The sequence below is a fragment of the Saccopteryx bilineata genome, chromosome 2 (assembly GCF_036850765.1).
Source record: "Saccopteryx bilineata isolate mSacBil1 chromosome 2, mSacBil1_pri_phased_curated, whole genome shotgun sequence".
Classification (NCBI taxonomy): Eukaryota; Metazoa; Chordata; class Mammalia; order Chiroptera; family Emballonuridae; genus Saccopteryx; species Saccopteryx bilineata.
In genome coordinates, this window is record NC_089491.1 from 386,552,828 (window position 1) to 386,616,380 (window position 63,553).

At 50.9% G+C, this 63,553-nt stretch overlaps 2 protein-coding genes across 5 annotated transcripts; one reads left to right on the forward strand and one right to left on the reverse strand.

The window, feature by feature from the left end:
- The first annotated feature begins 23,713 nt into the window (after positions 1–23,713).
- GUCY2D (guanylate cyclase 2D, retinal) lies at positions 23,714–41,018 on the forward strand. 4 transcript variants are annotated; one of them, XR_010729580.1, is made up of 20 exons: positions 23,714–24,013; positions 24,185–24,932; positions 25,023–25,327; positions 27,435–27,786; positions 28,147–28,231; positions 28,498–28,600; positions 29,010–29,114; positions 30,835–30,915; positions 32,585–32,791; positions 32,890–33,046; positions 33,569–33,718; positions 34,311–34,459; positions 35,006–35,169; positions 35,265–35,457; positions 35,674–35,848; positions 36,092–36,190; positions 36,298–36,392; positions 36,544–36,629; positions 36,811–38,269; positions 38,464–41,018. XR_010729580.1 is itself a non-coding variant. In XM_066264196.1 (20 exons), the coding sequence occupies exons 2-19, from the start codon at positions 24,194–24,196 to the stop codon at positions 36,902–36,904; spliced, it is 3,339 nt and encodes a 1,112-aa protein (XP_066120293.1). In that variant the 5' UTR covers positions 23,714–24,013; positions 24,185–24,193; the 3' UTR covers positions 36,905–36,949; positions 37,303–41,018. The 4 variants fall into 4 exon arrangements, 3 of the variants coding, with proteins under 3 accessions (XP_066120293.1, XP_066120292.1, XP_066120291.1); XM_066264196.1 differs by having other exon boundaries at positions 36,811–36,949; positions 37,303–41,018; XM_066264195.1 differs by having other exon boundaries at positions 23,714–23,856; positions 23,963–24,013; positions 36,811–41,018.
- A 3,258-nt stretch (positions 41,019–44,276) lies between these two features.
- On the reverse strand, positions 44,277–57,441 carry LOC136327220 (arachidonate 12-lipoxygenase, 12R-type). The gene is made up of 15 exons (XM_066264197.1): positions 56,943–57,441; positions 54,260–54,464; positions 51,563–51,644; positions 51,365–51,451; positions 51,128–51,250; positions 50,686–50,789; positions 50,174–50,346; positions 49,804–49,947; positions 48,566–48,769; positions 47,857–47,943; positions 47,367–47,536; positions 46,995–47,116; positions 45,051–45,151; positions 44,711–44,881; positions 44,277–44,525 (listed from the first exon to the last, which is right to left on the reverse strand). Exons 1-15 carry the CDS (start codon positions 57,087–57,089, stop codon positions 44,346–44,348), a joined length of 2,100 nt encoding a protein of 699 aa, XP_066120294.1. The 5' UTR covers positions 57,090–57,441; the 3' UTR covers positions 44,277–44,345.
- Positions 57,442–63,553: the final 6,112 nt, after the last annotated feature.

Genomic DNA, 63,553 nt, shown 5'->3' on the forward strand with positions numbered 1-63,553 from the left:
TGGTATAGTGGCAGAGTTACTTTCCCTGGGGATGGTCCTGCTGCATGTGGTCACCTAGGATCTCAGGCTCCTTCCGCTTGTTGCTCTGTTGTCCCTTAGAGCAGTGTTGTTGTTTGTGTGGTTGAAGCATCATTGTCACGTAGGACTCTCAGCAGGCAAGAAGAGGAAAGAGCCTTGTCTAATGTCTTAAGACCCATACATGGAAGTGCCACACACCGTCTTTGTTTTTATTTCATTGGTAAGGCCTTTGTCACATGGCCACCTCTGACTGCAGGAGAGACTGGGAAATGCAGCCTACCTGGCTGTCATGTATGCAGCTGTAACTCTGTTATTGTGCAGGGTCTAAGGAAGAAAGAAAGTATTTGCGTGGGCAATTAGCAGTCAGTATTGACTGTGAAGATAATGAAAAAATGCACCAGACCGTGTAAATTAGTCCAACTGTCAGGTGTTGCTGAGGATGTGGAACAATAGAACCTCTAGGTATGCTTCTGGTGAGAGGCCCAGGAGAGCATAAGTAGGTCACTTTGGGAAATATTTTGGCATTATCAGGGAAATGTGATGATGGTCCACACCCTATGGTGCAGTGAATCCAGCCATCCCTACGGAGGTGCCCTAGAAAAACTTGCTTGTGTGTGCACCAGGACATAAGTATACCGCTCACAAAACTTAGGGGATATTTTTTTTTTTTGTATTTTTCTGAAGCTAGAAACGGGGAGAGACAGTCAGACAGACTCCCGCATGCGCCCGACCGGGATCCACCCGGCACGCCCACCAGGGGCGACGCTCTGCCCACCAGGGGGCGATGCTCTGCCCCCCCGGGGCATCGCTCTGCCGCTACCAGAGCCACTCTAGCGCCTGGGGCAGAGGGCAAGGAGCCATCCCCAGCACCCGGGCCATCTTTGCTCCAATGGAGCCTTGGCTACAGGAGGGGAAGAGAGAGACAGAGAGGAAGGAGGGGGTGGGGGTGGAGAAGCAAATGGGCGCTTCTCCTATGTGCCCTGGCCGGGAATCGAACCTGGGTCCCCCGCAGGCCAGGCCAACGCTCTACCGCTGAGCCAACCGGCCAGGGCCAAAACTTAGGGGATATTTCAAAATGAATATGAAGCAGTAAAATATCCCCTAATTCTTGTGGGCAGTACATAAGGATATCATAGTAAAACCTGCAAACAATCGAATGTCCATCAGCAGTGATAGATTCGTAGGATGAAACCACACTGTAGTACAAGTGGGTGAGCTCAAGTTCGTGCGTCGATATGAATGAATTTCAAAAACGGAATGCTGGATGGGAGAAGCACATTGCAGAAGAAGATACCCAGTACACTGTTTATGGAAAGTTTGAAATCAAGCACAGGGAAGTCCTGTCCAGGCTGGGAGGATGGGGCCCCCACTGGGTCAGCCCAACTCAGTGCTGGTAGTGAGAAGTGAGTCCATTTGGCAGGATGGGCTGGCAAGGTGTCAGAGCAGGGGTGAGACAAGAGATGTACTTGTGTGAGGAGCGTGTGGTAGGAGATTGTTACGTATGCGGGGATTGATCAAATACGTAAATAACTTATGAACAATGGGAACTAGGTTTCTCACTATTGAAGAAAGGATTTATAAGATGGAAAGGGAGAAAACCAGAATGAATTCTGTGGTGTTGGATTAGAATTGAGTGCATCAGTGTAGATTTGTGGTCTTCAAAATATAGAGATAGATCTGGAATGACATATAGGGGCAAATTGGTGTATGTATGTGTGTACATTCACATATTCCCAGCAGTACCCCTGCATTTCCTAGGGTTGCACTAACAAATTACCACAGATTGGGTGGTGCTACATAACAGGAATTTATTCTCACAGTACTGGAGGCTAGAAGTCTGAACCCATGGTGTTGGCAGGGCCGTGTTTTCTGAAGGCTCTTGGGGAAGATGCTTCCTTGCCCTCTTCCTAGATTCTGCCAGTGGTTACCAGAGTCTTCATATTCTCTAGCTTGTAGACACAGCAGGCTATTCTCTACCTCTGTTGTTACATGGTGTTTTCTCTGCCTCCTGTGTCTTCACGTGGCCTTTATATAAGGACATTAGTCATTGGATTTAGGCCTCACCCCAATCCAGTATGACCTGGTCTTAACTGATTACATTTGCAAAGACCTTATTTCCAGATAAAGTTGCATTCAGATGTACTGGGAGTAGGACTTCAACATATCTTTTGGGGGGATTTGGGGGAATACAGGTCAATCCATAATAACCCCATTAACAATGAACAAAGGCAAATATCATATAATTTCACTTACATGTAGAGCCTGAAGGACAAAATAAATGAACAAAAAAACAGGAGCAGACTCAGACACAGAGAACAAACTGATGGTTGCCAGATGGGGGGAGGGCTTGGGGGGTTTTGGGGGACTGGGTGAAAATGGTGAAGGGACTAACAAGTACAAATTGGTAAGAATAGTCATGAGGATGTAAAGCAAGGAGATGGTTGCTTCTCACATGTGCCCTGACTGGGTATCGAACCATTTGCACACTGGGCCAACACTCTATCCACTGAGCCAGCTGGCTGGCGAGGGCCTAGATGACCTCTTATGAATTTTTAAACCTTGAATAGCCCACATTAATATGTTTTTTGTTTGTTTGTTTGTTTGTTTTTTACAGAGACAGAGAGTCAGAGAGAGGGATAGTTAGGGACAGACAGACAGGAATGGAGAGAGATGAGAAGCATCAATCATTAGTTTTTCGTTGCGACACCTTAGTTGTTCATCGATTGCCTTCTCATATGTGCCTTGACTGTGGGGCTACAGCAGACTGAGTAACCTCTTGCTTGAGCCAGCGACCTTGGGTCCAAGCTGGTGAGCTTTTGCTCAAACCAGATGAGCCCGCGCTCAAGCTGGCGACCTCGGGGTCTCAAACCTGGGTCCTCTGCATCCCAGTCCAATGCTCTATCCTCTGTGCCACATTAAATGAATGAGAGACAAAGACAGAGAGACAGGGACAGACAGGAAGGGGGAGAGAAACATCAACTCATAGTTGCAACACCTGGTTGTTCATTGATTGCTTTCTCATACATGCTTTTACTGGGGGCTTCAGCTGAACTAGTGACCCTTTGGGCTCCAGCCAACAACCATGGGGTCATGTCTATGATCCCACGCTCAAGCTGGCGACCCTGTACTCAAGCTGGTGAGCCTGCGCTCAAGCCCGTGACCTCGAGGTTTCAAACTTGGGTCCTCAGCATTCCTGGCCTATGCTCTATCCACTACACCTCTGTCTGGTCAGGCATGAGCAAATTTAAAAACAGAAGTTTTCTCTGCTCTCAACTGGCCAAGGCAGGGAAGACAAAGAAAGGCAATGTTCTGTAGGATCATTTGAAACAATGGTACTTAAAAGGTGTCAGTTCATTCTTGACATTTTAAGCAAAACTGTGATGGTCTTATAGCCTCAGTTCCAAGAGCCCCAGGCAGAGACAGGGACCAGATGAATGGCATGGAGAGTTGATCTTTGACTCAATTAGACTGAAATCAATCTTGTCACTGAGTTCCCAGGAAAATTCAATTACAGGTCAAGTGGAGGAAGCCCAGTAATTGTGTTTTAAGCGCCAGAAATGACGGGTGATCAATAGCAGCCCGAGGAATAGTTTACCTTCAAAGCCCCTGAATCTGTCATGGGGAAAAAAGGCAGAAGAGCCACAGAGAGGAAGAGGCTCCCAGAGTTGAAGAACCAGCCACTGAGAGTTTTGCCAAAGCCAAGGGGGCACTGGAAATGGCACTGCCTCTCGGGACTGTGTATCCAGTTACTGACCTGATCATGAAGGTTCGAGGGGCAGAGGGGCTCATGCGTGAGGCCATCAGGCCCGGTTTGGGAGCTGCCAGCAGCAGTGCCTTCAACCGAGTGTAGTAGCATGTGGCCAGGAATGTACCACCCAGGCCAAGGTCTGAGGCTGGGGCTGCAAGCAGTGGGCTCTACATCGGAATGGGATGCGGAGGTCCCAGGTTCGAGACCCCGAGGTCGCCAGCTTGAGCGTGGGCTCATCTGTTTTGAGCAAAGCTCACCAGCTTGGACCCAAGGTCACTGGCTTGAGCAAGGGGTTACTCGGTCGGCTGTAGCCCCACGGTCAAGGCACATATGAGAAAGCAATCAATGAACAACTAAGGTGTCATAACGAAAAACTAATGATTGATGCTTCTCATCTCTCTTTGTTCCTGACTGTCTATCCCTATCTATCCCTCTCTCTGACTCTCTCTCTGTCTCTGTAAAAAAAAAAAAAAATTCTTTTTTATAAATAAAACTGCTATGTCCTTTCAAGTCTTTGTAGGAATTATACTGTCTCCTCTCTTGGGCAAATAGGCAGGGTGAAATGGCTGGACTTGTGGGAGATGTGTGCTTAACTTTTAAAGAAACTGCCAAACTGTTTTCCAAAGTGGAAACCATTTCATTTTCCTGCAAAAAAATTATGGGAGTTCTATTTGCTACACATTCTCTTCAACACTTGGTATTGTCAGACTAAAAAATTTTAGCCATTCTAATAGGTGTAGTGCTACCTTAGGGTGGTTTTAATTTGCATTTCCCTGCGAACTAATGATGTTGGACATTTTTTCCATGTGCTTGTTGGCCATTCATATCTTTGGTGAAAAATCTGTTTCAGATTTTTGCCCATTCTTTATTTAAGTTATCGGTCTCATTTTTGAGTTGTAAGAGTTCTTTAAATATTCTGGATACAAGTCTTTTTTTTTAAATTAATTTTAATGCAGTGACATTGATAAAACAGGGTACATATGTTCAGAGAAAACATCTCCAGATTATTTTGACATTTGATTATGTTGCATACCCCTCACCCAAAGTCAAATTGTCTTCTGTCACCTTCTACCTGGTTTTCTATGTGCCCCTCCCCCCACACCCTCCCCCCCCCCCATTATCATCACGTTCTTTTTTTTTTCTTTTTTTTCTTTCTTTCATTTTTCTGAAGCTGGAAACAGGGAGAGACAGTCAGACAGACTCCCGCATGCGCCCGACCGGGATCCACCCGGCACGCCCACCAGGGGCGACGCTCTGCCCACCAGGGGGCGATGCTCTGCCCATCCTGGGCGTCGCCATGTTGCGACCAGAGCCACTCTAGCGCCTGAGGCAGAGGCCACAGAGCCATCCCCAGCGCCCGGGCCATCTTTGCTCCAATGGAGCCTTGGCTGCGGGAGGGGAAGAGAGAGACAGAGAGGAAAGCGCGGCGGAGGGGTGGAGAAGCCAATGGGCGCTTCTCCTGTGTGCCCTGGCCGGGAATCGAACCCGGGTCCTCCGCACGCTAGGCCGACGCTCTACCGCTGAGCCAACCGGCCAGGGCTATCATCACGTTCTTGTCCATGTCTCTGAGTCTCATTTTTATGTCCCATCTATGTATGGATTCATATAGTTCTTAGTGTTTTCTGATTTACTTATTTCACTTTGTATAATGTTATCAAGGTCCATCCATGTTATTGTAAATGATCTGATGTCATCATTTCTTATGGCTGAGTAGTATTCCATAGGATATATGTACCAAAGCTTTTTTTTTTTTTTTTTTTGTATTTTCTGAAGTTGGAAACAGGGAGGCAGTCAGACAGACTCCCACATGCACCCGACCGGAATCCACCTGGCATGCCCACCAGAGGGCGATGCTCTGCCCATCTGGGGCGTTGCTCTGCTGCAATCAGAGCCATTCTAGCGGCTGAGGCAGAGGCCACAGAGCCATCCTCAGCACCCAGGCCAACTTTGCTCCAATGGAGCCTTGGCTGAGGGAGGGGAAGAGAGAGACAGAGAGAAAGAAGAGGGGGAGGGGTGGAGAAGCAGATGGGCACTTCTCCTGTGTGCCCTGGCTGGGAATCGAACCCGGGACTCCCGCACGCCAGGCCGACGCTCTACCACTGAGCCAACCGGCCAGGGCTGTACCAAAGCTTTTTTTTTTTTTTTAATTTTTTTTATTTATTTATTCATTTTTAGAGAGGAGAGAGACAGAGAGGGAGAGAGAGGAGAGAGAGACAGAGAGAAGGGGGGAGGAGCTGGAAGCATCAACTCCTATATGTGCCTTGACCAGGCAAGCCCAGGGTTTCGAACCGGTGACCTCAGCATTTCCAGGTCGACGCTTTATCCACTGCGCCACCACAGGTCAGGCTGTACCAAAGCTTTTTGATCCACTCGTCCACTGATGGACACTTGGGCTGTTTCCAGATCTTCACTATTACGAACAATGCTGCCATAAATATGGGGGTGCATTTCTCCTTTTGGAACAGTTCTATGGTGTTCTTAGGGTATATTCCTAAAAGTGGGATAGCTGGGTCAAAAGGCAGTTCAATTTTTAATTTTTTTGAGGAATCTCCATACTGTTTTCCACGGTGGCTGCACCAGTCTGCAGAGGGTTCCCTTTTCTCCACATCCTTGCCAGCACTTATTCTGTGTTGTTTTGTTGATGAGCGCCATTCTGACAGATGTGAGGTGATATCTCATTGTGGTTTTAATTTGCATTTCTCTAATGATTAGTGATGTTGAGCATTTTTTCATATGCCTATTGGCCATCTGTATGTCCTCTTTGGAAAAGTATCTATTCGTTTCTTTTGCCCATTTTTTGAGTGGATTGTCTTCCTGGTGTTGAGATTTACAAGTTCTTTATAAATTTTGGTTATTAACCCCTTATCAGATGTATTGTCAAATATGTTCTCCCATTGTGTAGTTTGTCTTTCTATTCTGTTCTTATTGTCTTTAGCTGTGCAAAAGCTTTTTAGTTTGATATAGTCCCATTTGTTTATCCTGTCTTTCATTTCACTTGCCCATGGAGATAAATCAGCAAATATATTGCTGCGAGAGATGTTGAGAGCTTACTGCCTATGTTTTCTTCTAAGATGCTTATGGTTTTACGGCTTACATTTAAGTATTTTATCCATTTTGAGTTTATTTTTGTGAATGGTGTAAGTTGGTGGTCTAGTTTCATTTTTTTGCAGGTAGCTGTCCAATTTTTCCAACACCATTTATTAAAGAGGCTGTCTTTTACTCCATTGTATGCTCTTATCTCTTTTGTCAAATATCAGTTGTCCATATAGCTGTGGGTTTATTTCTGGTTTCTCTGTTCTGTTCCATTGATTTATATGCCTGTTCTTATGCCAGTACCAGGCTGTTTTGAATACAATGGCCCTGCAGTATAACTTGATATCGGGAAGTGTGATACCTCCCACTTTATTTTTCTTTTTTAAGATTGCTGAGGCTATTCATGTTCTTTTTTGGTTCCATATAAATTTTGGGAATATGTGATCTATATCTTTAAAGTATGTCATTGGTATTTTAATTGGTATTGCATTGACTTTATAAATTGCTTTGGGTAATAGACATTTTAATGATGTTTATTCTTCCTAACCATGAGCATGGTATATGCTTCTACTTGTTTGTATCTTCCTTGATTTCTTTTATCAATGTTTTATCATTTTCCGAGTACAAGGCTTTAGTCTCTTTGGTTAAATTTATTCCTAGGTACTTTATTTTTTTGGTTGTAATAGTGAAGGGGATTGTTTCCTTAATTTCTCTTTCTGACTGTTCATTGTTGGTGTATAAAAATGCCTCTGATTCCTAAGTATTAATTTTATATTCTGCCACTTTGTTGAATTCATTTATCAGGTCCAGTAGTTTTTTGACTGAGACTTTAGGGTTTTCTATATACAATATCATATCATCTGCAAATAATGATAGTTTTACTTCTTCTTCTCCAATTTGTATGCCTTTTACTTCTTTTTCTTGTCTGATTGCTGTGGCTAGGACTTCCAGAACTATGTTGGATAAGAGTGGTGAAAGGGGGCACCCCTGCCTTGTTCCTGATCTTAAGGGTATTGCTTTTAATTTTTACCCATTTAGTATGATGTTCGCTGTGGGTTTGTCATAGATGGCCTTTATCATGTTGAGATATATTCCCTGTATTCCCACTTTGCTGAGAGTTTTGATCATGAATGGGTGCTGGATTTTATCAAATGCTTTTTCTGCATCTATTGAAATTATCATGTGGTTTTTCTCCTTCCTTTTGTTTATGTAATGAATCACATTGATTGATTTGCGAATATTGTACCAGCCTTGCCTCCCCAGAATAAATCCCACTTGATCATGGTGTATGATTTTTTCCATATATTATTGGAACTGGTTTGCTAATATTTTGTTGAGGATTTTAGCATCTATATTCATCAGGTATATTGGCCTATAATTTTCTTTCTTTGTGTTGTCTTTGCCTGGTTTTGGAATCAGAATTATGCTCGCCTCATAAAAGGAGCTTGGAAGTCTTCCTTCCTCTTAAATTTTTGAAATAGCTTGAGAAGAATAGGAGTTAGTTCTTCTTTGAATATTTGGTAGAATTCACTTGTGAAGCCATCAGGCCCAGGACTTTTCTTTGTTGGAAGTTTTTTGATAACTGTTTCAATCTCATTTGTTGTAATTGATCTGTTTAGGTTTTCTGATTCTTCCAGATTGATTTTTGGAAGATTGTATGTTTCAAGGAATGTGTTCATTACATCTAGGTTGTCTAATTTTTTGGCATACGTTATTCATAGTATTTTCTTACAATATTTTTTATTTCTGTTGTGTCAGTTGTTATTTCTCCACTTTCATTTCTAATTTTATTTATTTGAGTCCTCTTTCTTTTTTCCTTAGTGAGTCTAGTTAAAGGTTCATCGATTTTGTTTACCTTTTCAAAGAATCAGCTCCTAGTTTCATTGATCCTCTGTATTGTTTCTCTAGCCTCTATGTCATTTATTTCTGGTTCGATCTTTATTATTTCCTTCCTTCTACTACTTTTGGGCTTTACTTGCTGTTCTTCTTCTGGTTCTTTTAGATGCAGGGTTATATTGTTTATTTGAGCTTTTTCTAGCTTCTTAAAGTGTACCTGTAGTGCTATGAACTTCCCTCTCAGTACTACTTTTGCTGTGTCCCATAAATTTTGAGTTGTTGTATGCTCATTATCATTCGTTTCTAGGAATTTTTTTTATTTCTTCTTTGATCTCATTCTTAATCCATTCATTATTTAACAACCTGATATTTAGTTTCCATGTGTTTGAGAATTTTTGAGTTTTTCTGTTGTGGTTGATTTCTAGTTTCATACCATTGTGATCAGAGAAAGTGCTGGATATGATTTCAATCTTCTTAAATTTGTTGAGACCACTTTTGTGCCCTAATATGTGGTCTATCCTAGAGAATGTACCATGAGTACTTGAAAAGAATGTATATTCTGCTGCTTTAGGGTGAAAGGTTCTGAAGATAGCTATTAAATTGAGTTGATCTAGTGTGTCCTTTAAGTCTGCTGTTTCTTTGTTAATTTTCTTTCTTTTTTAAAATTATTTATTTATTTATTCATTTTTAGATAGGAGAGAGAGAGGGAGAGAGAGAAACAGAGAGAGAGAAGGGGGGAGGAGCTGGAAGCACCAATTCCCACATGTGCCTTGACCAGGCAAGCCCAGGGTTTCAAACCGGCGACCTCAGCATTTCCAAGTCGATGCTTTATCCACTGCGCCACCACAGGTCAGGCATTAATTTTCTTTCTTGAGGATCTATCTAGTGATGTTAGTGGGGTATTGAAATTCCCTACTATTATTGAATTGCTGTTGATCTCGCCCTTTATATCCATCAAAGTCTGCTTTATATATTTAGGTGCTTCTATATTAGGTGTGTAGATATTTATAACAGTTATATCTTCCTGTTGGATTGCTCCCTTTATCATTATGTAGTGGCCTTCTTTATCTCTTACTATATCCTTTGTTTTAAAGTCCATTTTGTCTGATATAAGTATTTCTACCCCAGTTTTTTTTCATTTCCATTTGCATGAAATATTTTTTCTATCCTTTTACCTTCAGTCTATGTGCATCTTTTGTTTTAAGGTGTGTCTCTTGTAGACAGCATATGTACGGGTCCTGTTTTCTTATCCATGCAGCTACCCTATGTCTTTTGATTGGATCATTTAATCCATTTATGTTTAAGGTTATTATTATTATTTTTTTTTTTTTGTATTTTTCTGAAGCTGGAAATGGGGAGAGACAGTCAGACAGACTCCCGCATGCGCCCGACCGGGATCCACCCGGCACGCCCACCAGGGGCGACGCTCTGCCCACCAGGGGGCGATGCTCTGCCCCTCCGGGGCATCGCTCTGCTGCGACCAGAGCCACTCTAGCTCCTAGGGCAGAGGCCAAGGAGCCATCCTCAGCGCCTGGGCCATCTTTGCTCCAATGGAGCCTTGACTGCGGGAGGAGAAGAGAGAGACAAAGAGGAAGGAGGGGGGGGGTGGAGAAGCAAATGGGCGCTTCCCCTATGTGCCCTGGCCGGGAATCGAACCCAGGTTCCCCGCACGCCAGGCCGACGCTCTACCGCTGAGCCAACCGGCCAGGGCTAAGGTTATTATTGATATGTAGTTCTTTATTGCCATTTTATTCTTTAAAGCTGTATTCCTTTTTTGCTATATTCTTTTCCCTCTTTGATCTGTTTACAACAGGCCCCTTAACATTTCCTGCAGCATTGGTTTGGTTGTAATGAATTCCTTGAGGGTTTTTTTGTCTGGGAATCTTTTTATTTCTCCTTCAATTTTAAATGATAACCTTGCTGGATAAAGTAGTCTTGGTTGTAGGTTCTTGTTCTACATTACTTTGAATATTTCTTGCCATTCCCTTCTGGCCTCAAGTGTTTCTGTTGAGAAGTCTGATGTCATCATTATGGGGGCTCCTTTGTAGGTGATAGCCTTTTTTTTCCTGGTAGCTTTTAATATTTTCTCTTTATCACTTAGCTTTGGTATTTTAATTATAATGTGTCTTGGTGTAGATTTCTTTGAGTTTCTCTTTAATGGAGTTCTCTGTGCTTCTTGAACTTGTGAGAGTTTCTCCTGCATTAATTTAGGGAAGGTTTTAGCTATGATATGATTGAACAAAGTCTCTATCCCTTGTTCTTTCTCTTCTTCTTCAGGAACCCTATGATGCAGATGTTATTTTTCTTCATGTTGTCACAGAGCTCTCTAAGAGTTTCCTCAGACTTTTTGAGTCTCTTTTTTTCTTCTTCTCTGCTCTCATGCCTTCATTCCACTTGTCCTCTAACTCATTGATTTGATCCTCAGCTCCATCCATCCTGTCTTTAATTCCTTCCATTGTGGTCTTCATTTTTTTTTTATTATTATTATTTTTTTTATTTATTCATTTTAGAGAGGAGAGAAAGAGAGAGAGAGAGAGAGAGGAGAGACAGAAAGAGAGAAGGGAGGAAGGGAGGGAGGAGCTGGAAGCATCAACTCCCATATGTGCCTTGACCAGGCAAGCCCAGGTTTTGAACCGGCAACCTCAGCATTTCCAGGTCGACGCTTTATCCACTGCGCCACCACAGGTCAGGCATGGTCTTCATTTTTGATATTGTATTTACCATCTCCGATTGATTCTTTTTTAATATTTCAATATCCTTTTTTTACTTGCTATTTCTTTATTTAGGTGTTGGTAATGACCATCCATTGTTGTTCTAAGGTCCTTAAGCATCCTTACAATCATTATTTTGAACTCAGCATCCGGAAGTTTGGTTATTTCCATATCACTCAGTTCATTTCCTGGAGGTTTCTCTTGTGGTTTCATTTGGATTGCACTTCTCTGTCTTCTCATTATGTCTGTGTGTTTGGGTGTTTTGTTTGTAGAGCTGGTTGAGTCTAGCCTTGGTGTTGTCTCTGGATACAAGTCTTTTGTCAGATGTATGTATTTAAAATATTTTCTCCCTGTCTTTGGCTTGTCTTCATTTTCTTAAGTCTCTTTCAAAGAGCACAATTTTTTATTTTGATAAAGAACATTTTACCATTGTTTTCTGGGGTTTTTGTTTTTGTTTTTGTATTTTTCTGAAGTTAGAAGTGGGGAGGCAGTCAGACAGATTCCCACATGTGCCCAACCAGGATCCACCCAGCAAGCCCACTAGGGGGAGATGCTCTGCCCATCCAAAGCATTGCTCCCTTGCAATTGGAGGCATTCTAGTGCCTGAGGCAGAGGCCATGGAGCCATCCTCAGTGCCCGGGCCAACTTTGCTCCAATGGAAACTTGGCTGCAGGAGGGGAAGAGAGAGATAGAGAGAAAGGAGAGGGGGAAGGATGGAGAAGTAGATGAGCACTTCTCCTATGTGCCCTGGCCAGGAATCGAATCTGGGACTTCCACACACCAGGCCAACACTTTACCACTGAGCCAACCGGCCAGGCCCATTTTACCATTCTTTTTATTGTTCATGCTTTTTGCTATTCTAGCTGAGAAAATTCTGCTTACCTGTGTAGTGAGGGTACAATCTAGCAATGTGATTCACACTGGGGCCTTTTGGTAGAGGCAGTGGTATCACTTGTGTCTTTGGCGAGACTAGAGACTAAAGGTATCAGACTAATCCCCAGAAGGGCTAAAAATTAGAGGTCAGCTACGTGGGCAATGTGTGACTAAGTACCAATAAAAACACAAAGGCTTGGGTGAGCTTCCCTGGTCGTGTGACTGTTCTCTATGTATATCGTCGTATGTCATAGCTAGAAGCAGCTAACACTGTCCATGACTCTTCAGGGAGAGAACACTGGAAGCTCTGTGGACCTCTCCTGGACTCTGCCCTGTGCATCTCTTCCTTTGGTTGATGTTAATCTATATCCGCTCCCTGTAATAAACTGTAGCTATGAATAGCTTCCTTCTAGTGCAGTGGTCCCCAACCCCCGGGCCATGGACTGGTACCCCTCCGTGGACCATTTGGTACCAGTCTGCAGAGAAAGAATAAATAACTTACATTATTTCCGTTTTATTTATATTTAAGTCTGAACAATGTTTTATTTTTTAAAAATGACCAGATTCCCTCTGTTATATCCATCTAAGACTCACTCTTGATGCTTTTCTCATAAGTTCGACAATTATATTAAAAATACTACAGTTTTTACGCTGGTCGCATAATTTTATTTTGTGCATTTATCCATCCCACCCTAAAGGCTGGTCCATGAAAATATTTTCTGACATTAAACCGGTCCGTGGCCCAAAAAAGGTTGGGGACCACTGTTCTAGTGAATTACTGAAACTTGCAATTAATTTCAGTAGTAAGGGCGGTCTTGTGCATGGACCTTTTTCTCTCCTATATAGTTGTCCTTAACTCTCACAGTTGCTGTCGGAAGGGGTAGTCTTTAGAATGACCCTGACTCACTGAAACATGGGGTTTAGAAAGAGGAAGAATGAAAAGGGGAGAGCTGATGAACTTTTGATTCCTAAATAACTACTGAGTCACCCACGAAATGGCAGCAGCACTGTGATGGATTACTGGAAGTAAAAGTTACCAACAGAATTTAGAAATGATGACTCCAACTTCCTACTAGTTTCCTCACTGGATGCAGAAGGAAATGCAGACTACCAAGGAACAATCTCTTGGTTATTGTTTTCCATAATAGCTAAAATGTAAGTAAGGGAGCATGCTGGGGTGAATCTTACTGAGCTAAGTTAGAATTTCATCCAGTCCAAGCTATAGCAGCTAGTCTCAGGGTCACTACCCATGGTAAAAATTATGCTGAAACATCAGATAAAGAAAGTTAGGCTGATTTGTAAGAGAATAGGGAAAGAGAAAGAAGAGAGTTTAGGGACTCATCCCAGCAAGGTGTAAACCATTACATGGTAATTAAGAAATGGGATGGGGCCTGACCAGGTGGTGGCACAGTGGATAGAGCATCAGACTAGGACACAAGGACTCAGATTCGAGACCCTGAAGTCGCTAGTTTGAGCACAGGTTCATGTGGTTTGAGCAAAACCCACCAGCTTGAGCCCAAAGTCGCTGGTTTGAGCAAGGGATCACTCAGTCTGCTGGAGCCCACTGGCCAAGGCACATATGAGAAAGCAATCAATGAACAACTAAGGTGCCACAACGAAGAACTGATGCTTATCTCTCTCCCTTCCTGTCTGTCTCTATCTATCCCTCTGAGTCTCTGTCAAAAAAAAAAAAAAAAGAAAAAAAGAAAAAAAGAAATGGGATGGGTAAAGCAGACCCTGGTAGGTCAAAGGTCTTAATGCAGCCCTCTTTGAATTTGGGTGGACCAACGGAAGCCTAAGCTTGTCTACCAACATGGAGAGACCCTAAACAGATCCTCTTTGTTCGTAGTAGTTTGGGGGAATTTAAAAACTCAAAAGGCAAAGATGACAATGGGAAACCTTACTTCAAATAGCCTGAGGCCATGCTCTCCAAATCTAGTCAGATAAGAACTTTTGAAAGGGCCTGCGTCCCTTGGCCTCACCCCTGCCTGGGGACTCAAGGCCACACACACATCAGTGGGTAAAAGGGTCAGGCGATAGAGAAGAGACATTTCTGGGACTCCTCAATGTTGAACCTCCAGACACCGCGGTTCCCGGACCTGTTGGTGAGGCCCAGCAGGGACTCCAGCCAGTTACACTGAAAGGGAGTGCGAGTGCAGCAGTGGATGGGATTAAAGGGACAGTTGGAATAAAAATTGTAATGTTTGAACAGACTTTATGTGAAGTGGTCTTGTCTCCTTTATTTGAACATTTTGTGAAGACGGCTAGTGTGACTGTAAAACAGAAGGCATGCAGATTTGCCCTCTGCCAGCATTGATTGGTCTTACAGAACGTGAACCAGTAAAATCGCCTGAGCCTCACAGGTTGTTCATTTGAAATAGCATGAAATGCCTGGTAGACAAAGGGAGATGACCACTTTAAGTAATGCCCCATTCGGAGCTAAAGTGCTGGTGTGGACAGATTATCTGTGTAACAGCCCTGTGTGCAGCACAGACTAAGGCCACATATGGCAAAAGCACCACTCAACAATGACCACTGGGATTATGGACCAAAAAATTTTCCATTTGAGAGATAATTATAATTACTAGCTTGCTGTTGGACATTATTAATTGAAACTGCCCCATGAGTGAAGGATATAAAATTATCTCGAACCTGAAATACCCGGGTCTTGAGCGATGTTGGAGAAATACTCGAACAGGGAGGGCAGTGCCCAGGAAGTGTCCGTAACAAAAATGGAAGTGGTTTATAGAGGAACATGCTACCAGGGGCCTGAAAAGAGGTACTATCTTTTCCCCTAGGGCCAACTTTGGGACCACCTGAAATGCTGCTGAGTCCTATGGCCACCTGGCCACGTGGGCAGTGCCTTATGAACAGCTCTCTGTTTACCAACCAAGAGCTTCTTGCTTTATGGATGACGGTTCCCAGATGAACAGACAGCATTCTGTTGGGAGGACCACTGCTCTAACTGAAAAGGTAAAATCGATTCAGCTCAGTTGGCTGAATTGCATGCTATTTGAGGCTATGTTTAAGTTTTGTACCAACTCACGGACCATGCCTAATTGTTTAGCCATAGGGTTATGCAAAAGGGCATTGGAAAATTGGACTGTTAAAGAGATGACCATATGGAACATTGCTCTATGGCAATCACAAAGAAAATTTAAGGGGGTGCATTAAAGTGGACATGTCAAGGCCCACCAGAAGAACTCCTTTCCAGGACTGGAAGGTGATTGGAATTGGCAAGTGCATATCTTGCTGTGCTTGCTTGAGGTGGCCACCCAGGTCCATAAATTGAGTGGAGAGGGGTGTTCTGCAGCAAAGCAGAGATGGACCGAATCTAGACATATTCCTCTTGCGCCTTCTGAGACACAAAATGCCAAAAAGAACTGTTCTGTCTTCCAATAAGAGAGACAAATACTGTAGATGGCTGCAAATGGGTCCCAAAAGGAATACACTCTTACTCGGACTAGGCTTTCTGTCCTTGGTGGTAATACAGTCTCAAAATACTGTGAAAGATTTCATCAAAAACACTGCACCAATTTGTACTGCTGAGTCACATTTCTTTGCACCAAGGAACCCAATTTTTATCTTCAGAGTAGTGATTTGACAGGAACTGGAACAGACAATGGAAACTTTTGTCATGAAGTGCTGGCTTGCATTTTTTCAGAAATGTGTGCCCACGCTCAATGTTAGGGAGGCCAAGGAAGAGTTGCCACTAGGTAGGTTCTGGGTATCTAGAGAAAAGAGGGAGGAGGAAGATGCTGGCACAATTACACAGTTCTTCCCCATATCATCTTACTTTCTTTTGTTCTACCTGATGCAGTGATCCCAGGACCAGAGCTACAACTGTGGGTCCCAGGGACGAGAATGATTCCAGAACGGGAAATGAAAACGACAACTTTAAACCTTTACATCAGAACCCCCAAGGGTCTGATGGGGTGGATTGTATCTGTACTTCTGACAAAATTGGGATTAACAGTGAATACAGCCCGGGTTGAGACAGCCCACTAGTTCTGTACCTGTGTCATCTTATCCTGTATGATGACTAGGAGTGGGTTGAGGGGGAGCATTTGCTAGAATAGTATTACTGAGGGCATTCTGGACCAGCTCAGTGACCAAAATGAACTTTCTTTTCAAAGGTAGAATAGTTTGGATATAAATGGAGAGGAGAAAAGGTAAGCTGTGTATAAAAGAATAAAAAAAGGCCCTGGCCAGTTGGCTCAGCAGTAGAGTGTCGGCCTGATGTGTGGAAGTCCCAGGTTCAATTCCCAGTCAGGGCACACAGGAGAAGCACCCATCTGCTTCTCCACCCTTCCCCCTCTCCTTTCTCTCTGTCTGTCTCTCTCTTCTCTCCCACAGCCAAGGCTCCATTGGAGCAAAGTTGGCCCGGGCGCTGAGGATGGCTCCATGGCCTCTGCCTCAGGCACTAGAATGGCTCCAGCAGTAATGGAGCAATGCCCCAGATGTGCAGAACATCGCCCCCTGGTGGTCATGCTGGGTGGATCCCAGTCGGGCACATGTGGGAGTCTGTCTGATTGCCTCCCCACTTCTAACTTTGGAAAAACACAAAAAACAAAAGAATGAAAAGGTGAACTATCTAGTGATAGAAGTTCAATATTACATGATGCCTTGAGAGAGGCTCAGAGCAAGAGATGATGTTGTTTCTTAGCTCAATTATATAAAATGCCTGAAGCAGTGAAGCCATGCATGTGTACCAAGACCAATCTTGCTTTTGGAAACTGACAGTCAATTGGAAGCCTGCAAGCCTGAGTGACATCTCTGAGAAACACGTGGTTATACAATGTGATGATGGGCTGGACTAATTGCTAATGTCTGAGTAGGCCAGGGGTAGTCAACCTTTTTATACCTACTGCCCACTTTTGTATCTCTGTTAGTAGTAAAATTTTCTAACTGCCCACCGGTTCCACAATAATCGTGATTTATAAAGTAGGGAAGTAACTTTACTTTATAAAATATATAAAGTAGAGTTACAGCAAATTAAAGCATATAATAATAATTACTTACCAAGTACTTTATGTCAGATTTTCGCTAAGTTTGGCAGAATAAATCTTTATAAAACAACTTACTATAGTTAAATCTATCTTTTTATTTATACTTTGGTTGCTCCACTACCGCCCACCATGAAAGCTGGAACGCCCACTAGAGGGTGGTAGGGACCAGGTAGACTAACACTGGAGTAGGACTTTGGTAATGTGCAAATGTCTTTTCACTCTTTTTCAGGTTCTATCTACTGCCATACCAATATGGTGTAACCATGACCTCGTTTCTAAGATACAATTACTTTATGTAAACAGGTCTGTGAAGATACTGATACCAATACTCAAATGTATTGAGAAAATGACTGGGCTGAAGAAGAAGTGAATCAGCTAACCATCAGCTCATTTCCATGCTAGCATGCGAGGAGAAGCCCAGGCCACATGGAGATACTACATAGAGAAGGACAAAGGTCCCTAACCGACAGCCACGCTGTGACCACACACCAGCAGCACCCTCTGCCAGCTGTGCCTGTGAACCCTCTTGGGTGCCAGCCAGCATCATGTGCAGCAGAACTGCCATGTGACCCCAATCCATCATAAAATTACAAATGGTTGTTGCTTCAAGCCACTAAATATAGGGGTATTTCATTACCTAGCAATCAATAGACAGAACACCTGACATTTCTAGTTACTAAGGCTTCCAGAATTCTTTTTTTTTTTTTTTTTTTTTACAGAGGCAGAGATAGACAGGGACAGACAGACAGGAACAGAGAGAGATGAGAAGCATCAATCATCAGTTTCTCGTTGCGCGTTGCGACTTCTTAGTTGTTCATTGATTGCTTTCTCACACATGCCTTGACCGCGGGCCTTCCGCAGACCGAGTAACCCCCTGCTGGAGCCAGCGACCTTGGGTCCAAGCTGGCGAGCTCTTTGCTCAAGCCAGATGAGCCCGCGCGCGACCTCTGGGGTCTCGAACCTGGGTCCTTCCGCATCCCAGTCCGACGCTCTATCCACTGCGCCACCGCCTGGTCAGACCAGAATTCTTTTTTGATGTCTGTCTCCACCAGCTCTGTGGTTTCAGCTTTCTCTTCTCTACTAAGTCAGTTAGAGATGATCTATCCCCAGGTTCCAGAATACTGACTTCCCTGGTCTGCTCTCATTTCTTCCCCCGTTCTTCTCATCCTTGGATTCACGTACTTTTTATTACTTTATAGTAATTCTAGTGGGGTCTTAGGAAGAAGGAGATATAAACAGTTCTGTTTAATCCTGTTTAATTCAAAGTTTCTCCTGTATTCTTAACATAGTCACAGAATTTTCCCTCCACTTCCTTTTTACTCAAGAGCGCCTCAGCTCAGAGGCTCCTCCTGGACTCCACGTGCCCTAGAGCTGGGAGGTTTGGGGTTACTGTCCTCCTCACTGCCCAATGCATCTTTAAGGAACACACCATCCATTCAGTGATGAACGCCACCACCTACTGACCAGTGAGCACAGGCTCTTCTTCATCAGCATTCCATCTTCTCATTCTAGTGACTTCTACATCCCTATGATCAATTCATCACCGCTCTTCCCCTTAGTTCACGGCCCTCCTTGCGCCACATGGAAGATACTTCCTTTAGCCACCCCCTCACAGGACCACATGCCAACTGTGTCATTCCCCTGGACGCCCCCATGCCTGGTGTCACCAGTTTGGCAGAGTCGACTCATCACAGGGCTGGCCAAGGAGTCTCTCTTCCTGTCTGAAGCTGCTCCTGCAAGCTGTACTCTGTATCCTTTGTCTCCCAGCTCTGCATGATCGCACTCCATCTCCCTTGTGTCTCCACCGTGTTTTCTGAGGACTGCCCAGCCCCCACACACCCAGCTTCCAGTAGCAGAGCCTGATTCTGTCTGCAAACCTCTCCTCCCTAACCCTCTGTTTCTGTCATCCAGGGTAGGTTGGCTCCCCCCTTCGCCCATGTGACCTCGGCCTTGCCAATCGATTATGTTGTCAAGTGACTGAGATGGGCTGGGGGGGGGGGGGGTAGACAGTCAGAATAAAAAACTCAACTCTCAGACTTTCATGGTGTTACTGGACTGAAGAGATCTATTATCCTGTGCACCTCAAAGCCCAGTAAGACACAAATAGGAGTTTGCAGCCAAGAAAGTAAGGATTTAATAAGGAGCTGGCACCATGATCACAGCTAGCTCATGCTCAAAGCCCTGACTCCCCATGGCTTCTAGGGAATGGGTTATACAGAGGAAAGATTATTGATCATGATTACTAAGGGAGTTAGGGTCACAGTCAGGGTCATGGCGTCTACTGATTGGTCAGTGCTAGGGTAGGAGGTACATCTGGTCCTGACATCAGCCATGCTGTTGCTTCATCTGGTCTCTCAAGGATTCGGTTGGCAGGGTTTTTCTGGAGCTGAAACACAGCTGAAACCTAGATGCTATCTCTAGTTTTTCCGAAACTCTCTCTGTGGTCAACAGATCCAAAGCTTTGTTTCAAAAACTACTGGATGCTGACCAGAACCTCATAGTCCTGAGGGCTTAATAATTAAACATAGGAGAGGGAAGTGGTTGAGTCCAGGTGCTAGGTGAGGCCAGTTCGAGTCAACAGGAAAAAAATAAAAATAAAAGAGCAAATTAAAGAAAATAAGGTTTATGTGTGGTTACAATGGAAGCCATTAGTAAGTGGGGTCTTTATGAAATTTAAGTCTGGAAGGATGGGAGGCCAGAAAGTGTTGCGGTTGCTTAACCACTATGAAAGGAGGGCCTTATGGCCAATAAAGCCAATCCCAGAGGAGAGCAAAGCCTAACTGAAGCCGAGGGGGTTGTTTATGCCTGGATCCAGCTGTGCCTGAAGCCAGCCCTATCCCACAAATGTTCAGTTACAACAGCTAAAGCTTTCTTCTGTAGCCTGTTTGGTCTTGTGGCCTCACTGAATCTATCAGGAGAGTCATGTATAAAAGTGGCACAGAAGCCCTGGCCAGGTAGCTCAGTTGGTTAGAGTATCCTCCCAACATGCCAAGGTTGGGGGTTCCATCCCCTGTCAGGGCACATACAAGGAGTGACCAGTGTGCATGGATGGGTGGCTTCTCTCTCTCCCTCTCTCTCTAAAATCAATCAATAAAATATTTTTAAAAGATAAAAAAGGTGGCATAGAAATATATAAACATTTCTCTCTTAAACCAAAAAAGCAACTTCAGCCATAGCCTACAGCTCCCCCTGGTGGAAAACATTGTTTCTGAGTTTGGATAATAACTGCTTTTATTCCAATCTACTACATGTCCCAATAGTCTGTACATATCTAGGTTAATTTAGAACATCTCTCCAGTTTGAAAAATATCTAACTTTTGCTATTGATAATTCTGATCACAGCCCTTTCCCATAATACTTTGTAGTTCAGGACTATGACCCTGAACAAAACATGTCACAAAAGCATGCAGTGAATTTAAAACGTGCTTGACCATTAGGAATTAATTTTGATAATTATCTAAAAAGGGAAAAGTAAAAAAGACAGGAGAAGAGAAACAAAAAACTGTAATATTTCAGAATTTTAAAATCCAGTTAAGTATAACTTCACTGGCTTCTAGTTTTAAGGGCTGTCCCACACAACGATTTGTCTTTTCTCTCCATGTCCCATGGAAATGATCAAAGAGAGAAATAAACAAGAATATATATATATATATATATATATATATATATATATATATATATATATATATATATATATATTCTAGAGAATGGCATCAACAGAAGAGAACATTTGAAGGGTTTAAGGACATAGGTTGTTTTGGTTGGGAGGGAGGTCGAGCAGTGCTGAGGTGAGAACCCCCCAAAGGATGGCTTTCGGGGAGAGGGTGGAATGTCCTCCACGAACACAACAAAGCCCCAACTCCAGCGCCAGGCCTGGGAACAGGGGCTACGTGTTCAGGCAAAAGGGCTTTTATGGTGTGCGCATGCCCACGGGCTCATCGTACTATTCTTCCTCAGTCACTAAGCCTGTGAGAACTTGTCAAAGCTCATCCAGAAGTGGGAGGGCAAACCAGAGAAGCAATGTGCGCAGCCTTCCAGCAAATTCCAGCCACCACCCCAGCCAGCCTTTCCGCAGCTGCCTGAGCCTGTTGCACACAGACAACTGTGAGGCCCACCGCGGAGGCCAGAGAAGGGGAGACTGGGGACAGAGCGGCCCTGCACCACTGGCTCCACAGAGTGGTGGGCGGAGTAGTCCCAGGGGTCCTTGGGTCTGGGTGGCTTCGGCCCCTTCTGTCCCTGCGTTATCTTTGGGGCATCCCGTGGCTGGTCCAGTCTCTAGTCACTAGCACCCAGAGGGCTGAGGCCCACCTAGCACGGTGCCAGCCCTCAGTGTGCTTAGGCAGCCCTGGGGAGCAGGGAGGGCCTGACAGAGGGAGCAAAGGTGATTTATGCAAATACCCGGGGAGCCCACACCAACTTCTAGTCTTCTTCCACTTCCATCACCACACCTAACTGTGAACAGACAAGGGAGAATCACTTCACAAACAAGGACCGTTAGCATCCTTTAAAGGTGGATCAGGAAGGGCAACCTGGAAAAGAATGGCTCCCAGTGGAATGGAGGAGATACAAATGTATTAAAAATATTCAATCTGGGCCTGACCAGGCAGTGGCACAGTGGATAGAGCATCGGACTGTGATGCGGAAGGATCCAGGTTCAAGACCCCAAGGTCGCCAGCTTTGGACCCAAGGTCGCTGGCTTGAGCAAGGGGTTACTTGGTCTGCTGAAGGCCCATGGTCAAGGCACATATGAGAAAGCAATCAATGAACAACTAAGGTGTCGCAATGTGCAAGGAAAAACTAATGATTGATGCTTCTCATCTCTCTGTTCCTGTCTGTCTGTCCCTGTCTATCTTTCTCTGACTCTCTCTGTCTCTATAAGGAAAAAAAAAATTCAGGCTGACCAGGCGGTGACACAGTGGATAGAGCAAAGGCCTGGGATGCTGAGGACCCAGGTTCCAACCCCAAGGTCTTCAGGGTTTTGAACTGGCGACCTCAGTGTTCCAGGTCGATGTTTTATCCACTGCGCCACCACAGGTCAGGCCTCTCTCTCTCTCACTTTTATAAAAAAAGTTATATTTCAGCAATTAAAACAGTGTAGTACTGCCTGATATTAGACCAAATGAAGAGAAGAAAAAGTCCAGAAATAGATGCCAATACATTCAGGAATGTCCTTTATGACGAGTATGGGGGAGAGATGAATTACTCAATGAATAGTAATAGGACAGTGAGAGCTGGGGGTGGGGCGGAGAAAATGAAGTTGGATCCATAACTGATGCTTCTTGCATGTCAGGACAAATTCCAAATGGACCAAAGATTTAAAACATCAGAAGTAAAACTATGAGTCCTTGAAGAAAACATTAGAAAAAATTTTATAACCTTGGCATAACAAAGGCTTTAATTTTTTTTTTTTTACTTATTCATTTTAGAGAAGAGAAAGAGAGAGAGAGAAGGGGGGGAGTAGCAGAAAGTATCAACTCCCATATGTGCCTTGACCAGGCAAACCCACGGTTCTGAACCAGTGTGACCTCAGCACTCCAGGTCAGTGCTTTATCCACTGCGCCACCACAGGTTAGACCTGAAGTTGGTTTTGTATAGTCTGAGATAGAGATTTAATCCTCTCCCCCCCCACAACCCCCACATGGCTAACTAATCAGCTCCATTTGTGGAATAGCTCATTCCTTTCCCTCTGGTGAGAAATGTTCATTTATTCACACAGCAAATTTCCAGTTTTTGCTGGGTTTCTTTTTTCAGTGCTTTCTATTCTGTTCCGTTGTTTATCTCTGAACCATTAATATAGTGTCTTAATTATTAGACCTTTATAATAAATTTTGCTATTTGGTAGGGCAAGTAGCCTGTCACATTCTTCTTTAAAACTGTCTTATTTATTTTTATCATCTAGGTAATTATATTCACTGTCACAGGTAATTTTTACACAAACCTCTAAGAGATTAAGCAATTTCCCCAAGGTCAGAAAGTCAGGAAGGAGGAATTTGTACCTAGATCTGCCCAAGGCCAGAGCTCTTTCCATTACCTCCTGGGGTTCTGCTTTCCTAAGGCCAAACAAATGTTCTTCTAGGCACGGAGAGGTGAATGTCAGAGAATCATGTGCGGGCAGGCAAGAGAAGATAGGTAGGCAGGCTGGCTTGGATTTAGCCTCTGGGGGTCTAGACTTCGCCAGCCAAGCGTGTGGTTCCGGCTTGGCTAGCAACACCGGAAACAGAAGATTGGAAAGAATGGGACTAAGGGAACTCCCACCCCAGGAGAGAGCACCCAGAGGTGTCCATGGACACAGTCTTGTCACTTTTCAGGCTAAGCCGGGTTGTGTGGCAGCAGCCTGAAAGGGGGACACCACCCGCAGCTGCTTTGATGCTGGAGCTTGTGGTCAGGATGTTGGGAGGTACAGAGGGGACAGAATCTGACTGGCTGCCTGGGAGCTAGGACAGATACCACCTCAGAAAGCCCCATCCTCTCCCAGTCCCTCCCAGGCTGATTAAGGGACCCTAATCAGCTTAGGTAGATTAAGGGCTCCGCCAGCTGTTCCCACACCCCCCGCTTGGGCCCGGCTGGCAAAAGAGACCTGTGGGAGGGCGTGTGACCCCTCACCTCGGCCCTGGGCCTGAGCTGTCCTGTAAGTGGCAAAGGTCCCTCCGCATGGATTCGTGTTCTTTCTCCCCCGGTCGCATCTAAGGGGGGCGTGGACCTGTTCCTTCTGATCCCCCCGACGGCTCTGACAGGTGGGAGCGGCAACCGAGGAGAAACAGGAAGCAGAAGAAGAGGGGAATGCGGTGAGCCTAGGCCATGCCCTTGACCCCCCATCCTGTCATCCAAGCCGGAGGAGGGGAGTGGGGATACACCATGGGTTACTTGGGCTTTGAGGAACCGATGTTTGCGGAGAGAGCCCTAAGAGGGTTCTGGGGGGAATCTCGTCGTTCTCCCTGCCCTGTTTTTGCTCACAGAAGCCGGCAATGACCACCTGCGCCGTCCTCACGGGTTGTCCTCCAGACACCTGGCTCTGCGCCCCCGCGCGGTGGGCTCCATCCCCTTGCGGCCTCCCCCACGTGCTGCCCCGGCCCGGGCCTCGGCTCCGGCTGCTGCTGCTGCTGCTGCTGCTGCTCCTGCCGCCCGCCGCCCTCCCCGAGGTGTTCAGAGTGGGGGTGCTGGGCCCCTGGGCCTGCGACCCCATCTTCGCCCGTGCCCGCCCGGACCTGGCCGCCCGCCTGGCCGCCGCCCGCCTGAACCGCGATCCCGCCCTGGAAGGCGGCCCCCGCTTCGAGGTCGCGCTGCTGCCGGAGCCGTGCCGGACGCCCGGCGCGCTGGGGGCGCTGTCGGCCGCGCTGGGCCGCGTCTCGGGGCTCGTGGGTCCCGTGAACGCTGCCGCCTGCCGGCCGGCCGAGCTCCTGGCCCAGGAGGCGGGGGTCGCGCTGGTGCCCTGGGGCTGCCCCGGGACGCGGGCGGCGGGCACCACGGCCCCCGCCGTGACGCCCGCAGCGGACGCCCTCTACGCCCTGCTCCGCGCCTTCCGCTGGGCGCGTGTGGCCCTGGTCACCGCTCCCCAGGACCTGTGGGTGGAGGCGGGACACTCGCTAGCCGCGGCACTCAGGGCCCGGGGTCTGCCAGTTGCCCTGGTGACCACCATGGAGCCCTCGGACCTGTCTGGAGCCCGGGCGGCCTTGAAGAGGGTCCAGGACGGGCCCAGAGTCAGAGGTAGGCTCCCCGCAGGGGGCGGGGAGGTCGGCAGTTCGGCTGGCCGCGGACAGACAGACCGATCAGTGAGCCGGGTCTTCGTCCACACAGCAGTGATCATGGTGATGCACTCCGTGCTGCTGGGCGGCGAGGAGCAGCGCTGCCTCCTGCAGGCTGCGGAGGAGCTGGGCCTGGCCGACGGCTCCCTAGTCTTCCTGCCCTTCGACACGCTCCACTACGCCTTGTCCCCAGGCCCCGAGGCCTTGGCCGTGCTGGCCAACAGCTCCCAGCTTCGCAGAGCCCACGATGCAGTGCTCACCCTCACTCGCCACTGTTCCCCTGGGGGCAGCGTGCTGGACAGCCTGCGCAGGGCCCAAGAGCACCGGGAGCTGTCTCCTGACCTCCATCTCCAGCAGGTACAGGGACCAGGGAGGAGAGAAGAGGGGAGGCGAACTGGGGAAGAAAGCAGAGGAGAGCCAAAGAGGGGAAAGAAGGCTGGAGGCAATGGGGAAAGAAGTGGATAGAGTAATGGAATGAGAAGAGGATGGAGTCGGCGGGAGAGAGGAGGAGAGAAGGGGAGAAAGGGGGAGAAAGGGGGAGAAAGGGGGACAACAACAGGGAGAGAATAACTACCAGCTCTACCTGTTCTGAGTTTCCCGGGTAATGTAGATGCTCTGGTCTTGCTTGCTTGGGGCATCTTAGTGTGTTGAGAGTGCTTCCAGAGAGACTGCAATGAGAACTGTCAAGTTCAGCTCCAAGGAGTAAACCCTAAACTCTATACTACACCATCTTTTGCAGTTTGCTTCCAAGTTAACCCACTTCCAGCACTGCCATAACATACAGTCTACAATAAAGAGTTGGTGTTCTTAGGAGAGCAGGAAAGAGGGAGGACGCAGATCCAACCTCCGTGCCCATTTCGAGGCACTGCATTTGATGGCTTTAACTGTTTGAGAGCCTCGACATCTTGTAAGAAGCAGAAAGGGCCCTAGGCGGAGCCAGGGGCTTCCATAATCATTCAGTTCTATAGTGTATTCCCCCAAACCAGCTAATACCCAGGACTCCCTGAGAAGCCAGAATCCCAGTTCAGGCCATCTAGTCCCACCCCATTCATAAAAGGGGGGCTATAAGCCACAAAGATAGAAGGGAAATTAGATGTCAGTGGGCAGTAAACTAACTAGTAAAAAGTGTTGCACATGAGAAAGGGCTCTAAGTCATGAGGGTGAAATATTCCCCACCAATTACCCTTGCCTCCTGCACCCAGACTTGGGGTAGCCAGTGGGAAGAAAGGATGGGAATAGTTGATCACAAGAGAGGAGAATTAGGAACAGGTGGGTTAGAGGGAAAGTAAGAGGAGAGTGGAAAAAATCTCTTCAGTTCTAACAGCACAGCCTTTCACTTAGCTGCCCAGTGAGACTCCCGGGAGTCACCCTGATCCCCTTACCCTTTACCCACATTTAGACATCAAGTCCTGTCATTTTTACTCCCTAAAGGTCATTTGAATCCATCCACTCTCTTCATTCTCATTGTCACCTCCCTGGTTCAGGCCACAGCATCTCTGGTCCAAGTCTCAAAACAAAATCTCCCAAACGGTCTTTGTTTCAGCACGTAACTGTCCCAGGCCTTTCTCTTCCCAACAATCAGATTGAATTTCAGAAATTGGACTGTCACACCTGTGTTCAAAGCCTCCAAGTGGCTTCCCTTGCAGGACAAATGCAGGGTTTCCCCCACAGCTTGCCAGGTCTGGGATCTTCCTCTCTCTTCCATATTACTTGAACTTCAATCAGATCAGCAGCTTTGGGTTCTCTAAATGTGTCCTCTTTCAGCTTGTGCTGCTGGGTGTACTGTTCCCGTTCTCCTGCACCAACTGCCCCCCAGATCATTCTGACTCATCTCCTGAGGGGTGGTCACTACTTCTGGAAGCCTCCTTCTCTCTCAGCCTGCGTGGGGGCCCTTCTTCCTGTCTCCGCAGCTCCCTTAGTTACCTGTACCCTCGCTCATTGCCCTGCCTCAGTGTCCCTGTCTGTCTCCCCCACTAGATGAAAGATCACTCGAGACAGGGACTTTGTCTTGTATACCGAGATGCCCCTAGTGCTTTACACACTGCCCGACACTGTAGGAGATGGGAACTGGAATGATAGAGAGGCTCGATGAGGCCTTGGGGAATGAAAAGAAGGAAAAACAGAAAACAGAAATAGGGGAAAGGCTTTTAGGTGAGTGGTAGGTAATGATATTAAAAATATATTTCGGGTAACCAACAGAAAAGGGAAGTTAATGGAGAGTTAGAACTAACCAATGGTGGCAAGAGTCTAAGAATCCTGAAAAAGAGGAAGGTCAGTGGGGAAAAGGTGTGGGATAGCCAATAGGAGAGAGGAAGAGAGAGAGAGTAGGGAGGGGCATAGGGAAACACCAACTAGGAAGTGACAACAGTCAAGCGCTTTAAGTGCTTGGGGTAGGGACAGTAAATCCCTGTTTGTTTATGGGCCCGTGGCCTGGAACCTTGAGCCCCTCACTCTCCTTCCCCAGGTATCTCCACTCTTCGGCACCATCTATGATGCGGTGTTCTTGTTGGCCGGGGCCATGGCGCGAGCTCGGGCGGCGGTAGGTGGCAGCTGGGTGTCCGGAGCAGCCGTGGCCCACCACGTCCAGGACGCCCAGGTCCCAGGCTTCTGCGGGGCCCTGGGAGGAGCCGAGGACCCCCCGTTTGTGCTGCTGGACACAGATGAGGCTGGGGACCAGCTGTTCGCCACATACATGGTGGACCCCACCCGGGGCTCCTTCCGCTCTGCTGGGACCCCAGTGCACTTCCCTAGAGGGGGCCAGGGGCCTAGGCCCGACCCCTCTTGCTGGTTCGACCCAGACATCATCTGCAACGCAGGTGAGGGCAAACAGCCAGCCTCCACTAGGACAGTCACCAGGGACCTTTCCACCAGGGACAGAGGGGTGAAAGAGAGTGACTTGTTCCTGTAACTCCCTCCAAGGCCCTTCCAGGCCCTCCTTGGACCCACACTTGTGTGGGGTTCCTCTCTTGCTAAGCGCCTGCGGCTGGCCCTCGGGAAACTTCCCTAGCATCCCCAGGTGCTCCCCTTTGCAGGACCCAGGACCTTTTTCTAGTTCCCTTTCTTGGCTCCCGTCCCCTTCCCTGGGGCTTCCGGAATTTGACACGACTGCCTACTTCCCTAGGAAGGGTGCCTCCCCTTCGCTGTGGTCCTCAGTGTCCCCCCTCACTGCCCCTCAGGAGTGGACCCTGGTCTCGTCTTCATCGGCTTTCTCCTGGTGGTCGGCTTGGGGCTGACGGGGGCCTTCCTGGCCCACTATGTGAGGTGAGTAGGGAAATGAGGTAGGAGGAGCTGAGCTTGGCTCTCTACATGCCAGACAAGCAACTGTCCGGCAAGGACAGCAGGCTGGGTCCACTCGAGGGCAGCTTTTTGGAAGCGGGGACAGGAGGGGTCCTAGAAGGCTGGCTAGTCCTGAGGGGATGGCTGGTGTGGGGTGGCCACCCTGCCCTGAGCCAACATTATTACCCCCTGCTGGCCTCTTCTCATGCACCTCGGTCCCCTTTGCGGAAATCACCTCCTTTCCCTACCAGGCACCGGCTCCTTCACATCCAAATGATCTCAGGCCCCAACAAGATCATCTTGACTCTGGATGACATCACCTTCCTCCATCCACATGGGGGCAGCTCTCAAAAGGTGGGAGAAGCAGGGAGCCAGGACCCAGTTGTGTGTGTGTGTGTGTGTGTCCCCACCCTCCCACCCCCATGTAGCTGGTCCTCTGCTTGAGCCACCCAACTAGCAAGGAGGTCTGGGGTCTGCTCCAGCCCTGTCTCGGGCCTGAGCTCTGATAATCAGTGTCCTTGCGTGTGCATTGAGGGGAACAGTCCCTGTCCTGACTGCTTTCCTGGGACGGTGTGAAGCTCCAAGAAAATGAATGTTTGTTTGTAAACTGTAAAGGGCTGTGTACTTGGGAAATGTCATTATCGCCTTCCCTGATTAAGATTTCTTCCTCTCCCTCTTTAATCCCCAGAACTCTGCCTAAGGTCTTAATATATCCAGGACTCTGATTATATTTTGACCCTGTGCCTTGACCTCTATCCTCCAGGTGGCCCAGGGTAGCAGTCGGTCGAGTCTGGTCGCCCGCAGCACCTCAGACATCCGCAGCGTCCCCAGCCAGCCCCCAGATAACTCCAACATTGGCCTCTACGAGGTGAGCCTGACCCCCAACTAGGCTGAGCTCTATTCCTAGAGTCGTGCAGACTCCAAGAAATGGGGATAGGATAGGACCCCAGAAGGAGATCTAGGGAGAGAGCATCAATTTGTCAAAGGGGAGCATCTGGTATCCTTCCTGCCCCAGGATTTTCCCTTAGCTGTTCCTTAGATGAAGCCTTCTCAAAAGCCCATCACAGTGACCCAGGGGCTGGAGGCCTGACTGGTGGGAGGCATGCTGGGACCAGCATGCAGCCTGGTGTGGCCACTGAGATTCATGCCCCGCCTTGTTGGGGGCCTCTGGCCCTGCCCCCTCAGTGATGAGCCTTCAGGTTACCGAAGGACAGAGGCTTCCCTGGACAGGTGAGGGCAGAGAGGCATCTGGGATGTGGCTTTCCATCACAGAAAAGACATATCCAGGCTGTGAGTTGTTCAGGACGGGGAGTTTCCAGGCAGGGCTGCCACTCACTCAAGCCAGACCCACATTTCGGCCCCACCCGGCATTTCCACCCCATTCCAACCAGACTCAAGAACAGCAAGGCTTAGAGGGGAAAAGGAAAGTCACAAAAGGGTATGGGACGTTAACTACGGGATCAGCAAATTTGATGTGGTGAAATGAGGGGCAGATAACGAGAACATATTCATGAAGAGCTGAGAGAGAGCTCAGCTAATCGGAGGGGAGAGGAGACTGAGCGTCAGGTCACAGAGAGAAGACAGAGATTCCTAGGAAGTCATGTGGAGGCCATCTTGGTCATTTCTCAGGGGAGTGCTGTTGTCATTTTGGGCAAGTTATTCTTCACTGTATGTACCTTGAAAAATGTTTAGTGTCTCCTGTTTCTGGCCCTGTTTACTAAACATAGTCTTTGAGTTTTTGGTTTTGTTTTAAAATTTTTTTAATTTATTCATTTTGGAGAGGTGAGGGGGAGAGAGAGAAGTGTGGGAGAGGAGCAGGAAGCATCAACACCCATATGTGCCTTGACCAGGCAAGCCCAGGGTTTCAAACTGTGATCTCAGCATTCCAGGTTGACACTTTATCCATTGTGCCACCACAGGTCAGACTAGTCCTCAGTTTCTGTGACACTTAAAAATGTCTCCACATTTATTTCCTGTGCTTTTTAGGGGTCAGTATCAAACCCCCAAATTCTCTTCTCATTCCAGTCCCTAATCAATGGGCAAGCCAGCTTCAAGGTCTAGGGCAAAATGAAGATGAAGGGCCCCTTGCTCGTTCAAGATGACAACAGCAGATCATTGAACCATCCTGGGCCCCTCTGAGTGTGCGCCCCTGTGTGACAGCACATGCTTCATGCTCATGAACCAGTCCTGCCATCAGCTGAGGACAGTGAAGCCCAGAGTGTGGAGAGGAGCTGCTTAAACTTCACTGTTAGTCTATAGTTAGGCCTGATTTACCCCAGCTCCTGACTCCCACTACAGTGCTCTCCCATGGCAGCAGAGGAGGATGTAAGCTATGACTCCGATGACATTTGTGCTTGCAATAGCTCACTTAATAGGGCTGTTGGTGAGCACATCTGGGGTGGTGAGAGCAGCCATTTAGGCCTTCTGCATCTTTTACTCAGGGATGGGCTCTTACCTAGCTAGCTGGCTCCTGACACTCTGTCACATGAAAGGTGTCCTAGGGCAGTGGGCCAATGGGAATGGGGGCTCTGGGGCTCTTTGTGTAGGGTTTTAAGAAAATGAGTTCACTACTTCCATTTATGCTCCAGGGAGATTGGGTTTGGCTGAAGAAATTCCCAGGGGATCAGCACATGGCTATCCGCCCAGCAACCAAGACTGCCTTCTCCAAGGTGAGAGTTAGGCCCATGATGGGCTATGGAGTGGCCATCATTTCTCCCTCCTTACCTCCTTTTTGCAGCTGGGTACAGAGGCAGGCCCCAACGTGGGAGAGATCAGGAGGTTTCTGTGAAGCGTCCCCTCTCTAATGGAGGTTTCCCATTATGCTCTCTCATAACACTAGGTCTTTCCTTTGATATGCTTGTCATAATTTGTAATTGTGTGTTTCTCTGTGTGCTTGATTATTTCTTATCTGCCTCCTTCACTAGACTGTAAGTTGAGTGAGGGCTTCCCCCTGTCCCTTCCATTGTATTTTCAGCTCCCAGCACAGTGTCTGCAACATTAGAGAGACCCAGTGAATGTTGAGTGAATGATAGAAAATAAAAAATGGGTTTTCAGCCTGACCTGTGGTGGCGCAGTGGATAAAGCGTCAACCTGGAAACACTGAGGTTGCCGGTTCAAAACCCTGGCTTGCCTGGTCAAGGCACATATGGGAGTTGATGCTTCCTGCTCCTCCCCCTTCTCTCTCTTGTTCTCTCTCTCTCTCTATCTCCCCCCTCCTCTCTAAAATGAATAAAAAAAAAAAATGGGTTTTCAGTTCTGTCAGGTGATTCATGCAGAATGGCCAAGTTGATGCACACTGAATGAAGTGAGAAGCTGGCAAGGAGGTACCCTGGCCAGATGGCTCAGTGGGTTAGAGTTTTATCCCAGAGCTCAGAGGTTGCCAGTTCGATCCCTGATCAGGGCACATATAAGAGCAGATCAATGTTCCTGTCTCACTTTCTCTAAAATCAATAATAAAAAAAGTTGACAAAGAGGCTATAAGCTGGCTTTTTACGTTCCTTTCAACCTTAATGCCCCCTTACCCTTAACACCATGCAGCCTTGGCCTGGCCTGCTTCCCTGACACCCCCACAGAAGTTCTTGGTCACAGCTGCAGAATGATTAAGTGGGCTACTTGTATAGGTCAATGGACTGAATCACCACTTAACAGCAGGCATTTAAGATGAAAAGAAGCCCTTTTTTGGACCACAAGAAAGCTAAGAGAGGCACCAGTCACCTGCTAGCCCCTATGTCCCAGCATGCTCAGATTTTGAGGACCTGTCTTGTGGAGTAGGTATGGCCTTGTTGATGGTTCTCTTGGACCACAGTTTGACTACTTCCTGAACTTGGGGGGGTGGAGAGTCTCAGCCATAGCTGACACAATGATATAACCAAGCATAGCAGCCCTGGGCCGACTCGTCAGCACCAGCCATTTCTGGTGTTTTTTCAAAGCAGCTTCTCCACGGTTCTTCCCCAAAGGCTGTTACATCAGAAGGAAAGGGTGGTGGTGCCCGGGGCTTCTCCTTTTTGAGATGTTTTCCTTCAGATATGGACAGTTCCAAGTCTGGTGGCTAATAAATCAGAACCTGCCCAGATCCTGATGACCAGTGCAAAGAGGTGTTTTCATTCATAACTTTAAACTAAACCATGTTCAGGATCTGAACAGTAGCTGTTGACGATGTTGTCTTCTTCAGAGAGAAAAGTTAGCTGTAGAGGAAAGCCCTCCTATATGCCCTATAGACCTTCCATTCACCATTTTTATCCCGTTTCCGAGTTTGGAGACTCAGAAACAGAGCTGAATAACAGCCTCCTCCCCACCTTGCTCCCAGAGCAGAAAATGCCCGTTAACTTTCCCTGTCAGCTCCGGGAGCTCCGGCATGAGAACGTGGCCCTCTACCTGGGGCTCTTCCTGGCAGGAGGAGTGGACGGCACAGCGGCCCCCGGGGAAGGCGTGCTGGCTGTGGTCTCAGAGCACGGTGCCCGCGGCTCCCTTCAGGATCTTCTCGCCCAGAGAGACATAAAGCTGGACTGGATGTTCAAGTCCTCCCTCCTACTGGACCTTATCAAGGTGTGTGTGTATGTGGGAGGGGGTGCAGAAGGAGGGGCCCAGGGAGGAGAGGGCAGGGGAGCCAGGGCTGAAGCTGCCTCTTACCCCACCCTCTCCAGGGAATGAGGTATCTGCACCACCGAGGAGTGGCCCACGGGCGACTTAAGTCCCGGAACTGCATTGTGGACGGGAGGTTCGTGCTTAAAGTCACCGACCATGGCCACGGAAGACTGCTGGAAGCGCAGAGGGTGTTACTAGAGCCTCCCAGCGCGGAGGGTAGGATTCTCTTGCTGCCTCTGGGGCGGACGAGCAGCCCCCAGGACACCCGTTATTTCAAGGGCCCTTTTGCCTTGCCTCCTTTCCTCCGGCCTCGCATTCTCTCCATCCCACATCCACTGGACGCGACTCTAGCTAAAGAAATTGTCTTGTGACTTCTGGATAAGGAGGGTAGACTGTGTAACCGGGAAGGTGAGGGCATTGTACGGGGCAGACTTGTCCCTTAGGAGCGGAGATCCTGTCCTTGCAACAGGGTTGGTTCTAAGGGCGGGGCTTGTGTCCAAGGGGTGTGGTCTTTCCTGGACACCGCGTGTAAAGGGCGGGGCCAATTTGCGAGGGTTGGGCTTCTTCTGAGACCCGCTTGGGGTAGTCTCCCCTGGTGATGGCTGTAGGCAGCACGGCCAAACTCCGGCTTGGGGGTTGAGGAGTGGGTGTGAGCCTGGCTTTCTGGTGGTGGTGGGGGGTCTGTCCCCAGTGCCCCCAAGGCCCTCCGCGTGCCCACGACCTCTTTCCCACCCCCAGACCAGCTATGGACAGCCCCGGAGCTGCTTCGGGACCCGGCCCTGGAGCGCCGGGGAACACTGGCCGGTGATGTCTTCAGCCTGGGTATCATCATGCAGGAGGTCGTATGCCGCAGCGCCCCCTACGCCATGTTAGAGATGACGCCCGAGGGTACGGAGGCCCCTGGCGTGGCCTTTGGGCTAGAAAGGCATCCTGTTCTTAGGCAGAACCTGGCCCTACCCAGCCTCGCTCTTCTGCCCGAAAGCCTAGTGCTGAGACTTCATTGTGTGGGCCTCCCTTCAAGCCTGGGTCTGAATGGTCAAGGCAATGGGGAGCCACGCGACAGCACAGGAGGGGGCAGTTCTTAGGCGTCCAGATCTCAGTGGTTTCCTCTGTCCTGATCTTGAGCTCCAGCCTGCTCCCCCAATAGATGGAACAGGCTCCTCTCTGGTTCCTAAAGGCCTCATGGACGCAGCAGGGTGAGGGGAAAAGATGGAAAGGGAGCAGTTGGACATGGTTCAAATCCTACCCTCACTTTTCTTACGTGTAATAAATGTTAGTCTTTGCCTCTCGCCTATTACTGCCCCCACCCCGCCCCCTAGTGTTCAGGGTCCCCTTGTGGCTTCCAACGACCCCTTTCACACTACATTGCCCCACTTACCAAAACTTGGATTTAAGAGACCCCCTTCCATTCCTCCATGTCGCCAGAGTCAGAGATGACCTCTCTTCTGGCACGTCCCCTCACGGTCCCCTCCTCCTCCAGAGGTGGTGCAGAGGGTGCAGAGCCCCCCTCCGCTGTGCCGGCCCTTGGTTTCCATGGACCAGGCGCCCGGGGAGTGCATCCAGCTGATGAAACAGTGCTGGGCAGAGCAGCCGGAACTTCGGCCCTCCATGGATGGCACCTTCGACCTGGTTAGGGGCTGGGATTGGGCAAGGGCTGGGCTGCCACTTCTCAGCAACCTGGAGAGGCTGCAGGAAGTCGGCTGGCAGGATTTCTGACCTTACAGGCTTTCTCCTAAGGGGTAGTCTGAGAACTGGGGTGTGGGTGGGAGCAGAGTTAGAACAGGGGTTGTAGAGGCCTTGGGAGCCAGAGATAGAGCCTTGAGTGGGAGAAATACGGTAGTTAATTCAACTCAACAATTATTGAGAACCAAATATGCGCTTGGCCTAGTGTGGCAGAAAGATGCTTGGCCTGGGAATACAAAGGCTGGGTTGGTTCCAGTGCTCTGTCAATTACTAGCTGAGAACAGCTGACATGGAACCCCAACTTTCTGCATGCTTACTAATAATATGTGAAAAAACAGTGCCCAGCACTCTAGGGTGTTTATGGGGGGTGTAGCTTGATAAGTTGAAAATGAGTGAATGGGCGGGGGACAGAATCGGGCATAACATGGCCCCATGAGAGGGCCATGGCAGCCAAGGTCCCCAGCAACGCCACCAGCTTCCTCCTCCTCCTAGTTCAAGAGCATCAACAAGGGCCGGAAGACGAACATCATTGACTCCATGCTGCGGATGCTGGAGCAGTACTCCAGTAACCTGGAGGACCTGATTCGGGAGCGCACGGAGGAGCTGGAGCTGGAGAAGCAGAAGACAGACCGGCTACTCACACAGATGCTGCCTCCGTGGGTGCCACCGGGCCAAGCGGGTGGGCAGGGCGGCCGGAATCCAGCCAGCCTGGGGGTGTGCTCCAGGTAACCTCACCGCCTGCCCTCTCTAGGTCTGTGGCGGAAGCTCTGAAGATGGGGACACCTGTGGAGCCCGAGTATTTTGAGCAAGTGACACTGTACTTTAGTGACATTGTGGGTTTCACCACCATCTCGGCTATGAGCGAGCCCATTGAAGTGGTGGACTTGCTCAACGACCTCTATACGCTCTTTGATGCCATCATCGGCTCCCACGATGTCTACAAGGTGGAGTGCAGAGGGGATAAGCCCCGCCCAGGGTCGCCAGCCCAGCCCTGTTTCCCAGCCTTGCTGTCCCTCGTCTCTTCTGCCAGTGCTCAGCTCAGTCCTTCAGTTTGACGGCTCCCCCGGATTCTGCACTAAACCCACTTTAAGCCTCCTGAAAAGGGACAATCACTTTGGGGGAGCGGGGTACTCGGCACTGAATTCTACATTCTTCCTCAGGTGGAGACCATTGGAGACGCCTACATGGTAGCCTCCGGGCTGCCCCAGCGGAACGGGCAGCGGCACGCAGCAGAGATCTCCAACATGTCCCTGGACATCCTCAGCGCTGTGGGCTCCTTCCGCATGCGCCACATGCCGGAGGTGCCTGTGCGGATCCGCATCGGCCTGCACTCGGGTAACCGCCCACCCTCCCCCGCGCTGGAGCTGGCTCCCTCTCCGGCGGGACTGGGGGGTGAGGGCTTGTCCTGAAGCCACCTGTGCAGACCAGGGACTGCGCTGTAACTGGGGTACGCTTGAGAGTGTCTCTTTGGGGGAGCCAGAGGAGATTATTGGGTGCCCAAGTCCCTGGGCCCTCGGTGTCACCAGCAGCCAGCTTTGGCCTGGGCCCCTCCTTCCCACCCATCCCGCGTCTCTGCAGGCCCGTGCGTGGCAGGCGTGGTGGGCCTCACTATGCCTCGTTACTGCCTGTTTGGGGACACCGTCAACACCGCCTCGCGCATGGAGTCCACTGGGCTGCGTGAGTGTGACGGGGCTCAGAGGGGCTGGAGGAAGTGGGGCGTTATCGCAGGGTCCAGGGGACAGCAGAGGTGAGTCCCGAGGTCACCACATCCCCTGTCGCTGCAGCTTACCGCATCCACGTGAACCTGAGCACCGTGCAGATCCTCCGCGCTCTAGACGAGGGCTTCCAGATTGAGGTGCGCGGCGTGACCGAGCTGAAGGTAAGGCCGGCCCGCCCCTCCTGCGCCCCGGCTGGGAGACAGCTCACCACCTGGCCACGATGACTCCGGCTCTTCCTGTTCCCCTTAGACCTCAGATCTCCCGCCCTCACCCCAGCCCGCCTAAGCCCGCCTTGCCCCCGTGTCTCCGCAGGGCAAGGGCGCCGAGAACACGTACTGGCTGGTGGGCAGACGCGGCTTCAAGAAGCCCATCCCCAAACCGCCGGACCTGCAACCGGGGTACGAGCCTGCATCGCAGGAGCCGCGAGTTCGGAGCTGGAAGCTTAGGGCACTGTCCGAGAGGGCCTTTCTCCCTGCCTCTGGCCGACCTGAGCCTGCCCAGCCGCGAAGTAGAAAGACCTGGGCCCTACCCTCCCACCCCCGTTCCGCATCACTGAGGCCGCCTCTCTCTCCCCCGCAGGGCTAGCAACCACGGCATCAACGTGCAGGAGATACCCCCCGAGCGGCGCCAGAAGCTGGAGAAGGCGAGGCCGGGCCAGTTCCCGGGAAAATGAGGCCCCCGGGCCAGTTCCCAGGAAAGTGAGGCCCGGCTGGGACAGGTGCTGCGTCTTGGCTCCCATGCCCAGCTGCCAATCTCCCCCAGATGCCAGGGGCTCCATACCTCTGGGAGATGCTTCCCGGGGGACCGGCGCCTCTTTTCCCGGCTAAGGACTAGCCCTGCCTGCAGAACCTTCCAGCCACATTGGTTACCCTGGTTTCTGTGTGCCTTAGTGCGTCCAGGCAGGTCCCTACACCCGGGGATCTCCCCTGGGAGGGAAGCCACACAGATGCTGGCTGGGTAGGTCTGGGATGGTCCAGGAATTCATAGTTGGGAACTCCTGTAACCACGACCTTCTGTGACCTCTCCTCTGACCCCCACTGCATTAACCAGCCCCCATCCCCACCCCCACAGGCTGCATATCGCACAAGGGACAAAACTCTAGGAGGCAACGCTCACCAGAGGATAAGATGACTGCTGTCCCTAGAGTTCTGTTAGAGCAGAAGCCCTTCTGTCCTCTACACTCCTTCAAGAAACTCTGATCCATGACCCTCCCCTTCCTAAGTGAATCCTCATGATTCTTTCCCATGATTTCCTCTGAGACACTCCTCTTTCCCTCAGGATTATTCTAGAAAGTCTTCTTGAAAGTTGCTGCTATAGGTGACCAAAGTCTGGCTGCTTCCGGTGGCTTCTGTGCAGCTATTCAGCAAAGGACTCTTTAGAACCGCTGGCTGCACACCAGTCGTGTGACCTTGGGGAAGTCTTGTGCACTCTCTGGGCTTGCATCCCCCTCCGTGGTGAAGTGTGGAGTGGCCTAGGTGGTTTCCACAGCCCCCGGCTCTGACAGCTGAGTTTTAGAATGGTGGGCCTTGGGGTGGGTATAGGGCACTGGGAATGTGACTTCCAGCTCCAGTGAGTCTGAGCCCATCAGGAGGTTGGGGTGGGGGAGTCTCCACTTTCCAGGGCTTCGTAGGCCCTCAGGAAAAAGGGTCTGGGATTGGTCTGGGATGGTCCCGCCCCAATCCCACAGAAGGTGGAGAGCTCCTGTTCCACCAGAGTAGGGGTTGTCACATGGCCTGAGGATGTGAGGGCTTCTGTTTAGCCGCAACCATCAGTCCCTTCTCCACCTCCCACCAGGCAGAAACTGGCTCCTCCACCTATGGGCATATCCATGTACCTTGCCCAAGTGCAGAGCAAAGCTTGCTTCAAGGCTTTGGGGAAAAGAAAAGAAACAAACTGCACCAAACCTTTGCTAACCAGAACACCCAAGGGTAATAGCATTCTCTGAGGGGGCGGGGCAGGCAGTTGGAACAGAAGAGCTCAGCTTAGATCTTTGCAACATGTGTCAAACATATTGCAACATGTGTCAACATCTTGGGAAGTCCCTAGCTGAAGTTTCTTTTTTTTTTTTTTTTTTTTTTATTCATTTTAGAAAGGAGAGAGAGAGAGAGAAGGGGGGAGGAGCAGGAAGCATCAACTCCCATATGTGCCTTGACCAGGCAAGCCCAGGGTTTCGAACTGGCGACCTCAGCATTTCCAGGTCGATGCTTTATCCACTGCGCCACCACAGGTCAGGCCCCTAGCTGAAGTTTCTTTTGTGGAACTCTGATGTTCCAGAGCCCGGGCCCTGGCGTGTTTGACTGGGTGTCCTTCCCCATTGCTGCAGACCACAACAGAAGTCAGCAGCTGCAGGTGCCCAGGCTGCCACTCTAAGCAGTGAGCATCCAGTCCCTGGAGGTGTGCACGTAGAACTGGAGACATCGCTGGCCAAGGATATGACAGAGGAAATTCCTGGGTGGAAGGATGAACTCCGTCTTCACTATGCCCAGTGTGGTTGATGGGCCAGCAGCCCCAACATCACTTGGGAGCTTGTTAGAAATATAGGCTCTCGGGCCCAGACCTACTGACTCAGACTCTACACTTTAACAAGTGTCCTGAGTATGTAAATGCACGTTAAAGCTTTTGAATCATGGAACTCAATGATCCTAGGATCCCTAATATTTCAGAATCTTAAGATTTTATAAAAAGCAGGTTAGAAACTAGCCCTGAGACTTGTCCTGTTTGGCCTATGGGATGATTTTGATTTTGTTTGCGTTAACATTCTAAAATCAAGGGATACCACATTTAAAAATTATATATCACTTGCCTGACCAGGCGGTGGCGCAGTGGATAGAGCATCGGACCCAGGTTCGAATCCCCGAGGTCACCAGCTTGAGCGCGGGCTCATCTGGTTTGAGCAAAGCTCACCAGCTTGGACCCAAGGTCGCTGGCTTGAGCAAGGGGTTACTTGGTCTGCTGAAGGCCCGCGGTCAAGGCACATATGAGAAAGCAATCAATGAACAACTAAGGTGTCGCAACGGAAAACTAATGATTGATGCTTCTCATCTCTCTCTCCATTCCTGTCTGTCTGTCCCTATCTATCCCTCTCTCTGACTCTGTCTCTGAAAAAAAAATTAAAAATTATATACCAAATTTCCCTCTTCTCTGAAATTAAAAGCCCTGCATAGGGGCAAGTGCTGGCTTCCTGCCCTGTCCCTCTCCCTGGGGCTTCACTCTTCAGTTCTCACGGTCCCCACCCCTCCCAGTGGACTCCAAGACACCAAGATTTTCTCGAAGTTTCTTATTTCCCATCTGGCCTCTGTAGGCATTTGAGCTGAGGATTGTGGGATAACTGGTTTTAGGATTGCATGCGCTCCTGGAAGTTGCTTTGCCTGATTCATAAAACCCTTGAAGTCCACAAGCTGAGTGGTCTTCCCGTCTTTCCTAAAAGTAGAAAATTCTAAAATCCACCACTTGTAGGTTCTGGTTACTTAAGGTGGTGCTGCTTTAGTGAGTAATTTAGTGCATTTAAAAAAAATTTTTTTAAAAGAATGTGAAGATGAATTAAAGAAGTAAAAACTCTGAGGTTTTTACAAACATACAAAATGGGTTTTCTGTTTTTTTAATTACGTACATTTTGAACATCTCTCTCCAGGCTTTCTCTGTACTTCGGTCCCAGAGATTGAGGGCAGGCTCTACGTTGCTAGTGCCGGGCCTGCCAGTGTAGATGCAGCTCCCACTCCCCTGCCTCTGCCTGCCCTCTCACCCCACCTCACCCCTCTCCTTCCTCCTGCTATGAGGAGCCAGGGCCAGCTAGCCAACCGCCTGGGGTTCAGGGGAGCCCTGGGGTTGAGTGTAGGGGGTTAGTGTGGGTTGGCTGAGGCAGGGCAAAGCTCAGAGGAGGAGGGGCTGGGCTCCACACCTTGGGGTCCAAGTGGGCCAGGCAGGGCAGAGCCTTCCCACCCTCAGCTCAGCCTGGTTCCCAGGACTCCATCTCAAATGAACAGATGTGTTCGAGGGAGGAGCCCGGGAGAGGAGAGTCCTGTCCTCCTCCCCAGATAGAACCGCTTGGGGACCACCGACCCCAGAGTTCACAGAGTTAATGGAAGAAGAGAAGGAGAAAATTAAAGCCCTAGTCTCCTCTCCTCCTCTGAGGGCCCCTCCTTCTTTGTCCCTGTCTGCCTCTCTCTCTGTCTCCTCGTCTATCTGCCTATCAGTCTCCTCTTTCCCTGTCCCCACTGTGCTCTTCCTGCCAGGCAGTGTTTCCAAGCCTTTCTCTGTAGTCCCCTCATTTCTGTGGAACCATTCTTCCGGGGCCCAGTCAATTTCCTGGGGGTTTCCTACCCTCTGACTCAAGTCCCTTCCGCCTACCCTCCTGCAGTTCCCGGAACCCAGGCAGCTCAGCCCAGAGAGCACCTAGCTTGGCTATTAGACACTCCCCACCTTCAGATGTGTTTACACTACCTCTGCCAGCTGGCCTGTGCCAGGAGCCCACACTTGGGACTGTCCTCGCCTTTGCGACAGCTCTGGAACCAGGCCCAGTGATGGCCGTAGCAGGGACCTCCTGCAGCTCCTGCTTTGATCGCATAGCTAGGACTCCACATCTTGTCCTGGGGCTCACCTGGCGCCTTTTCTCTGTGCTGCTCCTTAAGGTCTGGGACCTGCTCACCATCCCCACCCGCAGTGGGCCCCTTGGGGGGGGTCTGTGATGCTGCATTGTGGGGCTTTGTGCACTGGGGTCTTCCAGACTGTTCACTGTGGGCACCCGGCTGAGTGCCGTGGTGTTGGGGCCTGAGGGGCAGGGTGGGGACTGAAATAAAGGTGTGCTTTCTTCCATTTCCTATTGTACGGTCCTTTCGGCCTGGCTGGTCTGAACACCCCATGCCTAGAATGTTCCAACCTGGCATTGTTGGGGAGGGTTTCAGAGAGGGGTGAACCCTAGATATGACCTAGGTAGGGGAAGTGAGCTGGGGCCCACAATCCCAGGAGCGCCTCTGCTCTGAGGATACCAAGTAGGGCAGCCTCAGGTCTTTTAGGCTTCTAGAAAAGATTAGGGTCTCTGAGGCTCTGGAAATGGTGGTGTGGCCTCATCCTTCTGTCACAGGCAGGAGAGAGGAAGGAAGAGAAGAGCAGAGCTTGTCTATGGCCATTACACATGACCTGTGACACATGGAGCCAGAGGACAAGACAAGGAGCAGAGCTCCCCAATGGAACCCTGGGCAGGACCTCACCACCAACCCACATTCAACCTCTCCACCTCTCCAGACCTCCAGCCAGAACCTTAAAAGTCTGCCACTGGGGCGTTAGAGCAGGACAGACAATCTCCAAGCCACCAATGTGTGACCAGCCCATTAGTTATCCATTTTCTTTGACCCTAGCTATTCCTGCGTCAGGCCTGATGTTTATGGCATGATGACTTCCAATGGACATTAGTTGTTCTACCTTCCCAGCATGCATCCTGCTCAGTGGTGGGCAACTATCCCTGCCTCATTCTCAGTCCCTGTGGCACAGGGTGGAACTGACCCCAGACCTCCTCCTCCGGTCCTGCCTGTCCAGGGATTGCTCCAAGGACAGGCCGTGACCTGGACCAGGAAAAAGAGGCTCAGTGCTGAGATGCTGCCGGAAGCCAAGTGGAAAAGTTGTCTCTTTCCTCTGGGGTCTGAGGATATGGGGCACAGCATGGTCGTGCCACCACAGAGACAAGGAGCAGGACTGACAGCTGGGCAGAGACAGGCTGCTGCCACCCTTCGGGCCTCTCCACTCTCCAGGCCTCCAGCCAGAACCAGCTGTTCGTGTACCATGGGCTAGCAAGTCGTTTTCTTTGCTTAAGTCAGGTTGAACTCAGATTTTGTTCTTTGCAGTCAAAATTGCCCTGATAGATACTCCTCAAAAAGATCATGGAATGCAGCGGGGGTCAGACAGGTTTAGCAAGAAAGAAAAGAGGGAAAGGCTGGGCTGGGAGGGAGGAAGACCGTGCAGGAGGAGTGAGGACAACCGGGAGCACCGTCTCCTAGACGTGACTCCACTGAGGGCTCTCCCTGTGATGGGACTGTTCCTGAAAAAGTCCATTTGCAAGAGTCTCACCCGGGGAAAGGTTAGGAGCTGGCGTGAGAAAATGCACACAGCTTTGTAGCCATGTTAAGGGTGTGAAACTACCGTGCCCTGGTATAACAGTGTTAATAGTATAGACCTTAAAGAACTCCTTGGAAGTCTCATTCCAAATTTAAAAAACAAAAAAATGAAGAGTTTTTAGCCTGACCAGGCTGTGGTGCAGTGGATAGAGCTTCGGACTGGGATGCGGAGGACCCAGGTGTGAAACCCCGAGGTTGCCAGCTTGAGCACCAGCTCACCAGATTGAGTGAGGCTTGAGCATGGGATCATAGACATGACCCCATGGTCGCTGGCTAGAGCCCAAAGGTTACTGGCTTGAGCAAGGGGTCACTCGCTCTGCTGTAGCCCCCTGATCAAGGCACATATGAGAAAGCAACCAATGAACAACTAAGATGCTGCAATGAAGAACTGATGCTTTTCATCTCTCTCCCTTCCAGCCTGTCCCTCCCCCTCTCCCACTAAAAAAAAGAAAAAGAAAAAAACTTATTTGCAAACCAACTCTGGTTCTCAGACTCTCTGCCGGTTGACCCTCTGGTGGAAATGGGGTGGCCAGGTTTGAAGTTCAGCTCAGTGGTTTATAAAATGTGCAATTGGCCTTTTTCTTTCTCTGGCCTCAGTTTCCTCCTCTGTGGGCAGCTGGTCTCAGCAGCTTTTCTCATTGAGACCCCATGGGCTGCATAGCCTCCCAACTGTTAGTCACCATGTATTGTTGGATCCCAGCTACGTGTCTGGTATCGCTGGCATCTACTACCCAGAAGACAGTGTAGTCAACAGGGACTCAGAGCTGCAGGCCTGGGTCAGGGGGGTCTTCCAGGAAGGTTTTCTAAGCTACAGGAGCTCAGGTGAGGTGTCCGTCCCAGTCTTCCACCCTCTAGACCCCACTTGCCAGAGACAGCAGCCCCTTGGGTTTCAGCTCCATTCTCTCCATTGAGGGGTTCTTTGTGCCCTGGTCAGCTGTACTGGCCTCCTCAAGTGTTTCACCATGACCATCTTCAACTGCTCAGCCAACATGCTGCCATCAACAGTGGCCGGGCGAGCCAGTGCCAGACCTGGGGGACCAGCAGGGTCATAGGAGGAGTGGACCTAGCAGGAGCGCTGGCAGTCCTGTACTTCCTGAGTGCAGGGGGTTCAGTTTGAATTTAGTGCCTGGATGCCCAGTATTCCCACCACCCTGGGGCTCCTCCAGCCTGCCAGACAGATCTGGTGGTCACATTCCCTGAGGGCAATGCAGCTTGCCCTCCTGCTCTTCTGAGGTCTCACCAATGAAACCAAGGACACTGTAAGTAAGGCCCACGGTTGAGGGTTATCGCAGGTTCTAGAAGAGTAGGTGAGGCGAGGAAGGAGTCTAGGGACTGGGTTAATTGGAGGGGCACTTGGCAGTCTGGGCCACTGGGTAGCAGGGCCTGAGTGACATCAGCTTCCGAGGGTGTGGTTTAGGGTATCCCTGGCTCCTGGTAGGGGGAGATTGGAGGGATCTCGGTTTCCTGTACATGGGTTTTGGGCAGTCTTTGCCTAGGTGGCTGAAAAGCTTCTGTTGCAAGGTGGGCAGGTCTTGGGTGGTCTAGGTTCCTAGGTGCGTGGGGCTTGAGTGGTGGTGCGTGGGGCTTGAGTGGTGGTGCGTGTCACTGAGTGGATTTTCTGGTGGGCTAGGGTTCTAAAAATGAGGGACTTAAGATGGAACAAAATCGCTCTGGGTTGAAAGTCCGCGGCATCATAGAGTGGAGGCCCCAGCCATCATACCTGCCATCCCGTGCACCTGGGCACCTGCCCCGACGAGCATCTCAAGCCTGGCCTTTATCTCCCAGGACATCAGGGAGCCGAACGGGGCCTGGAGCTGCCCTACGCCTACTTGGCCCTCGCGATGTGTGGCTCTTTTCTCTAGTCACCTCTCCCCTGCCCCCCACCTCTCACCTCCCGCCAGTAAACCACTGCGCGCATGACAGAACAAGGGTTTGTGTTTAAAGTTTTTTTTTTCTTTTTAAATAGCTGGGCGCAGAGTGGGGAGAGGCGAGGTGAAAAGCCCTGTCCTAGATAGAAATACTGTTCTCGATCAGCACAGGGTCCAGGTAGTAGTACGGGATGGGGAGGCACTTGTTGCGCTGGCGGATGTTGTGGGAGATTTGTGCCAGGCGCTGGCGGAAGGTCTCCATGCTCCTCCGCGGAACGTCCTCCACGAAGTGTATGTCGGGAAAGTGGCCCAGCGGCCGCTGGGGGCGCACAACCGAGAAGCTGGCCCCCACTGCTCCGCCCCTCCCCTTCAGGAGCCTGTCTGTCCCTATGTTCCCCGCTTGACACGCCCCTACGGTCTTGGACCCCCAGTTCCCAGCCCCCAGCCCCCAGCCTATGCTCAGAGTTCCCCAAGCCCCACCACCCTCCCCAGGCCCCAGAGCACCTTGTCGTCGGGCTCCCTGCAGAGTGTCCAGAGCACCAATAGGATGATGCACGTGGTCTTCACATCCGGCAACGTGTCCATGAAGATCTGCTGAGTGGTCAGGCCCTTGGCCTGCATCGGCGGGTTCCGCATGGATGATGGGAAGTTGGGCATCCAGGAGGTGAATTCCAGCTGGAGGCAGAGTGGATGGAGAAGTTCGAGGTCAGAGAGCACCCAGGGTCTCTCGAGTTTAAACTGAGTTTGGGATAAAAACGAGGACTTGGATTGGGTTTGAGCCGGGGGCTGAGACTAAGACTAGGTCAGGGCCTGGGACGGCGCAGAGGCTAGTGAGCACAGGTACCTGCCCCGTGTTGACAGCTGCGTGCTTGGCAGAGCAGGTGTAGATGACGATGGTGATGTAGCGGATCAACTCAGGCACAGTTCGCAAGCACGTGGGGAAGCCTGAAAGGGGAGGAGAGTCCTGCCCTGGTCCCGACTGGCCGGCAGAGGGCGCAACCAGGCCCAGCTCAACACATTCAAACTAGACCCATCATCTTCCTCCCTAAACCCCTCTTGTCTCCATGTCCCCAGCTCAAGAAAGGACACATGCCATCTACCTGTCATGCCTACAACTTCAAGCTGCCACATCCCTGCCCTCCTCCTGTCTGCTTGGTCCTCTTGTGGCCACAACCTCATGCCCTAGTCCAGACCACAAGCCTTGGTGAGGAGGCCTCCACTGAGCTTGGCCAGATACCCTCCAAGCCTGCTCCAGACACCTGCCTGAGATGGGGCCCTCCGATCTCTCCTCCAGCTACCATAGGGGGACCCTCTCTGGTCCCAAGTCTCCGGGAGGAAAGGCTTTAGAAGAATCCTGGCTTGGTTGCCCCGACTTCAGTCCTTCATCCACTCCCTGTCACACACACATTTCTTTTGAGACACTGCTCACTCAGGATAGATTTCTCGGTAGAAGTAAGCTCTCGGTCTTATACCTAAGCAAGCTTCTTGCTTCTCTCCCCTGTTGTCCCACCTAAGCAGCCAACCCTGGGTTGCCATGGTGACCCCAGGTTCCAAACACTCAACACATTCAAACTAGACCATCATCTTCCTCCCTAAACCCCTCTTGTCTCCATGTCCCCAGCTCAAGGACACGTGCCATCTACCCGGCTTCAGAAGCTCTAAACCTGAGTGTCACCCTTGCCTCCCCTTCCTCTGCTGCCAAACGCAAACTCGTCACCCAGTCCTGTCATTTCTATTTCCCAACTCTCTCTGGAATTCCGAGTCTCCTCAACCCCACCCTAGTCAGGTGCCTGCCACTCTCTCCGGGACACCACAGCCGCTTCCCAAACCGTCCCGGACTGCTGGTGCAGCCTGATATTCTAACATGCCAAGCTGATCTTGCGAACCCCTCCACGCTTGCTCTGGTGCTCAGGGTAGGTAATTCCTGACTTCTTAACCATGCTGTGCAACCCAGGCCCTCTCGTGACGTCAGCCTGAGCCTTATCAGGAGCCTGCCCAACTCCCCTCCTCAGCTCCGGTGGCAGGGACCTGTCGGCAGCTTCCAGAACTCTCCAACATCGCTCTGTCACCTCACAGCTAATCTCACCATCTGGCAGATCTTAGCTAGCTTTTGGCTAAGCTGTTATATCTCAGCTAGATCTTAGCTTGCTGCCACCCCCCACCTCTCTACCTAGTACCCCTCCCCAAGCTGGCTTAGGGGCCTCCCCCGGGCTCCTAGCCCCACAACCAAACTGTACCGGTCCTGCTATAATATAACTGTCCGTTTACTTGAGCAGACCCCCCACTAGACTGTGAACTTGCGGGCGGCACCTTCACCTGTCTCGTTCCCTTCACCTCCTCAGTAACAAGCACAGTACTTGTCACATCGACGCTTGTTGAGTGGGTGCCCGAGCGGCATGACTTCAAATGCTCTTCCCCCTCCTGGAGCCTGCTGCACCCCACCGGCTCCCCAGCCGGTCGCACACTCCGCCCTCTCCTGTCTGAGCTCGCGCCCCAGGTCTCAGTCCACAAAGGTTGGCTTCTGGGTGGGAGACTGGGACCCCTCCAGGTCTCTAGAGAGATGGCCCACAGCCCCGGAACTCAGACAGAGGCCAGAGGCCAGCTATGCTTTCTTCCCCAATTTCTCTGAGATGCTGCGATCCGAGGGACATGGAAGGGCCCTGTCAGAGTTCTAGAGCAATGATGTGGCCTCCTTCTGTCCCCAGGGAGACGTGCTCCGGCCCAGTGCGGGTGGGCCCACCTCACAGCCCCGGGTCCCTGCTGGGTGCTCGGGTGCCCAGGGCCGTACCTGAGCTCTCGCGCCCTAACAGGCACTCCTTGAATATCTCCTGCACCCAGGACTGCAATTCCGGGTCACCCTCCACAGCTGCGTCACACGGGTAATAGTAGGTGATGATCTCTGTCACATACCTGACCAGGGACAAGGTCTCAGTTTGCATCCTTCTCCTGCCTTCCCCAGCCGTGCTGCTCCCAACCTTCCCCAGGCTACCCTGGCCCCAGAGCTGCCTGAGGCCTGTGGGTAGACAAGTCTTGTGCAGCAGATGTCCAGGGTGGGTTGTCAAGGTGACAAGATGGCACCAGACCCAAGCTCAGGTACTTTCAGACTCTTCCATTGCAGGGGATCTCCCCCGAATGCCACCCACCGTTAGCCCGGCCTTACCTCTCCAGTGCGTCCCACACTGCCAAGCAGTCATCACGGTAATAATATCCTGGCAGGTCCTGAACCCCACGCTCCACAAAGTCGTTGGGGAGGTAGAAGCTGTCGTAGGTGACCTCTGATAGGCCCCGCACCATCACCTCGGCAAAGCCCTCCAGGCCCAGGGATGTGCCCTGTCAGGCGGAGGCAGACGCTGGGCCCAGCGGGTTCGGCGCCAGCCTGCCCTGACGAAGCTCACACCCACCTCACACACAGTTTGTGAGTGCTCCTGGAACCCCCCGCCCAGCCTGCCCCACCCGGGCACCCTCCACGCCGGCCAGCACACCCAACCCCTGTCTCTGTGCCCTACAAGACTCGGTACCCACTTTAACCAGTCCCCTCTCTCCAGGCTCCCTCTTGAAACTAGAGGCAAACGGAAACCGTGCTTTCAGTCTAACTGCCAAGGCCAGAAGGAAAGGAAGTAACTTGCCAGTGCTGGAGACAGTAGCCTTACCCTGGCAGAGAGCCCCCCCTTGTTGAGGAGGAGGGCCCGTCCGATGCTGTTGATCTGGATGGTGTAGCGGGTGTGGGGGACCAGGAGCTGGGAGAGATACAAGGAGGGCCGAGAGCGAGAACTGAGGCTATCCCCCAGGGGACTTCAGCACTGCCATTACTGCAACCTCAGAGCCTTTCATTTGGAGAAGCCGCTCCCACGCCCCCTCTTGTGGGTTGCCAGCTGCCTCTCATCATTTAACTGGAATCCCCCTGACTGCTGAACCAGCCAGCCAGCTCTCAGAGGCCCCATCGCTCAGGCCCACATCTTTTTTTTTTTTTTTTTTTTTTTTTTTTTGTATTTTTCCAAAGTTAGAAGTGGGGAATCAGTCAGACAGACTCCCGCATGCTCCCGACCGGGATCCACCCGGAATGCCCACCAGGGGGCGATGCTGGGCCCATATGGGCTGTTGCTTTGCTGCAGCCTGAGCCATTCTAGTGCCTGAGGTGGAGGCCATGGAGCCTTCCTCAGTGTCCAGTGGCCAACTTTGCTCCAATGGAGCCTTGGCTTCTGGAGGAGAAGAGAGAGACAGAGAGAAGGAGAGGAGGAAGAGTGGAGAAGCAGATGGAAGCTTCTCCTATGTGCCCTGACCAGGAATCAAACCCAGGACTTCCACACGCCGGGCTGACGCTCTACCGCTGAGCCAACTGGCCAGGGTCCAGTCCCATACCTTGTAAAGGGGGTGGCACATGGGCAGCTGCCGCAGCACAGCCAGGCTGAAGGCCTCGGCAATGAGGTGGGTCCCTAGCAGGTGGGAGATGGCCTCGTGGCAGAAGAACTCGGCATTGCGCACCCACGTCTTGGCCAGCAGCCAGTCCCACTCAGAGTCACTGGGCAGGAAGATGGGACTGTCGGGCCCAGGGGTCTGGCTGAGCTGGAGGTGGGAAGGAGGGAGAGTCGGTGAGGGCGGAGACCTACACACACAGGGTCCCCGGGAAGGAAACCAAGAGCAGTCTGAGGAGGTCAAAATGCCACCCCTACACTCCACCCAGCTCCCTCTGCTGCCCTGAGCTCACCAGCACCAAGGCCTTTCCTACCTCCTAACATTCACTCTTGCCGTCCTCACCGCTGGCCGTACCCTCTTCCCTGTCCCTTTCTCTATCTGGCAGCACCACTGATTCTTCGAGAACCAGATCACAAGTTGCCTTCTCGGAGAAGCCTTTGTTAGCGCAACCCCATGGCCACCAGCTGTGCAGGCAGTGTACTACACAAGAGTACCCGGCCCCCTGAGGGGGAGGGGTCACTGAAATCTAGCCTAGACTGTTCCACTAGTGGGCCAGGAGCATCGGGGCTTGACTAATCCCCCACCCCTGAGGGGTGGCCTTTTCTAATTTGGACATGACTCTGTGGGAACCTCTGGGAAGGAAGCACCTCTGTTCCATTTGCTGCCAGACTCAGACTCAAGGCAGCGTCTAAACTGGTGAGCTCAGTATTCCAATGCTTCTACACACGGCATGCACGCTGTGTAGACAAGTGCACCTGCAGGAACCCCAGCTCATGCATGGGTGGCTCACAGGGGCAGCACACAGATGTGCACAGGGAGGGTAGCACAGAGGCTCCGCCAAAGGCTTACACAGAGGGCCACACACCAGGGCCACACACCAGGGCCACCACTGGCCACACACCCACATAGGTATAGTCTCAGATGCATACAAAGGGACATGCAAACACATGGAAACACATGCTTACATGCAGAGGCACATCCACAGGCAAAACCCTCACAAATAGGTCACACACAGGGACATAGGGTTCACAGGCACGCGCACACACACACAGGCTGACTGCTCATCACACACGTAGGGGCACACAGGCCCACACACTCATAAGAGCACAAACACATTTGTGCACAAACAGCGACTCCCATACCGGCAGCATGCGCACAGGGCAGTGGGCCCGCACCCCAGGCACCTGAATGGCGATGGGCATCATGTTCCCTTCCGGGCTGAAGTGCAGCAAGCAGAGCGGGGCGCACTGGTGCTGCTTCTGGCCATTGAGCTCCACGGTGGGGATGCCCTCCAAGATCTTGTAGTCTGCCAGGTAGATGTTCCCCTTCTGGAAGAGAGTCGCGAGGAGCGGGCAAGTAGCACCAACACAGGGCACCCATGGCCCACCCTTGGGTACAGAGTGAGTGCCCTGTCCCCCCAGATGTAGGGGGTGGCCAGGAACCAAGTGGCCGATGCCCACGGGACGGAGGGTAGGGTGGAACTCAGCAGGCAGCGGAGGGAGGAGAAGGGGATGCCGGAGAGGAAGACAGGGTCCCCGCGAGACCTGGCCTTACCTCGAGCTCCGCTTGCAGGCACGTTCCTTCGCCCAGGAATGGGGCCACCATGTCGTCTGTGACGGGGAACTTGTCGGGAATGCACGGGCAGCGGCGGATCAGGCCTGGGTTGATGCCATTGAGGTACTGGTACCCAAAGAACTGGTCCTCTGCCCAATGCTCGACCACGTATTCTGGGGGGATGGCGCGCGAGCGTCACGACGCTACCTGGTCCCCCCTTCGGGACGGAGAGGCATAGGGCCAAGGCCGGGGAAAGAGGAAAACAACGGACACCCGAGAAGAAAAGGAGGACCCCAGCTTCCCTTGGAGCTGCCGGAGGGGCCCAAGGCGAAGTTTTTCTAGAAGCCGCCAGAGGGCGCGCCCACCCAACTCACGACTCCTGCCTCAGGTTCGCCCGCTCCTCCCACCCCACCGCCCCGACGTGGGGTTCCTGCCTCCCGGCGAGTCTTAAGTTCCTTCCACCAGAGATCACTGGGCTCCTCATGTTCCACTCAGGATGCTCCACCCCGTACCAGAGATGACAGACTTGTAGGCAGGGAAAATTTTCTTAATGTCCTTCAGTCTCTTCCACGACTGTTTGCAGTCTACCAGGCCTCGGAGTTTGAACTTCAGTGCCCTTAGGAGAGGGATTCGAGGGGGAGGCCATCAGAGAGCCTGGCAGGTGCCCGCTAGGCGAGGATAGAGCTGCTCCCCTGCACCTAGGTCTCTGAGTCTCAAAGTCTCTGTTCTATGTATCTCTGGCTCTCTGGTTCCCGGGACCCACAGCTCAAGGTCTTTGTAGGTCTCCACCTCACAGTGTCACCTCTCAGGCTCTCTGGCCAGTTTTATCAGCTCCCTCCACCTTCCTGGCCGCTGTAACCTCTGGAGCTGTGGGGGAGGTCCCGTGGAGCAGAGGGCGTGGGGCTGTCTCTACATGAGCCCTCCCCCCCCCCCCCCCCATTCACACACACTCACATGGGCCCCAGGCGAAAAAAGAAGGAGGCTGTCTTGATGAAGGAATAGCGCAGATTGTTGTTCAAGAACCTGGTGGCCTTAATGTTAATGAGAATCGGGAATCCAGGGATGTAGCCATTCCACCTGCAGGAAAGAGTGCAAGTCTGGGGCAGGACACCTGGGATCCAGGGCTTGAGGAGTGGGCAGAACCCCGAGGTCTGCCATGGGGGCGGGTCCCAGGGAAGCCGCAGTCCTTACTCAGGCCGGTTGGGGTTTCTCCGGACGGGAGGGCGGTAACTGGGGATGCTCACGTAGTTGGGCAGGCCGGGAACAAAGACCCTCCATCTGCAAAGAGAAGCTGAGAACAGTGAGCCCTGGTGGTCTGTGCACCATCTCAGGGGACAAAGGACAAGCCATCTCTGCCCCCCCCCCCAGTCCCTACCACCCTCCTCTCACTGGTAGAAGTCCTGCTTGGCTCTGAGCTCCTCCCGGCGGTGGTCCAGAAGGATTGGGAGGGTGTCATCTGCTGTCGTCTTTCCTGTAGGGAGACCCAACAGATGGGACTCCAGGTCAGAGCCCCAGTATCCGCCTGCCCTTGCCCCTGCCTACTTCCGGGGTCAGAATTCAGCTTCTGCTTCACAGGTCAGCTCTGAGGGCCCATGGTCAAGAATGGGGAAGGCTTACCCTGTGGTAAGGCTTACCCTTTTCTCTTCCCAAAAACTGAGTTAAAAGGAATGGGGACCACCCTCCTCCCCCTTGCTCTGCCCCTCGAGCTGGGCCCTGCTGCTGCTGCTGCTGCAGATATGTCCCTCTTCGAGACCCACCGAAACATTAACAACAGTTATTTAACGCTTACTAGATACAGGGCACCTTCTAAACACTTTATATCAATATCTAATCCACACAAGAAGAACCTTATGAGGCAGTTGACTAATATTCTACGCTCACAGCCTGCTCTCCACAATTCCACAATCCAACAGGCTATACAAATCAGATTGGTTTATTTTTTTCACAAGTTAAGCACAAATTCCTTGGTTGCAAAAACCTGCTCAAAATTTACCTGAGATTATAGACAGTCTTTATTTAACTCACTTGGTGTAACTATTCATAGATTTTTGCTGCAGAGATATTAGTACATTTGATTAGGGGTTGCCCTGGTGAATATATCACATAATATACGATGTGTGTATATGTGCAGAAAATATATAGAGATATAAGGAGAAAGACATGTGAGTATCATATATATATATGTATATATATGTATATGTATATGTGTGTGTGTGTATATATATATATATATATATATATCTTCTAAATCTGAATTTCAAAACATCTCTGGCCCCCACAGTTTCAGCTAAGGGACAACATCATCATGCTCATTTTACAAGGAAAACACAGTCAATATGACATAGAGAACAAAAAACAGTGAGCTGGGATTTGAACCAAGGTGGTCTCCTTCTGATCGCTCGCCTACTGCCCACTAAAAACCACCAAGGGTTGTTAAGCCTTTTTAAAGTTCCTTTTAGAGATTGTCCCATTGACTCCTCCCATCAACCCTATGAAGCAGGTTTTGCTGTTAGCTCCATTTCACAGATGAGGACACAGGCTTAGAAAGCTTAGACATATAGCCAGATGTCCAGCTAGTAAGTGGTGGAGCTCAGATCCAAACCCAGGCCTATCTTCTCCAGAGTCCCGGCAGGCTAGTGCCTCACACTCCCGCCTTAGCGTTTTTCCTCAGGGTTCCCTATGCTCGCCTCTCCCTCCTACATCTGCCTCAGCTCATGTCATATTCTGGTGAACAGCACCCCCTAGAGTTGAGCAACTAGAACCCCAGCTCGGCCTCATCAGCAGAGTGGGAGCCTCACTCCTTCAGGATCCCAGGAGGTGACTCAAGTCTCCCTGCCCTGATGTTGCATGGCAGCTGCCCCACCCAACCCCATTCCTACCCTGCCACCCAGTGTCACCCTGCCTGTCTTCTGCTTCCATGCCACTCAGACCCATCACTGTGAGAAGGTGCTACAAATCCCCAGTGAGACTCCCGTTGGCTTTCCGTCCCTCCTCCCAACCGGCCTCCCTCTTCCCTGCCTCCCCTTTCCCCAGTCCAGGCCTCACTCCCCTTCTCCCAGGACTAGGCTCTCGCCATGCCACGGGGAAATGAGAAACGAGAGAAAGGTGGTCCGCTGTGGGGAGGATGGAGCCCTAGGCTGCTGGGCCTCCTCAGCTCTCCACCCCACCCCCACCTTGAGGGGTGCCAACAGAGGCCAGACGGGAAACCAGGGGGACAAGAGCACAGGCCTGCAGTCCTCTTCTAGCAGCCACACACTCGGAGCTGGCCCAGGTCCACTGGACGAGGGCTCTGGAGGGCTGAACAGAGGGACTGCGGGCACTCAGGTCCTGTCCCCCTTTCATGGAGCAAAGAAGGTCCTGGGGAAACAGCTGGGCCACCAAGGAAACCCCAACAGCCTGTGCGAGCAACAAGGCCTCCGATCGGAGTGGGATGCAACCTTACTGGACCAAGGGCACCTTTGGGAGGAGCAGTGATGGGTAATAGGGAGTCTTTTGGAGCAATAGAGCATCCCATCAGTCTAACAAAAATGCTCATTAAGAAACCCAGGGCATGATAATTAGGCCCAAGGCCTTCTGTTACAGTACCCTGGAGAACTGTTGAACTAACAGGCTTCTCAGGGCAGCAGTGGGAGTCCCGGGGAATCTTATTAGAGTAACAAGGCATCCCACCTAGTAACAGAACCCAGCTGGAGTAACAAGGGGTCTTCTGGGAATAGCAGGACATGCTCGTTGGCAGAAACAGGGCATCCCATCAGAGTCCTGAGTCACAGGGGTCTTTTAGAGTGGCTGGGCGGCCCCTGGGAGTCAAAGGGGCAATAGGGGTAACGAAGAGCACCCTCGTCTTCAGCCAGAGCCCGCGGGCCTGAGGTCCTGGGGCAGCCCCGTGCCTCATTCGTCTCTGTGCCTCGGGAGTAGCCTGAGCTGGGGCCAGCACATCGGTGAGGAATACGTCACAGCGGTAGGAGTTCCCAGGATTCCCTGTGGGGCTGGCGCCTGGCTGCCTAGTGCGGAGTTCAGAATGGCCATGCTGGAGTGGCCCAGCTAGAGAAAGGGGCCTAGGGCGCGGGAGGGGCGGTGAGAGCTTGCCTGTAGCCTCCCGCAGAGCCAGGGTCTCGTAGCCGTCCATCCACTGGTAGGCGGGGAAGTGGTAGATGCGGCCGCTGGGCGCACAGATCTGCACGTAGTTGCAGAACCAGGGGTTCTTAGGGAAGAAGGAGTACCGCTCCTTGTGCAGCCGGATGATGATGAGCTCCCCCAGGTCCTGCTGGCACTGGACAGTGTACTCATCCACCTGAGCAGGGCAGAGGGCCGGCTGAGCACGCAGGACTCAGCCCTGGCTCACCAGCTTTCCTACTGCGCTGGCTTCTCACCCAGGCCTCGCTCACACTGGGAGACGCTCGCGTTCCTAGACTGGGGCGACCTGATCTTGGGGCTCTCTTCCCACCCCTCCAGCTGACTGTGCCCTGCTGGGCCCATCAACCCAGGGCTGAGCAAGACCCAGGCCCTCCCTCTCTCCACTGTCAGCTCCTGAGGTCCCATCCCCTCACCCCCTCTGCAATCATCCGGGGCTGTAGGAGTCACGCAGACCCCACGGGCTGTTGTATAAAGGGATCCAAATGGGGGTGGGGCCCGCCAGGCCTCCCAGTCTTAGAGTGGGCAGAAGTGGTCCAGCCAGCAATTTCTCCTGCTTTGCAATGAAGATGTGAAGTTTCAGAAATGGCCACATGGATGGAGTGACCTATTCAGGTCACATAGCAGCAGGTTATTAACCTGACTCAAAATCAGGTCTGAGAGCTGAGGGCCTGGCAAACAGCACCTTCCACCAGGGAGCAGGCAGGCCCTCACTGGGCAGGCTAGTCTGATGTCATTTGAAGTCACAGAAACTCTTATGTGAATTTAAGCCAGTTATAATAAACCTTAACTGAGATGAGTGGGTAAGAGCGGGAGAGAGAGGACATGGGGAGGATGAGGGAAGGAGGAGTGAAAGCAGATGAGAAAGAGGAGAGATAAAGGGAATGGGAGAGGAGCTGAGAGATGAGGGGTGTGGGTGAGTGATGAGAGAGAGGATGGAGGAGAGGAGAGGGGACAAGAGGAGAGGAGAGGAGAGGAGAGGAGAGGAGAGGAGAGGAGAGGAGAGGAGAGGAGAGGAGGGGAAAAGAGGAGAGGAGGGGAGAGGAGGGGAGAGGAGAGAGGGGAGAGGAGGGGAGGGGAGAGGAGAGGAGAGAGGGGAGAGGAGAGGAGGGCAAAAGAGGAGAGGAGGGGAGAGGAGAGGAGAGAGGGGAGAGGAGAGGAGAGGAGAGGAGAGGAGAGGAGAGGAGAGGAGAGGAGAGGAGAGGAGAGGAGAGGAGAGGAGAGGAGAGGAGAGGAGAGAGGGGAGAGGAGGGGAGAGGAGAGGAGAGGAGAGAGGGGAGAGGAGAGGAGAGGAGAGGAGAGGAGAGGAGAGAGGGGAGAGGAGGGGAGAGAGGGGAGAGGAGAGGAGAGGAGAGGAGAGGAGAGGAGAGGAGAGGAGAGGAGAGGAGAGGAGAGGAGAGGAGAGGAGGGGAAAAGAGGAGAGGAGGGGAAAAGAGGAGAGGAGAGGAGGGGAGAGGAGGGGAAAAGAGGAGAGGAGAGGAGGGAAGAGGAGAGGAGGGGAAAAGAGGAGAGGACAGGAGAGGAGAGGAGAGAGGGGAGAGGAGGGGAGAGGAGAGGAGAGGAGAGGAGAGGAGAGGAGAGGAGAGGAGAGGAGAGGAGAGGAGAGGAGAGGAGAGGAGAGGAGAGGAGAGGAGAGAGGGGAGAGGAGGGGAGGGGAGGGGAGGGGAGGGGAGGGGAGGGGAGGGGAAAAGAGGAGAGAAGAGGAGGGGAGGGGAGCGGAGGGGAAAGGAAGGGAGAGGAGGGGAGAGAGGGGAGAGGAGAGCGACAGAGATGAAGAATGGCTACAAAGGGACGAGAGGGAACAACCCAGGGAAGAAGAAGTTGGCCCAAAGACCAGGGAAGGTGGGAGCCAGCTCTGTGGTGGGGGTTGCCCAGAGTCAGCCTTGGAGGCGCAGGCCTCCAGAGCTCCCCAAACTCTGCTGGCCGAGCTTGGTCTCCCTCCGCACACCTCCACCCTTCCGTATGCTCCCCACACACTCCTCACACACTCATACACACATACACACGCATGTACCAAGCAGACGCCCCATCCATACCACACACACACATATACATGCATACACCACACTCACACATACACACCACACAAAAATACTACATACCACACACTCACATATATACACACACTCCACGGTCTCACACACTCTCATATATATATATATATACACACACACACACACACACATTCACATATATACACACACTCCACGGTCTCACGCACTCATATATACACACATTCCACATACATTTACACACACGTACATACACCCATACATTCACCACATTCACATATACTCATACACCCCACACACTCACACACACTCACACACACTCACACACACACGTACCAAGCAGACGCTCCCATCCATACCGTACACACATACACATACATACATACACACACATGCATACACACCACCCAAAAGTACCTACACATCACACACTCACATATATATACATATACACACACCCCACGGTCTCACACACTAATATATACATACACTCCACACACATTTACACACACATACATACACCCATACATTCACCACATTCACACACACATACACCACACACACATTCACACACATGTACACCACACACACACACACACGGACACCACACACACACACACACTCACCGCCCCAGTTGCAAAGTCTCTCCCAAAGTGGTTCAGCAACTGTTTGTGGCTCTCTCCTTGGGTCCCCACGATGGTCAGCGAGATGGAGTCCACTGTTCCTGACAAGAAGTCATCGCCGGTGGCCACCTTGACTTTGTAGGTGGCCATGGCTGCTTTGCAGGAGGCGGGGGGGGGGGGGGGGTGCTCAGTCCCAAACACTGTGGAGTGCCGCCCGGGGACCCAAGCCTGGCAGGGAAGCCAGACACAGAGAAGTGGAAAGAGCCAGCCTCCCGAGGTGGCAAGGTGAGGCGGGGTGACTGGCTGCCCAGCAGCCCACAGGCTGGAGAAGCGGCTGCCCTCCGCGGGCGCGGGCGGGCAGAATGGGAGCCAAGCGGGCTGGGGCGAGGCCGTGCTCCGGGCTGGTGAGCAGGTCTGTGGACTGCAAACCCTCCGGGAGCTGGCAGGGAGGAGAGGAAGGCCGGGCCCTGGGCCTGCCTCCGAGAGGGCGGGTGGAAGATGCTTTGGATGAAGGAGACTTCAGGGTGGGGGAGCCTGTCTAGCCTGAGCCAGGGCCCTCGGGAAGCTGAGGGAGGGGTCTGGGCGGGGCCCCCAGATCATTATCAGCCTAATAAGCTCCTTCCTTCTACCCGCCCCCAAGGGCTGCAGAGCTGGGCACCCCTGCTAAGCAGAGCCATGGACAGTCAGTTACCTGCATTGGTTCTGGGGCCCCCAGTGGGTGGGGGTCAGGGGAGAGAGTGCAGCTGGCCTGCTGCCTGGCCATTGCTGTCTGGGAAATGGGACAGGTAGTGGCCTCAGCAGGAAGGCTGGCCCCTCCTTCGGCCCAGGGCCCAGAGCCCAGAGCGCATAAAAGGAAGGGTAGTCAGGGTTGAAGCTGGCGCCTAGGGACCCTAGAGCGCAGAGAAGCTCCAGTGAGTGGTGAGCAGGATGAGGAGAGGGGCTGTGTTGTTCCCTGCTGAGCCTGGATCACCTGAGGAGGCGTTGCAGTTGACTACAAAAATAGGAGACACTTACTTGGAGTGCATTTGGGGCACAAGGACCAAGCTAGAGAATGGTTATGTAATTTGTTGTATAACCATAACATAAACTTCTACCCAGCAATTAAAAAGAAAAGAATTAACTAGGACATAAATGAATCTCATAAAAATTATATTGCATGAAACAAGCCAGACATAAAAGAGTACATGCTCTATCATTCCATTGATACAAAGTTCAAGAACAGGCAAAAACAAAGGATTCTTATCAAAGTCAGATCAGTGACTTTTGAATCAGTCAGCTTTGGAATCGGGGAGCCATGTAGGCAGCTAGAAACGTTCTATATCTTGATCTGGGTGATATATAGGGCACTGTAGGCATTTTACTGTATCTATCTTATCCCTCAATTTCACTCTGTTTCCTCCCCACCCCACCCCCACCCCGCCAAAGAAACAAAGAAACAAAAGGAATGAAGCTAAGAAGAGGGTTGGAATCAACATGGGGCTCCAATGGAATAGGATTTGTCAGGAACCGTAGTCCATTCCTCCATGCTTCATTTATTCAGGAGTTATTTAAAGAGCACACACAGTGTCCCAGGCACTGTTCTAGGCACAGTAGATACAAAGAAGAAATAAAATACACCCAGAACTTGGCCTAGCCTGTAGTGGGGCAGTGGATAAAGCATTGACCTGGAACACTGAGGTCACCGGTTCAAAACCCTGGGCTTTCCTGGTCAAGGCACATATGGGAGTTGATGCTTCCTGCTCCTCCTCCCCTTCTCTCTTTCTCTCCTCTCTAAAGTGAATAATTAAAATCTTTTTAAAATGTACACACAGAACTTACTGGCGCTGGGAGAGAAGGACAAGAAACAGTAAACCATGATTTGTTTGATATAATTTTAGATATTAAGTGCTCTGAAGAAAAGAAATTTGGTTGGGATTGGGGGTTGTTTCTGTGGTAGAATCCCAGAAACCAGAGCCGTGAGAACTGAGGTGGGTCAGGCCCCTGGGCTAAGGCTACATTCAGGAAGGAGTCGGGACTACGATTATATTATTAGAGAAGCTCGGAATTCACTCTCAACAGATAGCGTTTGGGACCCAGGGAGAGTGAGGAGAGTCACTTCCATCCCACTGTTCCGGACCTGCCCTCTTTCCTTCTGCCTCCCAGAGGCACCTCCTGCCAACAAGGAAGCTCCAGCCCAGGCTCCCTCCCTGGTGGCACCCTTCTGTTACCATTGAGGGAAGGTCACATAGTGCCTGGGCCATGTTAGGGTCAAAAGGAGCTGGATTTTGAGATGGTGTGAATGTTCTGGTAGGTTCTAGACGGGTGAGGAATGGTGATGCGATTGGAATGTAGGTTGAGCTTAGGGATAGGGATGTGGTTGAATTTAGGGAGTGAAACGACCTTTTTAAAATCCAAATCTGCTCCTGTCACCCTTATCTCCTCCAATGCCAGACCAAGGTTGACAGTGACTCTTTTCCTGCCTTTGGGATAAGGACATGGTCCTTTCACATGACCCCCATGGCCAACTTCATACATCTATCTCATCCTCTGTCACGGTTGCCTTTGCTCTTTTCTATACGGATTCATTCGTCATCAGCAGATGGAGCCCCTACCATGTGTCTGGCATTGTGTCACATCCTAAGAATACTATTTTTTTAAAAAAGATTTTATTTATTTGTTTGGGGAGAGTGAAGAGGGGGAGGAGCAGGAAGCATCAACTTCCATATGTGCCTTGACTGGGCAAGCCTGGGGGTTCGAACCTACAACCTCAGCATTCCAGGTTGATACTTTAACCACTGCACCACCAGGCACAAGAACACAATTTAACCAAAGCAAATATGTGTCCTTTCTCCTGGAGCTTACATTCTACTGTGGGAACAGACATTATTATCTAATAACCAAGTAAATGAAATACTACATTAAATAATGATAAATGCTGAGGAACAAACAAAGTAGGGAAAGATAATATAAAGTATAAGGGAGCAAATTTTCTATATACAGTGGCCAAGAAAGGGACTTTTCAGGAAATACCTGAAGGAAGTGAGGTCAGCCCTTCCAACCACGAGGCCCTAGCGCATGCTCTCCTTCTCTACCTCTTGGATTTGATTAATGCTTCCTCTCTCTTCTGGTCTTTGCTTGACAATTGTTTCATCAAGGAAGGCCAAATTTCACTATTGGCTTTCACAGCACGTTAGTTAGCATTTTTTATTGATATCTGTCTTCCTCACTAGATTAGACAATGTCATTTGATTCAGTTTTCTTCCTAACTCCTGGCGGAGTAGCTGGTACTTGGGAGACTCTTAAAACATAGTTTTTAATGGTTGGACGGGTTAGTGATGAGGACAAGGTCAGGATTAGGAACTGCATCAACAATAGCTTGGAATTAGGGTGAAAATTTAGAGTTGAGGTAGATTGAGGTCGGGATGAGGTGAGCGTCAGAGAGTGTTGTTGGGGGGCTGGGTTAAAGGGATGGAGGCAGGATGGGAAAGAGGCTAGCTATGAAGGTCATGCCCCCACCCTGGCTGACTGGCAGGATGGTCTCATCCACCAGGAACAGTGCTGCACGCACTACAGATAGGAGCTGTCACGCAGGTCAGGCCTGACCTCCTGGGCTCTGCTCAGCTACCCCTTGACTTGGAGAATTCTGGGAGCCTGCCGATACAAATCTGCATAAGATACAAATTCCTTGCAACCTCTCCCAGCCTTCTGTCTTCTAGCCACGCCCCTCTCTGAAAGACTGTGTCCCCAGGGGGCTGCTGAGGCTTGGTGAAGAGCAGGGTGGGGTGGAGTGAGAATCAGCGCTCAGGGGCTTGGGAAACTGCAGCTCCAGGGTCCTCTAGAGAGAGTCTAGAGGACACAGCATCATGCGTGGGGCAGAGGGGTGAGGGGTTCAGCCTTAACCTTCTAATCTAGTGGAAAAATCACACTGTGCCAGGTGTGGGGGGAAGCAAGGGCACGCAGGTGGGCGGGGACCTGGGCCAACAGGGAAGGGAGCTGATGGGTGTAGAAGAGTTTGGGAGTCACCACAAATGGTAGGGCTCTACCTCCATCCCCCAAAAGCTACCTCCACAAGTAATAACCCATTACCAATAGATCTCTTCCTAGCCAGGCTCTCCCAGCAAAGCAGAGGTGGTGACTCTGCTGAAGTCTGGAGTGGGGGTCAGGGTTCTAGGGACACAGGGTTGGGCCGGGGGATGGTGGGGATGTGAATGTGGTTGGAGACATGGGTGAGATTAGGCATAAGGATGTCGGTGGGGCACTCCCCAGCTACAGCCAAAACGTGGACGCATGACTCTGGGTAGGTGCTCACTGGGCTGAAGAACTGGTTCTCCTGGACCTTGGGTGGACCCGGAGAGCAGGAGAGGCCCCTGGGAAGGATGAGAGCTTGCACAGCTAACTCAGGATGGGCCACCCACACAGGAAGTGACGTCTTCACTGCTGGGGCACCCCCCACCCTGCCTTGCCCCACCTCAAGCCCTGAGAGGCAGGGAACAATCCTTGAGGCCCCACCTCCCTCTACAACACAGAGAAAAGAATCAAATCGGTCACTCCTCTGCTTAAGACTCACCAGAGCTTAAAACGGTGCTGCCCTTAGAATCAAGTCCAAGGACTTACTGTGGACTGCAGGACTATGCTTAACACGGCTTCCATCCTCATTCACCTTATTCCAGCCCCTCTGCCTTATTCCCCACTCTTTTTTTTTTTTTTTTTTTGTATTTTTCTGGAGTTGGAAATGGGGAGGCAGTCAGACAGACTCCCGCATGCTCCCGACTGGGATCCACCCGGCACGCCCACCAGGGGGCGATGCTCTGCCCATCTGGGGCATTGCTCTGTGGCAACCAGAGTCATTCTAGCACCTGAGGCAGAGGCCACAGAGCCATCCTCAGCACCTGAGCCAACTTTGCTCCAATGGAGCCTTGGCTGCGGGAGGGGAAGAGAGAGACAGAGAGGAAGGAGAAGGGGAGGGGCGGAGAAGCAGATGGGCGCTTCTCCTGTGTGCCCTGACCGGGAATTGAACCTGGGACTCCTGCACGCCAGGCCGACGCTCTACCACTGAGCCAACCGGCCAGGTCTTTTTTTTTTTAAGACTTTATTTATTAATTTTAGACAGCAGAAAGAGAGAGAAAAGAAGGGAGGAGCAAAAAGCATCAACTTCCATATATGCCTTGACTGGGCAAGTCCAGGGTTTTGAACTGGCGACCTCAGCATTCCAGGTTGATGCTTTATTCACTGTACCACCAATCAGGCCCTTACTCCCCACTCTTTACACACACACCCTTCAGGGCCCTTGCACTTGACATGTCCCTGGTCTGTGACACCTTTCTCCTAAGCCAGCGATTCTCAGCCTGTGGGTCGCGATCCCGGTGGGGGTCGAACGACCAAAACACAGGGGTCGCCTAAAGCCATCAGAAAATACATATCTATTATACAATACATTTTTAAATAAAATATGCACATATTTATTATACAATACATTTTAAATAAAATATGCACATATTTATTATGCAATACATTTTTAAATAAAATATGTACATATTTATTATACAATACATTTTTAAATAAAATATGTATTTCTGATGGCTTTAGGCGACCCCTGTGTTTTGGTCGTTCGACCCCCGCCAGGGTCGCGACCCACAGGTTGAGAACCGCTGTCCTAAGCTGTCCCAAGTCTTTTGTTCTTCTCATCCAGGTCTCAGCGCAACAGCCACTCGTTAGAGCGGCCTTCCCTGAGCACCAGACCTCATGTTTCCCGCACCCACCACCCCAGTCACGCTGACACACTACCTTATCTGACTGCACTGCAACCATCTGAAAGAATTTATTTGCTTGAGGGATTGAGCAAATAAAAATAAAAGAAAGAGGAAAAAATCATGGCTACAGACAATGGGGTGGTGATTGCTGTGGAGGGGAATGAAGGTGGCAGAGGGGGTGGGGGGGTCAATGGGGGTGGACGCCACACAACACAGTGTACAGATGTTGTGTTGTGCACCTGACACCTTATAATTGCATTAACCAGCCTGACCTGGTGGTGGCGCAGTGGATAGAGCGTCGGACTGGGATTCGGAAGGACCCAGGTTCGAGACCCCGAGGTCGCCAGCTTAAATGCGGGCTCATCTGGTTTGAGCGAGGCTCACCAGCTTGGACCCAAGGTCTCTGGCTCCAGCAAGGGGTTGCTCGGTCTGCTGAAGGCCGCGGTCAAGGCACATATGAGAAAGCAATCAATGAACAACTAAGGTGTTGCAACGCGCAATGAAAAACTAATGATTGATGCTTCTCATCTCTCTCTGTTCCTGTCTGTCTGTCCCTGTCTATCCCTCTCTCTGACTCACTCTCTGTCTCTGTAAAAAAAAAAAAAAAAAAAATTGCGTTAACCAATGTCATGCCGATGGATTGTATTTTTATTATTAATTATTATTTATTTATTCATTTTAGGGGAGAGAGAAGGGAGGAGGAGCAGGAAGCATCAACTCCTATTTGTGCCTTGACCAGGCAAGCCCAGGGTTTCAAACCGGCAACCTCAGTGTTCCAGGTCTACACTTGATCCACTGCGCCACCACAGGTCAGGCTGGATTTGATTTTTAAACGAAGAGTTTATTTGTTTGTGTGATTATCTGTGTTTGTAGTCTGTTCCTCTG

Bases quoted from the DNA above. Each gene is read 5' to 3' on its own strand.
- LOC136327220 (XM_066264197.1), bottom strand. From the start codon at position 57,089: ATGGCCACCTACAAAGTCAAGGTGGCCACCGGCGATGACTTCTTGTCA. The intron at 50,790-51,127 runs GTGAGTGTGTGT...CCCTCTCCTAAG, and splicing joins TTTTTTCGCCTGGGGCCCAT to GGCACTGAAGTTCAAACTCC. The intron at 44,882-45,050 runs GTACCTGTGCTC...CTCTGCCTCCAG, and splicing joins CAGCTGTCAACACGGGGCAG to CTGGAATTCACCTCCTGGAT.
- GUCY2D (XM_066264194.1), top strand. From the start codon at position 24,194: ATGACCACCTGCGCCGTCCTCACGGGTTGTCCTCCAGACACCTGGCTC. The intron at 25,328-27,434 runs GTACAGGGACCA...CTCCTTCCCCAG, and splicing joins CTGACCTCCATCTCCAGCAG to GTATCTCCACTCTTCGGCAC. The intron at 29,115-30,834 runs GTGAGCCTGACC...TTTATGCTCCAG, and splicing joins CCAACATTGGCCTCTACGAG to GGAGATTGGGTTTGGCTGAA.